Below are 72,089 nucleotides of genomic sequence, written 5' to 3'. Positions count from 1 at the left end.
CACTGGAGGAGGAATTGTCCTGCCTACCTTGAATCTAAGAAAGGTAACGTCGAAACTTGTGTCATAGAAACTAATATGTTAGTTACTTCTGTGTCTTGGTGTGTTGACTCCGAGGCTTCAACTCATGCGTGTAACTCACTGCAGGGGTTCAAAGTTAGTAGAAGATGAGTGAAGGCGAAGTGACACTATTCTTGGGATTGACTGCAAGTGTTGTAGCTGCAGCCATAGGAACCGTAGAATTAGTTTTTAGAGAATGAGTGCTTGTACTTAAAGATTGTCTTTATGTACAGAACTTGAGAAGAAATTTAATTTCTGTTTCTAAACTATGTGCTGATGGATATACTGTTTATTTTAGTAATATGATTACTGTTAAACGGAATAACAAATTCATCGCATGCGGGGAATTGGAGAACGGTCTCTATGTTCTACATCCTTCTCTGTAAACTAACTTAACCGAAACTACGTCGGTCGAAAATCCCAAGAAAAGGAATCGTGATACAGTAAATCCCACGTGCCTCTGGCATTATCGGCTAGGCCATATCGGTGTTGACCGAATCACAAGGCTGGTAAAGGATGGTCCTTTGGATTTTCTAACCGTAGAAAATCTTCCCACTTGTGAGCCTTGCCTTCAAGGTAAGATGACTAAGCGGCCATTTGATGGTAAGCCTAAAAGATCTGCAGGCACACTTGACCTAATACATACTGATGTATGTGGTCCCCTGAGTGTTAGGACACGAAATCAATATGTGTATTTCATCACCTTTATAGATGATTTCTCACGATATGGTTACGTGTACCTAATGAGACACAAGTCTGAATCCTTTAAAAAGTTCAAAGAGTTTAGACAGTAAGTCGAGAAACAATTAGGCAGAGAAATTAAGGCCCTTCGATCGGATCGAGGTGGTGAGTATCTCTCTGACGAATTTAGGGACTACTTGAAGGACAATGGGATAGTGTCACAACTAGCTCCTCCTGCTACACCTCAACTCAACGGTGTTTCAGAGAGGAGGAATAGGACCTTGTTGGACATGGTCCGGTCACTTCTCGTACGCTCAGAATTACCCACATCCTTTTGGGGATACGCATTAGAGACTGCTATCTACGTGCTGAATCGGGTTCCAACCAAATCAATTCCGAAAACTCCATATCAACTATGGACCGGAAGGAAGCCAAGTGTAAGACACTTGAAGATTTGGGGTTGTCCTACACACGTTAAAAGAATAAGTGAGGACAAGTTGTAGTCTAAAACCAGTCGTTGCCTATTTATAGGCTACCCAAAAGATTCAGTGGGTTATCTATTCTATGACCCAAGCGAGCAGAAAGTGTTCTGCAGTCGAAACGCTCAATTCTTAGAAACCGAATACATCTTGGACACCCATCGTCAAGAAATAGTTCTTGATGAGGAGAGCTCAGGAGCAGTGGGAGATGTCCCACAAGTTCCTGGTGGTGACCAACCTAGAAGATCCACTCGGGTATCTAGACCTCCAGTCCGATATGATTATGACTAGGATAGTTACCTGGTGGAAGCCTTGACTAGTGAGGAGGATTCCGTAACTTATGCAGAAGCCATGTTAGACATAGATTCCCAGAAGTGGGTGGAGGCCATGAGAGCTGAGATGGACTCGATGGAGATCAATGGAGTCTGGACTCTCGTAGATCCGCCCTCTGGGGTGAAAGCAATTGGTTGCAAATGGATCTACAAGAGGAAGAAGGGCCCCGATGGCAGAATTGAGACCTACAAATCTCGTTTGGTGGCGAAAGGGTATACTCAGAAAGAAGGCATCGATTATGAGGAAACTTTTTCTTCCGTGGTCATGCTCAAATCCATTAGGATCCTGCTAGCTGTAGCAGCATACCATGACTACGAGATTTGGCAAATGGATGTCAAAACTGCGTTCCTGAATGGAGATCTTAGTGAAGATATCTACATGCAGCAGCTGCAAGGCTTCATTGCTGCTGGTCAGGAACACATGATATGTATTTTTAATAGATCCATATATGGACTTAAACAGGCTTCTAGGAGTTGGAACATCCGTTTTGATTCTACCGTCAAAACGTTTGACTTTGAGCAGAATCCGGATGAGCCCTGTGTTTATAGGAAGTCCAGTGGGGATAAGATCACCTTTTTGGTGTTGTACGTGAATGATATCCTACTCATTGGGAATGATGTAGGAATGTTGACTTCGGTCAAGGTATGACTATCACAACAGTTCTCCATGAAATATCTTGGAGAAGCTTCATATATACTGGGTCTTCGACTCTATAGAGATAGATCGAAGCGGATAATTGGATTATCCCAGGCTGCTTACATTGACAAAATTGTCAAAAGATACAGCATGAAGAACTCCAAGAAAGGAAACGTTCCTTTCAGGCATGGAGTCACTCTCTCCAAGAATATGTCTCCAAAGACTTATGAGGAGATTGAGGGCATGAGAGACGTTCCCTATGCCTCAGCCGTAGGGAGCATCATGTATGCCATGCTGTGCACTCGCCCGGACATTGCTCAGTCGGTGAGTGTGGTAAGCAGATTCCAGGCCAACCCAGGGCAGGAGCATTGGACTGCTGTGAAGAACATACTCAAATACCTTCGAAGGACAAAATAGTTTTGGCTGGTATTCGATGGTAGTTCACTACAAGTTCTAGGGAATACTGATGCCGATTTCCAGTCGGATCCAGATGATAGAAAGTCTACATCTGGGTATGTTTTCACGATAGGATCGTGTGCTATTTGCTGGAAAAGCAGTAAACAGGGGTCCACTACAGATTCCACAACCGAGGCCGAGCACATTACCGCAAGTGAAGCTGCCAAGGAAGCTGTGTGGATGAAGAAATTCATACACAAATTGGGAGTGATTCCGTCTAGCATATCACCCATCCCGTTGTGTGACAACAATGGAGCGATCACCCAGGCTAAAGAGCCTCGGGCTCACTCGAGGTCAAAGCACATCGAGAGGAAGTACCATGTACTGTGGGAGATCGTTGGTAGAGGGAACATCCTAATTCAGAAGGTAGCATCAGCGAATAATGTGGCAGACTCATTGACTAAGCCACTGACACAGAAGGTGTTTGAGAAACACGTGGAAAGTATGGGACTCCCGCTTGTACGAGATTGGACCTAAGTGCAAGTGGGAGCCGTTAAACAATATTGTATGCCCTTAGCTTCAATCCGATTTGATGTACTTTTGACATTTAGTGTAAATAAATAAAGTGCATGTTTGATTCATGTTGTTTGGTATAATTCTGTGTAAGACCCTAAAACTGGACACTTATAGAGACTTGTGTTAGTTTTAAATGTTCACAGCCATTGGATAAGCCTGGGGAGATTTATCCTGCCAAGGCTGATACTGGTGTGCCACCAAGTGTTGGGATGGCCTGTCTCGGCCACCAGGGAAAGACCCAAGGCACATGCAGTATGGGATTACTCGAATCCTTGAACCGGACCAGATTTCCAGTATTGCCCTAGACCTTGGAGATAGATGGGCAAAACTGGAAAGTTACACCTGACCCCTAGACTCGATTATGACACTTCACTAAGTGTCGGATCGGGCTGTCTTTGATATGCCAATCAGTGAGATCCTTAGCGGGGATCAAAACCTGGGTACGTTGGGACAGTCTGAGAATTCATCTGAGTGGGTGATCATAGTGACATGATCAACCCCTTTGTTGGACAAAGGTAATGATCGGGAAATGCACTATCTCTAATGGAAACCAAACTGCCGGCAGTTGATTTCAATCGTTGGAATTTTGTTTTGCAAAATTAATATATATACATATATGTATATGTACGGTTTCAAAATGTTTACAAATGGTTTTAATTCCCGGGATCCATGTGAGTGGAGAGTGCGGCACTGTTCCTTGCAGCCGAGGGAGATGTCCTCTCTTGTCGGGCAGTGCTTGATCATTAAGGGCTGAGAGATTAAGTGTAAGACCATTTAGGATAGTACCTGATGGGCTAATCTTGCACCTGCCCACAGTCCCTGGGCTTTTATAAGATGGCTTGGCCCAGGGACCACTTAATGTAAGTGTTGGGCCCATAGGGTCCATGTGATGGGCTTAGGGGTTCGCTGAGCTTGTCAGTGAATTCGGCTGGGCCTTGTAATAAAGGCTGGGCCGAACCCATGTGGCTGGTGTGTAGATCAATGTTTGGGTTCCACGCCATACAAAGAAGCCCAACTGGGCAGCAGACTGGAAATTAGTTAAGCATTGAACACTTAATGGGCTGATATGATCACCCATCTATGGGGCGGATCTGAGATTAATGTTAGCAAAAGGATAGGGCCTTTTAACCTTATCCACTCTGGGAGACCAAATTCAAATCAGATTTGAATCTGGTAACCTCTTGATAAGAACAAGAGTAAGCTAACTTAATCTGCAGATAGGATTAAGATCATCCCCTATCCAAATATTGATCTGTATTGGGATAACCAAGGGTGAAAAATCCAGAAAACTTCCTTCGAACTGAGATCAAATCTCATTCACACTCCATAAACAAGAGAAGCAATTTCAACCATCTTCTTCCTTGGAGTTTTCCTCCAGCCGCCGCCATTCATTCTTGCAAGATTTAATCTTTGAAGAAGAAAGAAGTCAAGAAATCAATTATTGACATCAGTCTTGCAGAAAAGACTGAAAAGGATTCAGTGTTTAGAGTTTCTAGAGGATTCTTGCGAAGGATCCAGTGTGTAGGACGCACTCTGCTGGTTCTGTTCCACCCACAATTGTGTCATCTTCAGCAGTAGCGGATCTTGGTGTCTTCTTTGGGCATGAACACCAACTTTGGGAGATACTGTTTCTCCGGATCAGGTATATTCATCCCTTTTCATTTTGGTTCAGATCTGGTTCGATTATGGTTCAAGTAGGATCCTTGAATATTGTATTCTAAATTTAGGGAATATGATTCCCAATTGGAAGAAGGTAGGAAAATTTTTGAAATTCGCCCACCCATTCCGCAACCTTTTTGGCGTCCATTAGATGGATCCTACCATTCTTTCACGATCCCCATCTCAAGAATCTCGGCATCGCAGCCCTCCGCATCAAGAATCTTCAAGATGATGCACACACTAGGATGCGCGGCACCGCCCAGCCGGGCCGTCCCCCCGCCCTGACGTGTACGAAGGACGATCCTCATCCTGAAGGCCCCACAACGTGTCGGCTGAAAAGGAGGGAAGCGCGGTCCAAGCGTGAGAAGCAAGACACAGTAAGGTGGTTTGCCTCCACGGCCCACTCCTACAAGCCCGACAACCACACACACAGCCACACTACACAGCCGTGCTACACAATCACCCTACACCACCACGCTACATAGTTGCACTACATAGTCGAACTACACAACCACGCTACACCACCACGCGACACAGCCACACTACACCGTCGTGCTACATAGCCGACTGACCGACACATGCATGACACATTGCACTGAATCGGCTAAATTGACTAACCTACCAGTGAGCACGACATGATTCTCGGTAGTGTATCACTGACTAAGAAAACTGACTCAGTTGACCTATAACAGCTCGAGCCCTTAACGCATAGCTAGTTGCTAGCTCGGCAGCGTATAGCCAAACATCTGACTCGGCTGATCAACGGCCAAAGCCCAAATCGGAGAAGATCACTCCTGCCTCCGAGGCCAGAGGGCGGTCATTGTACTCCGTACTCCGGTGACAAAACGTCACAAAGCCAGCTGAACAACAGCTGACCCACGAAGGGCCCCAAAGGCTCCCGAGACCAAAAACTAAATGTCCCAAAGATGAGACCTCGGAATATACTCCGGCCCCACTAGCCAGAGACTAAAGATCTCGGTCAACCCCAGACCTCAGCCAAGGTAAGGCCGAGGAACCAACTCGTATGTATGCACACATGTTCAGAACAAAACAGTTTCATTAAGTTAAGCCATCAGTACAACAGGTCAAAGCTCGGCATACCGAGCTATCAAAGAAGAAAAAGACAAAAGAAGACAAAATTCTAAGAGCAACCCACAGTTGTTCAATCCTCGGTAGGGCAATCAATAGCAATGCCGACCAAGGGAAGCTGCACTACACTTTGGCCAAGCACTCCACCCTTGGACTTCAGAACTGGGGGAGTGGTGCTCGGATTCTGAAACTTAAGCTACAAATTCCTTAGTCAAAGAGTAGAGAGTCCATCCTCAGAGAGGCACAGACTCCGAATTTAGCACCTTCCTCGGTGCAACGCTATCGAGCCTCGAAGAGACCCAGACTTCAAAGCTTGGAACCTTCCTCTTCGCGACGCTACTTGGCTTCGAAGAGGTGCAGACTCCGAAGCTCGGCACTTTCCTTGGCGTAGCGCTACCGAGCCTCGAAGAGGCACAGACCCCGAAGCTCGGCACCTTCCTCGGCACTGCACTATCGAGCATTGGAGAGACCCAGACTTCGAAGCTCGGCACCTCGGCGCGGTGCTACTTGGCTTCAGAGAAGCGCAAACTCCGAAGCTCAACACCCTCCTTCACACTGCACTACCAATCCTCGGAGAAACCCATACTTCGAAGCTCAGCACCTTCCTCGGCGGGGCATTGGAGAGGCGCATACTCTGACGCTCAGCACCTGCGAGGCCCTCAGCTTCGAAGATCGGCAAGCCACAACCAAACATCACAACAAGGTTGGCACCTGTAGGCCCTTGAACATCACAACAGCTTGGCACTTGGGGGTCCTCAGCTCCGGAGCTCAGCAAGTCATAGCCGAGCATCACAATGGCCTCAATTCCATAGCTCAGCACCCCCATGGGCCCCGTCTCAATAGCTCGGCACCCCGTGGCCGAGCATCACAACCTTAATTCCGAAGCTCGGCTTTTGATCGACAGCAAAAAGCCTTTCCTCGGCATACAACCAAGCTAAGCCCCAACTTCGGAAGATCGGCACACCATGGCACAGAAGCTTGACTTCCACTTGGAATCAGAGCTGTTCCTTGGCTCCACCAAGAGGATGGACCTGGAAGATCAGTTCGACACCTTGGCACTTTGCCGAGCTATGCAACCACGCAACACTTCAGACCAGGCACTCCCCCTCCTCGGCTTCAGAATTGAGGGAGTGGTGTTTGGATTCCAAAGTCAGAGCTCTTAGAGTTCTGTAGCCGACGATGGGAAGATTCCTCAGCCACATTCCATATTGCCCCATTCTCAAGATTGTGACAAGCGCTGAGGAACACCAAAGAGGCCAGGCGCCCATCCAGACATCAACTTGAAGTTCTTCAGCTGAAGAACGAATTGGACTACTTCATTCTTCAACTTCAGAACTGGGGAAGTGGTGTTCGGGTCATGGATGAGCTGGCCCTGCAAGACATGTGGCCGCCCAGTTATCACTCGACCACATCAGCCCAGCTCGGCCACGTCGGCATAGCTCAGCCGAGCTACGCTATTATGGTGGCCCCCCATCTTCTCCTTTTAGCCACGTATACTACACGTCACGTGGATGAACACAACTACGGATAAAGAGGAATAAGGAAGACTCCGCCAGGGAATGAGACTCTATCTCGAATACCTCAGTGGCTAACCTCATCCTGACAATCCCGGAAGCCCAATCCGATCAGGACACGGATTTTCGGCTATAAAAAGGTACTCCATGCTCGAGGTAAGGGATCCCCAACTTCTAACACCCATACTATTAATTAGCTCGGACTAGAATCCCTATAGCTCGACCTGGCCATCCATCACATCCTACTGACTTGAGCGTCGGAGTACCTACCCGGGGATAACTCCTTGGGCCTCTGATTCCTTTCTTGATCACAGGTCTTGAAGCGCGGCATCGTCCTTGTAGCTTGGCCCCACCCTGTTAGCAATGACTATTTGATTGTTGTTCTTAGTTCGTGCACAACCTCCGATTGAGCAGCATTAGTTGGTTCCTTAATTTCGTGTTTCAGCTGGTTCCAAGATGAGAAATCCTATTTCATATGACTTCTGTGTTATATGGTTTATTGTTTTGGAATCAGAATTGGCAAATTTTGAATCTTGTGAGAAAGTTGTTTTCATCTTTTTGATCATTCTGTTGCATATGATGTTGGTGGCATGTTAGACTGTTTTCTGCAGCCCTTCGGTCAAGTACCGGTTTATCAAGATGATGATTTCGTCCTATTTGCTAAGCAACAGGATATTGTGAACTTTGCACCGTGGTTTTTAAAACCGGACTGGACTGGAATAACCGGGAATTGGTTATTTAATCAGTTCCATTTTACTCCAAAACTGTTTTTGACCAAAAACCATTGATTTGGTCAATAAACTACTGATTTGGGCAATCGAACCATCAAACCAGACAACGGTTTTTGGCCGCTTTTTATTTTTTTCCTATTAAAATGGGCCATTCATTTGGATCAGACGGTCAAACCGTTCAACCCAAGAACCAAACCCCAAAAAGGAGTTTTAAAAACCTTGCTTTGCACACATTCTATATATTCATCATCATGATTTTAGCTAAACCATAACATTGATAATTGCAGAATCAAGGGCCATTATAAGAAGCATGGCCCATGATCAATACGGCAAGAAGGGAGAGGAGCTGATCTATTGGGACCCCAATAAGCAAGCTTTAGTGTCAAATTGGATAGATGTAGAGGACCATCACTTCAAGCCCCATGCAAAGCTCTTAGTGTCAGAGCTAGTCTTCAAGCCGATGAATGGTTTAGCAGCTGACGAAGTGATTGTGGCGGAGGCTGAAGTGACAGAAAGTTTTATACAATATAATTGAAATGATATAAGTTTCCAATATGTTTAAAGAAAAATCATTAATTTATTCCTAAAAGTGCTTTTCTTTAAAGGGTTTTATTTCCATTAACTCAGTCCTTACTTCATCTCTTGAAATGTCTACCTTAGAACGCCAAAGAGCAAATTACAGCAGTAAACAACAATATGACTACAGTTGTGCTTAAGTCTTGTTGCGACTCTTCCAAACATCCACCCAATTACTGGAGCGCTTAGAAGGATCCTTAACTCCCCCATGAGTTTGGTATCGTATATTTTCTTTTCTCTTTGCCATTTATTAGGATGAACTCAAGCCAAGCCCTTGGGTAGCCTGAGCTCGGTCCGAATCTGGCCCAACCTTATCTCAACTCAATGCCAGTCAAATTATATAAATATATGCATTATATAGCCACATATTTACATGCATGTATACATACATACAGAAACATATGCATTTATATTTAAATTTTTGTGTGGGCTGCTGATTGACCAATTTGAGCCTGGCATAGACTAAAGCCCAACCTGAGTGCATCAAATTCCAGTGTGCGTTACGCTTAGGTTTAATAGATTGGATTTGACATCATGCTCAGTTCAGGCTTAGGCCTTAAGCCCAATTCTTAGAGTTGGGCCTAGGTTGAGCTTAAACCCAACCCACCCCATCTAAATTTCACCCCTAGTAAAGAGATGTAATTCTTAAGCATTAGATTGGTTTCATTTGCATTAGCATAAACCAATAGGAGTGCAAATATAGTGAGTAAAAATTCTGTTTTACCTTTTCTTCATACTTGACTTTGTCTTAATTGCTTGTGAGAAGTAAAATATTAAGTAAGATGTTGTTGCCCCCATCTTATTTGCATGTACAAAGAGGTAGGAGGGTTATTTGTGATTTGAATTTTGGTTGCGGCCCACACCATGTTTTGATCCACATTGGTGGAGAAAATTTCAGAGACAAAATTTCATAGTGATATGTGGTGGAAGCATAGGGATTGGGTAAGTTGTATGAGTCCAACCCATTTTCAGCTTATGGGTTTGATCCAAATGCATTATATTACTTTTTGTAAGATTTTTTTCTTTTATACATCTTTCTCTTGCTCGAAAAAATAGTAACTTGAGAGTGAGAGCTTGTGTTTGTTGGGGTTTAGCGTTTCTGAGTAAGTGTGTGTGTGTGTTAGTGCACAACTTTGTAATCCTTTTTTTTTGTTTTGTATAGTAGATTTCAGCTCCTCCTTCGTGGTGGATAGGGTAAGTTTCTTAAACTACCCTTATGATTTAGGAAATTGATTAATTATACCCCTAATGTTTAACTATTGTCTTAAACCACCCCTACTATATCTGATAATTGCCTAAAATTTCCCCTATCATTAACTCTCCGTCATAAGCCATTCACATGTGACATCATGTGACTGTTATATTTATCAAAAATCCCTCGTGCATTCTTTTATGGTAAAAAATGCCCTTTCAGTTTGGACAAGACGATGCTGGACTCTGTTCTCTAGTAAGGAGTTCTGCTGTTGAACCAATCACAAGCATCAACATGACAGTGACTGACCTGTTGTTGTTAATCACTGACACTAGCACCAACGTAGGTAATCATCGACATCAACACGATCTATGAGCGTTTCTAGGTAAGGTTAGGGTTAGGGTTTTTGCAAGCATTCTTCTTTGGCATGCTGGAGAACAAGGGTAAGGGAGGTAAACAAAAAGAGAGGAAAGAACAAAGCAAATGATGAGAAGCAAGAGCTCGTCTTCAAGTCCTTTGTATGCTCGGGAATGGCCATTGCGAAGCCCTATGTATAGACGGCACCAATTGCCTCTACCACATCTAGGGCAAGATGCACAAGGTCTAGATAACCGCTGGCGACATTCTACTCGTCGGTCTCCATGATCATCAAGGCAACAAGGTAGATGTCATCCTCAAGTACACGCCCGATGAGGCTAGACTCTTGAAGGCTTACGGAGAAGGGAACTCATGGATGGCCTTGAGGACATGGACTACTCTGCCAATGCCAAACCTGTCTCTCCTTCCGTTTGAGATTCCCCAATAAGCCCTACTCATGTCCAATCCATGATGGGTTGAGTCTTCGAAGTCATCGTGGGTGAATAAGAATTCTATTTTGGTTGATAGGAAGTTGAAGAAATTGAACTGTAATACATACGAATCCCCATCGTCAATGGTGGCATAGAGTTTTCAACAATGAAGAATGAAGGTAACACTAATTGCTAGTTGAAAAACACCGAGAGAGTGATAACCTTAGCCTAGGTAGGAATCTTTTCCCGATCACCCTGGTTGATGCGCTTCAGTAGAGTCAAGGACTAAAATGTACAAGGCATATTGCATTAGTATTGGACTGCATCGATACACCACTGTATCGGCGCGTATCGGTTGATACAAAAACATATTGACCATGGTTCCAATGACTGACGCAACACCTCCCTATAAAGAGGAGTAGCGTGACTCAAGCCTAGGTTTGGCAACAAAGCCATTGCTTATTTCATGTCAACAAGTGTAATAAATTAACTTTTATTAAAAATTAATGTTTATATACAAACAAAAAAACAACATACATTTATTTTCAACAACAAATTAAAAAGAACAATATTCAAAATTAGTATTTTATAAATCAATAGATAAATAATTTACAAAATCCACATATATATCAAAAATGAATTTTATTTTAAAACATTTATACAAATAATATATTAATAATATTATAATTATTTTTAATAGTAATAATAGAATAATTATTTTAACGCTTAAATTTTATAAAATTTGCACATGATATATATCTTAATTTTTTATAAATTATTAATTAATTTTTTAATTTACATTAAATAACAACGTATTTATTATTTACAAAAATAAAAAAATTGTTTACAAAGCATTTAAAAATATAATATAATTAAATTAAATCTATCAAATCCATTTATCTATACTTTATATAAAAAATAAATTTTGAAATTTTATAAAAATAAAATATTAATAATTGAATAATTATTTTAGTTAAAATTTATGAATTTTTAGATGATATGCATCTTCAAAATTTTAATAGATTTGATATATTTTAAGTTACGATTATATGTTTTATAAATTATTAATTGATATTTTAATTTATATTTGATAATAACATATTTATTGTTTACAAAAATATAAATATTGTTTATCAAACATTCGAGAATTAATGTTTAGTTGGATTTTTTGTTAACGTTAAAAATAAAAATAGTAAAATGGAAAAAATGATATAATAATTCAAATAGAATACTTGCATATGCTTTATACCTTACACTTTAATAGATAATAAAATAATATTGGCTTTTTGCATGAATTAATTTGTAAAAATCTATATAATATATATATGCTTAGGACTCTTGATTGATGCATTATTAATAAAATTGTATAATATATCATTTAAATATACAATTACTATGTGTTTATAAATTATTTATAGTTGTTTTGACATTAAACTTAATGCTATTAATATATTTATGGAAAATTTATGCATTTTTTTAGCCTATCCAAACATTTTCTTTTTTTTGATCGGTATTCATGTGTTTCCCAAGCACACCCATTTCCAAATTTCTGATAATTTAATCCTTGAGTAGACTGACTAAGTTGTACCCACTAAGGCGGTTAGATATTATAGAAGGTAGTGGGGTCCGACGAATTTAATTTGCATTTAGATTTCATTTGGCTTTGATTTGAATTTCATTCAGTAAGGAAATCCGGACAGAGAGAGCTAGGCTTCTTCATTGATTCTCTCGCCTTTTTGACCGTGGCAAAGTAGCTGAGAAGAGGATACTCACTTTCCTCTCTGCTAAATCCAGACAGAGAGAGCTAGGCTGCTTCATTGATTCTCTCGCCTTTTTGACCGTGGCAAAGTAGATGGGAAGAGGATACTCGCGCGCTTTCCTCTTTTCTTCTTTGTGTCTTGTCTCTCCTTGCGTGTAGATAAAAAAGGAGCTGAAATCAAGACTTGTTTCGTAGATCGATCGATTTCTTCTGATACACTCTTACCCTAACCTCTAAATCTCTGAAGGTGTGTTCCTCTAAACTATATTTCACCAGTTTGTGGGGAATCCGAAGGACTTATGAGGATTGTTGTACTGTTCAAGTGATCTTCAAGGAGCTCAGAGATTTCGACGAGGAGACAGAGCAATTTCGGAAGTGCCCAAAGTGCTCGATGAGGCCATCCTCTTGAAGGCCTATGGAGAACTCCCGGATAGCACCTGTCTTAACGAAGGTATTTCCGCCAGCCTCGATGTGGAGAAAGATGAAGCCGTTGACAATTATATTGAGTTTGAGCTTTGTGAAACCTTCAATCACTTGAAAGAGTTTAACACCATTACAGTTAAACTCGTTTAATGATGAATGGCATTTTTTCCATAAAAAACTACATAGGAAACACTATCTCATTGTCGCACCATCTCTCGGAAGTTGTTACTGTAACCATTGTAGGCGATGGTGCTCCATCTCTAATTGGGTAATGGTGCTCCGTTGATATGAACTATACCACACCTATGTGTTAAATCGAAGGTTAAAAACATAATTTTATCTTTCGTGCGATTATTTAACTTAAGGACAAAAGGGATATTTCATTCTTTCCTTTACGATTTAATGACGATGGCAATTGTGAGAAACAAAGAGGGTGGTTTAAGATAATAGTTAATAGTCAATCTCCTAAACCATAAAGGTAGTTTAAGAAATTTGGCCTTCTATAAATGTGTATATTGTTATGAGTTACTCTATTTTGCATTTTTTTCTTGTTTTTCTCAATCATTTTTAATATTGTATTTGTTATACCATGATGCTAGCTTATCTCGAACTTACATATATGCAAGGGCAACCATTCATTGATCATAAATCCCAAAGTTGATTCTTTTCCTTTCTCTCTAGAATGAGAAAAAGAAATTAAAACAGAGATAATCTATACTATATATAAAAGTGTGAATGCAATGTGAAAAAGCTTTTGGACTAAAATTACCCTCTATTTCTTTGTTTGAGAAAGGGTATAAAAGTTATTTTATTTAGTTGTAATACCATCTATAATGGCTACTATAATGGACATATTTGTGTATTTAATTCATCTCTAATTGTAAGGGTTGAAAATATAACTTCAATTATTACTTTTCACATCATTTAATCCCCTTTTATTAAGTCTTATACTTAAGGCATTAAATCCCATTTTCTCTTATTAAATCCTATATTTTTAAATTATTTTCACTAATAAATGCTACAAATTAGATCTATGTCAATATTTTTATTAACAATATAAACCCACATAATATAAAAATGACTTAAAAACAAAACCATTTTTTATTCAAGTGGTGGCTAAGCAATTCAACCATCCAAATATGATCAACCTATGAAGTCATAGTTAGGTAATAAAATTTTTAATATAAAAATAAAAATAAAAATTTACAAAAAATGCAAAAAAAATTAGACACATTTATTATATTTTTTAATCAAATTAAAAAAATAAGTATAATAAACAAGAATTATTTTTATTGATAATGAAAATGAAATACATAATTTAGAACCGACCAAAAATGAAATATAACTTTGGGTTAAATGTGTTAATCTTTGATGTCATAAATAAATAATAAAATATAAAAATATAAAAATGAAAAAATACATAAATTTTGCAAGAAAAGCATTGAAGTACATGTATAATATCATTTATTTATCATATTAAACAAAAAGTAAATGTGTCGTATCAGAATTTTTGTATACACAAAAATACAAAAAAATTGAACACATCTATAATTTTATATTTACACTATTAAAAATGTTAATAAGATTGTAGAATTTTCTTTTGACAAATCAAGATTTAAAAAACCAGCCCAAAAATGGAACCGCTTTGGCTTCCAGTTTTCAGGTTAGCAGTTCAATCATCCAATTTGAGTGAGTTAAACCGGTAAGATGTAAAATATAATGTAACTTTTTATTTTGATTATTAGATTAGGATTAGGTTAAAGTCTACCGTATATATACATTATAATGAGAACGGAATGTGAGGCTTTGAGGAGGTAGCTAGTTAAAATTGACAAGTGAGGAAAAAGAAAGAAAAGAAAAAGAAGAAGAAGAACCCTCGTTGGAGGTGGTTGTCACCATGTTCACCGATTATTGTTGCAGAATCGTTTTGCCTTGAGAAGAAAAAGAAGAAGAAAAAGGAGGAGGAGGAAGAACTGCCATTGGCTATCTCCATGTTCATCATCACCACCACTACAACACTGTTTGTCCTCTTTGTACATCTCTCTCATCTCTCTAAATCTATCTCAAATTACAAATCGTTTGTTTCATTGTTGTATATCAGATTTTAATATAAGATCGATGTTTAATCTCTCATCTTTTGCACTGATTTTTCGATTTCTTCATTGGAGTTGCAATTTTTTTTTTTTTAAGTTACAACTTAAAAAGAATCACAGAAATGAGAAAACTCAAAATCAAAATAGAAAAACTAAAAACACTAATTAATTTGACCATTGGAAATAATCGAACAAGATTATGAGATATGAAAGTTTCTTTTTTTTATTTTTCAATTTTTATTTTAAAATAAATTAAAAATTTGTAATTAGTTTGAATGCAACTTGAAAACCGTTAACCGGGTTGGACATTTTAACGGTTAAATCGTCTACGTCAATGATTCTTTGACCATTTCAACGATTTTTGTTATTGTAAAATAGCGGTTCAAGGCCAAAACAGAACAGGTGACATGACCAATTCTTGGGCCAAATAGTTCGACCATCCGGTTTGGTCTGATTTTTAAAATAGTAACTAAAATACTCATCTTTGAATTTAGTCCCTATTTAATTGCAAGGTTTAATTTTTAAATTGAACTACAACTTTTTATCTCATTCAATTCCCTCTATTTAAATCTTACATTTTTTTGATAAATGAACAAAAGAAAAAAGATACACCAAAAAGATAAAATACTACAAAAAAAAAGAGTCTAGCCAAGAAGGTAGGGCTATCAATGATACTTGAAATTTCATAATTCGATTTGATTATCACATATTTGGATGAGATATTTATGTAATCAGATTTAAATTTTGCAATAAAATTTATAGAAAAACAAAAAATACATAACAAAAAATAAAAAATTTATAGAAAATTTTCAATATATTATTACTATAATTATCATCATTTAAAATTAACACGTGCAAAATCATGTGCCACTTACTAGTATATGGAAATACAGAGATTCTTTTGTCACTTAGAATTGAAACCGTTTATGGGCAATAAAATCTCCATATTCCATAATAAATGAATAGGATTAGAACAAAATAAATTGGCTAAGAGATGTTATTTTGGGAAAAATCTCAGTGGCATTAGTTGTAGCAAATAGAATATTAGAGCATCTGTACATGTTCTGTACATACACTGGTTTAAATTTTTCAGTCACTCCAGCCCTAAAGCTTAATTTTGAGGGTTTCCATCTCTCATTGTCAATGGGTCGTCGTCGTCCTCGTCGCAGGTTCGATCCCTTGAGTTATCTTGGAGAGTCCATCCTTGTAATAATCATCTCGCTGCTGCCTTTCAAAGAAGCGGTTCGAACGAGCGTGCTCTCTAAAAGATGGAATCAAGTATGGCGTCATACCAGGAGTATTGAGTTCGACGAGAGTTTCTTCATAGCGTCAGATGTTCAGACCCAGGGTAGGAAATCGTCTTCACCATCAACTCGAAAGCTTACAGCTCGGAGAGAAGTGCTTTTCAAGTTTTCCCAGCAGTGGATCTGCCATTACCGGCAACCCAAGGTGGATAAATTCCGGTTATCATTTTGTTGGTCCAACAAGCTCCGATTGAAGCGGCGTTTGGAGGTAGAACAGTGGATTAGGTTTGCCGTAGATCGACACGTCGTGGAAATTGATCTTGACTTCTCTGATCCAGCATGGATTAGAGATAGGCCTGAGAATCACAGAGCCCCCTTTCGATTGCCGTCGTCTGTGTACCAATGCCGGATGCTACAGTCGTTGAAGTTATCAGCCTGCGGATTCCAGGGGTTCAGAAATTTTAATGAACTCAGGACGCTTTCTGTGGAATGGAAGAAGCTAACTTGGCCATGGCTTCGGGCTATACTGACAAACTGTAGGATGTTAGAGAATCTAAAGCTCAAAAAGTGTAAGAATCTGAATGTCCTCAACATATCTGAAAACATAACCAGTATAAGGACGTTGGTTATAGAGGATTGTTCTCCTCTAAGAGATGGGATATCGATCTCTACGCTCTATCTCCAATCTTTTAAGTACTTTGGTCTGGTACAGTCATTCTACCTGGAGAGCCTGAGGCAATTCTGGGGTGCTGAACTGGAATTTGGTTATAAAGATGAGTTCGATGAAGTTGGTAAGCAACTTTGTGATCTTCTGCATGCTGGAAACATGGATGCTTCGATTAGATCGACTTACGAAATGCAGGTTCATTTCTCTCTATCAAACTAGATCTGTTGCTTAAGTTTTGGATCTGTATTAATTACTTAATGGAGAACAAACCCTAGAAACTTATTAATACTTTTCCACTAATTCATTAGATGAATGATCAGTAGATGATAAAAGAAGATTGGTTTCAGGAGAAGGGAGAAAAGCTTGAAGATGGGGTGGATATAACTAAGAGAACGCACGTCCTTGCCAAAGCCACAGGGAGACAACGCTCCAGAGGCACTGAGGTTTCAGATGTTTTCGACCGTATGATCTCTCTGTCAGTGAATATTCCCATCTGGACTCGTTCAAAGATGGTTCCACATGTTGACATCAAGATTAATCAGGTTTGAACCCAAATCAAGTAGATTAATCAGTAGATGAATGATCTCTCTGTCAGTGATATATGCACTTGGGATAACTTTTTTGTTTGAAAAGCAGATTTTGGGGGCGGGGATGGATTTTGAGATTTTATAACTCATACGGGTACAAGTAGGGTAGGGTAAACCCCACCCTCCCCGATCCATTTCTTGAATTTATTAAAATGCCCCTCGCTATTATGCTAATTTGTGTATCACATTTTATGCACTATATATGAACTTAACCATTATGAGTTGGATGTTTACTTTCGTTGTAAGGTATATGAACTTGTATATTAGGTGTTGAATTTAATAATGTTTTGAATCATATGTGAAAGGCTACTGATATTTTATGGGTTTTTTATCTATTTTAATCAAATAATTAAAAAGTTAAAAATTTTATTGTTTGTTCATATTATTATGCTTATTTATTGTATATATATAATATAAAATTAGAGGTGTAAAAAAATAATATGAAATTAGATGTTAGTTTTGGAGTGGACCTTACCCACCCACCCTCAAATGCGAAGAGGGAAGGGTTGGAGAGGGTTTTGCATTTTTATATGCAGGGATGGTTTGGATTCTGAAAATCAAACCCATTATGAGTTTTGGAGATCGAGTTGAAAGGTTTGACTAGGTGAAGAGGATCTAGGATTTACAAAACCCCCTTGAACCAGCCCTGTTGTCATCCCTTCTATGAAGAACAATGTGAAATATCTCATTGTTATGTGTAGTTTCAAAATGCTAATTGTTTAATTTTGTTAATCTACAGTTCGTCCAAGGTCATTGGATGAAAATCTTTTATTTTTATTAATTAATATAGGAAAAGTATTATGTAAATCAGGGTTGGGGGCACAGGGCTGTCAATAATGGACTGGGTTTGGGTTGGCCTAATCCAATAAAATTGGATTTGGATGTCTTTTAAGCTTATTAAATCAGATTGGACCAGTACTAAATGGACCATTATATTATAGTTCAGATAGGATCCCATCAAATTGGGTCCATTAAAAATCCAGTCCAATTTTAAATGTTAATTCACATTTTCAATCAATTTCTCACATACAAAACAGGGCTCTCTCTCTACACAATGGGGGACGGAGTGGGGTAGCCCATTTCCCATCCCCTTAAACCCCCAACCTTGGTAGTGCAGTTGGATTTGATTCTAGATCTCTACTACAATGAATCAGAAACCCTAGCAACTGAGAGTTCTCTTTCTCTTTAAAAACAAAGGTAAAGTATAAAATTTATCAATAGAAAGAATAGAAAGAACAAAGAAATCTCAACAGAACGAGTTCAAAGTCAAAAACAAAAAAAAAACGGACAAGATGGTCAGAACTCTGAACCACACCAAAACCCCTCAGTTTGGAGGGGTCTCTCTCAATCAAGATTTTTTTTTAGAGTAAAAAAGATGCTCTTTCTCAATCAAGAATCAAGTTGTATTAGCAAAAGTTTAAGTTTGGAGGTCTCCCTGACACTCGAAAGTTAAAAAGATTGATAGATTTTTATGTAGACGCCTCAGTGAAGGTGAATTTAAGGCAAAAGTGATAAGTGGCAGAGGAAGAATTCGCAGTTCTAAGTTAGGTTTTTTGTGAGGTTTTGTGTGTTTGGCAATTGGGTCTGAGGTGGAAATTGGGTCACCATAGATGAAGAGGCCATATACATATTAGTGCTCTTTTTGCAGCTGTTTTGGGGAGTGAGTATTGCAAAATTTTCTTGGGATTTTTATAATTTTGAATTATTGTAGGTATGTAGTTCAAATCAGAATTCTGAGGTGGAATACAGTAAATCCCAATTTTTATTTTTCTTTTGCATTCTGGATGCTTTGTAGTTTTGGTGGTTTTTGTTTCTGAGCTGGTTTATGCTTTCAGATTTCAGATTGTATTTCCCGTCTCTTTTCTCTTTTTTTTTTCTTTTTCAATAAAATTTTCATTTATTTATCAAAAAAAAAGTCGTATTAGCATTTAGCAACTAGCAACTAGGCATAGCTTTGATGGAGATATTTCACTAATTCAATCCAATAATTCGTTTTGGATTGACAAATTAGAGACAGGATTCCCTCAACTATTAGTGGGTCTTGGTGAACTACTTTTACGTGGGCTCTTGGGTTCCTTAATTCTTGTGCCAATACGAGTGGTGCAACATGCTTGAAAATCGGATCGGACTGGTTGATTAAACTGGTTGACTTAGAAATCGGTCAGGTGATCGGTTTTATTTCACCCTAAACTGTTTTTTGACTAAAAGTCATTGATTTAGTCGGCGATCCACTGATTTAGGTGATTGAATTGTTGACCCATCAACCTGAACAATGAGTTTTGACTACTTTTTATTTTATTTGTTTCTTAAATTTTTACATTTTTAGATCACAATGGGCCATCGATTCGAAATGAATGATCGGACCGTTTAACCTGGGAACCGATCCCCAGAGTGGTTCCATGTCCAATTAAGTTTTTAAAACCTTGTATACAATTGTAATAGATCCTTCGTGTTACTTTTGCTTCTTATAAAAAATAGTCCACAATTTAATGTAAAATTGGATAAGAACGAAGCAAAAAAGTTACTTTTGCTTCTTATAAAAAAGAGTGCATAATTTAATGTAAATTGGATAAGAACGAACAAAAAAGTTAATATTTCATAATTTAGTGCAAGTTGAATTGATTAATATGGCCCTGAATAGAACAAAATTCATGTAACTAATCCCATATAGTTAATACAAGGCCCAAAGCTCAAATGATGATGACCTGATGCAATAAGTTAGAACTAACCTAGAATTTGATAAGGGAAATTAATTAATATCATTAAAAAGATTTAATAAAATATTGTGAACTCGAATATATACACCGAAATGTAATCTCGGTCCACCACTACAAAAAAGGAACGATCAGACAACAACAAACACCTCCTAAGCAAACCGAAAATCCAACACCAAGACCAGCAAACCTGTAAACCCGACAACTGCCACTCTAGCAAGCCAATCTACCATATAGAACACAAATCATAAAGGGGCTCTCCCTCTCCCTCCTGTATCCCTACAAGATTTTCTCTTCCTCCCACTAGCTTTCACATCACAATCTACGTAGAAATCAATTAAATTTCTAAGCTTCTGCTACACGGAGACCCCCAAGATTAAAGCCTTCCTCGGCTTCATTAAGTGATATATTTAGTAGGTTATTCATACCAATCAAATACTTGTATTAAGACATGACTTTCCGAAAAACTCATTCTCTCTCTCTCTCAATTTCTCGAAACCAAACCAAATATTGATGTTTCTCAAATTAGGGAGTGACGCTGCCAAACTTGGAGCCTAGGGCAGTGAAGTAATTTTCGAGTTCCAAGGGCTATAGGTCCCACCTGCTAAGAGTAAAAAGATATCAGAGGTCTCGGGAGTGTTCCTAAGGGTGAAGATTCTGACGGTCAAGTTAGCCGAGAGTTCAGAGTAAGCTAAAGTCACCACAAGAGTGTAAGTGATAGTTCAAATATATATGTTGTACCTTTTAGCCCATATAGGGAGTAATGAATGGCCAGTAACTGTCCCATAGATTGCGGTCACATAGGAGTAAATGCGACATAACCTTTAAGGGTGGGGATTACCCGGTTGTCCTTAGGAGATTGTCAACTATCAAAAATACCCTTGACCAATTCCACATGTCAGGGTCTGGTGGGCCGACGAAATATACCTACATCACTTGCCCCCCACTCTTGAGGCTGAGGCCGAGGGTTGCGAGTGAGTTGCATTGAGGCCTTGGCTTTGGCCGACGAGAGTAGTCAATAGCTTTGTTGTGCCTATTCACTATTTGTGGTCCGCAAGCAAAACCGGTTAGTGCGGCCGTGGCTAAGTCACCGTGGCTTGTACAAGTGCTTGTTTCCGTTGCTTGACAACCACAAGCGCCGGCTTCATCGGTCAAGGAGTCATGCCCAAAACAAGCTTGGCTTCAGCTATTTAGGAGTTGTGTCCATGACGAATGGTCGTATGGTCACGCCGGTTCAGCGTACCTTGAGATTGGGACAATGGGCGACCGTCTTTGGGCCTTAGCGTCGTTTCATCTTTTGAGGTTGATGCCATGTGGAGGCCATTGGCATGGGCGGTTGAGGTGGTTTCGTTACAACAATTGGATAGAGTGAACCTCTGTAGTCCATTTTCCTTTAAAAATAGAGGAGACATGAGAGACTTCATCCTTTGCTTATAGCAGGTTTGCTTGTAGTTCCTCAAACCACCTCTGCTTCTAGTAAATCGTTCTTCAATCCTTTCTTCATAGAAAAAAAAAGAAAAAAAGAAACCTTTTCTTGGTAAGGCCTCGTCCTCCATCGTGAGGCCTACACCCTTCTCGACTAGAGTGATCCTAATAGTAGTCGTAGCAATAGCAGGAGTGACAGTAGCAGTAGAAGTTCTAAGGACACTTCTCGGACATCTAGCATGGAGGTCCTACGGGAGAGGGTCATGTCTCGGGGGCCATGTGTGACCATCAAAGTGCAGACTCTACTAATGATAGTATTGGGTCTACTAGGCCGATGGGTGATGTCTTTGTGCATCCTTCCGTTGGGCCTTCAAGGGTAGATGCTGAAGAGGCCAAGGGGCCGATAGGTGAGGAGGAGGCCGAGGCATGATCTTCGAGCATTATCCTTGCTTGGACTTAGATAGTATACTCGACAGGGAGCATATTACGGCCTTGTCCGAGAAGTATTTTATTCTAGGGGACTATAGGAGTAGAGTCCCCCGTGTTGGTGATAGGTTGTGGCTCTGCCCCAAAGGGGAAGTATGCATCCATGTGCATTACCTTCATTTTGGGTGGTGCTTTCCTTTGCACCCTTTGATCCCTAAGTTACTGAATCACTACAAGTTAACCCTTAGCCAACTTGCCCCTAATTCCGTTAGGACGATAGTGGGCTATCTTGGTGATGGCTCATCTCCAAGGGATCTTAGTAACGATGAACATATTACAAAGCTTGTTTGCCTTAAGAAAACACCTTGAAGGCGAAGGGTTGTAATACTTCCAGGGCCAACGGGGAAAAGTGGTGGACGACTCATCATCTGTACACAACTGGAAGAAGATTTTTTTCTTCAAAAGTTGTCCCGAGGGCTGGTCCTTCTGAACCGATTGGGGAAGCCCAGATGTGCTGGCCAAGAGGATCATGCCACATATCAAGGATGAGGAGAAGGCCACGATGAATCGGCTTTGGTTGGGCGGGACGATTCATATCGGGTCCCTGGTAAGGGAGGAAGCCTTGGTGATGGTCAGCCTTAGTCTACCCCTTGGTATGGACACTCCTGCTACTCGTTGATTATGTCTTTAATCGGGCTTTGGTTCATCTTTCTAATGCACAAATAATTCCTCGTTGTAGAGATGGAGGGCAACATAAAGGCCATATTGTTGGCAGAGGCGGCCACTTCCAAAAGAACCACAATGAAGGGTGTGGCTGAGGGTACACCTTGGAGGCAGCCAGAGGAAGGTATGGCTAGGATGAGGGCCGAGGCTGACGCATCCAAGAAGAAGGTGGTTGCTCAGAAGTGCCCAGTTAAAGGCGTTTGGGTTCCTAGGGCCACCAAGAAGCTGTCAATGAGGGATTGGTGGGTTGAGGGGCCTTCCGATGGATCTCAATAGGTTGCTCCCTGCTCCTAAAATGCTCTAGATGACGGGCCTTTGGCCAATTGTCGACTATATAGGCCAACCTAAAATTTTAGAGAGGGGGATACCTATCCAGCACTGGGATCGACCAACAACTTGCTATAGGGATGGTGTTTCTTGGTGACTATTAGTCTTGGACCTAGCATTCCATTAATTCGGTTTGAAACACCTTGTTAGACAAGGTGACCGAGGTATGATCTTAAACTTCATCATTTCTTTGAGAATTTTGATTAATTCAACTTGACTTATATCTTTTTTCTACAGATGGTCTCTTGCTCTGTTGACCTCTGCAACAAAGTCGAGGTTTAGATTCAACAATTACGGTAGGCATAGGAGGAGGTTGAGCGGCTCAAGTATTAATTAGCCAAGATCTAGAGTGGGTGAAAGACTACTGAGGGCAAAGACCGTGAGAAGTACGAGCATCGTAAGAAGGCCAAGGCCAAAGTCATAGCCAAGAGGGAGTTGGTGAAGAAGCTGAAACCCTTAACTTGATGGAACGCCAACTCAAAGAATCATCTTCCTAGGTAGTATCCAACTACAAGGCCTTGGATGAGCATAAAAGGGACTTGTCTCGCTTCACTTCTCGTGTTTATCTAGAGGGTTTTGAGGTTTGCAAGGTCCAAGTGCAAAAGGTTTTCCTAAACTTTGAGATTAATCAATTGGATCCATTTCTTAACACCTAACAATCGAGGTTGTGGAGACAATTGAGGACCAAGGTGGTAATGCTACTCTACAGGTTAACAGGTTGTTGCTTTCTGTCTGCCCTTTCTAAAAATGTTATTTCTGTCTATTGCTTTTTTTTTGTAAGTAGAGGGGCTGATGCCCCCCAATAAGCATTTTTGTAAAAAGGGACAAGTATGAATAGAACATCTTTTTTGAGAACAAAATGCATTTTTTGCTTAAGTGCATGCTTATTCTCATGTTTAATTTAGTGATTAGTTAACTTAGGTTGTTTTTCTTGCACTTTAGGTGTTTTGCCCTAGAGCTTTGATACTAAAGCCATTAACTATGAGTCACTTAATACGAGTTGTTGAAGTCTAATGGCCTCGTATTCCAACCAAAGAAGGCTTGTTGGGTGTATAACCTGTGGAATGTTGTATGCCACAGGCCGAGGCTTGTTGGACATTTAACCTAATATAAGGTTGTGTGCCATGGGCTATCGGTCGATGGATTCTGGCAACCGAAGAAGTGAGAATGTTTATGCACAAGGATTGGCAAAGCAAACATAGAGGAGCTTGCATCTCTTCATTGATACAATTGTTTCAAGATACATTTGAATTCATTGGTAGTACATACAAAGGTTCTCTGAGTTTTAGGTATGAGTTATTGGTCATCCACTCAAATATTTCAGTTAAAAGGCATCGAGTCCTACCACTTACTTGATTCTGTAAGGCCCTTCCCAATTTGGGCCAAGCTTCTCGATGCTAGGCTCAGGGATGATGACTTTTCTGAGGACAAGGTCTTCTTCTTTGAAGTGATGCTCCCTGACCCAAGAGTTGTAGTATTTTGCTACTCTTTGTTGGTAGGTGGCCACCCTAATATGAGTTTGCTCTTGGGTGCCCTCTAGCAGATTAAAGTAATTTCTCAATCCTTCATTGTTCTCGGCCTCATTGTACACTTTTGTCTGAAGCGTCAACTAGCCGATCTTTGTTGGAATGATGGCTTCTATTCCATATGTTAAATTGAAAGGGATTTCTCTTATGGTTGTCTGAGGTGTTGTTCTGTATGCCCATAGTACATTGGGAAACTCATATTCCTAGAGTCCTTTGGCTCTGTCAAATCTAGCTTTTAAGCCATCCAACATTGTCCTGCTGGTGACCCCAGCCAGCCCATTGGTTTGAAGATAGCAGACCAAGGTATATTGTTGCCTTATGCTTAGGATTGCACATTATTCTTTAAACTTAGAGTCGTCAAATTGGCAATCGTTGTCAATGACTAGAATATGTGGAATGTCGAAGTGGCAAATGTTGTTTTTCCATAAGAAACTTTGGATGGTCCTTCCTGTAATGGTTCCAATGCCTCGGCTTCCACCCACTTAGTAAAGTAATCTACCACCATAATCTGATGCTTTTTGTTCCCTATTACTGGAGGGAAGGGTCCCAATATGTCCATCCCCCACTTGGCGAAGGGCCAAGGGCTATTAAGAGCTAAGAGGGTGGTAGCAGGCTGATGGGAAATGTTGGAGTATCATTGGCATTGGTAACATTTTTGGACTAACTTAATTACACCTTTTAAATGGAAGGACAGAAGTATCATTGTATGCTATCCGTGCAAGGGCCTTACCCCTTAGATGGTTGTTGTAGAGGCCTTCATGAATTTCTCTCAACACATTTTCCCTCATCTTGGCATAAGCATCTAAGGTAGGGTAGAGTAAAGGATCTCCTATACAACTTGTCCTCCAATATGACATATCAGGTTGACTGTTGTCTGACTCTTCGTGCTTCATTCTCGTCCTGCAGTAGTTGCCCATGCTACGAGTATGCAAGTATGGGATCCATCTAGCAAGGGTCAGCTTGAATTAGGCACACATGCCTTTCTTCTATGCTAGGTCGTACCAAGTTTTCTATGTGCATGGTACGGCCGAGGGCTGACCTTGAGGAGATGAACTGCTTGGAGAGGGCGTCGGCTTGGGAGTTCTCGTCCCTAGGCACTTGGTGCAAGCTGAAATGATGGAACTGTCTAACTAATTCTTGGACTTTGTTTAAGTACTTGGCCATATTAAGTTCTCTTGTCTCATATTCTCTGTTCACTTGATTCACAACCAATTGAGAGTCACTGAAAATTTCAATATGCTCAGCTTTGAGATCTTTTGATAACTGAAGGCCAGCATGCAAGGCCTCGTACTTGGCTTCATTATTTGAGGTAGGAAAGTAGGAAAACAATCCAACTTGTTTTCGTCTAGAGCCAATAATATGAGGCCAACTCCACTCCCCCTAGTGTTGGAGGATTCGTCCACATGTAAAGTCCAAGAGGGACGAGGCTCTCCCTACTCAAGAGCATTGTTGTGGATGAAAGTACACTCGACTAGAAAGTCTACTAGTGCTTGTGCCTTGATTGCTAGCCTTGGCTGGTAATGGAGATCAAATTCTAACAATTCTATAGCCTATTTGGTTAGTTGTCTCGAAGTCTCTAGTTTCAGCAAAATTTTCTTCAGAGGTTGGTTAGTTAGGACTATAATAGTGTGGGTCTGAAAATAAGGTCTCAACTTCCTGGACAAGATCACTAGTGCAAAGGCTGTATTTTCTACTTTTGGCTATCTAGTCATGACGTCATGGAGGTCTTTGTTGACATAGTACACTCGTTTTTTCAACCCCTTGTCTTCTTGTACTAATACAGAATTGATCGCCTCATTCCCAACCAAAAGGTACAGGAAGAAGGTCTCTCCCGAATTGGGTCGGGTGAGTAATGGTGGTGAGGCCAAGTATGCTTTTAACTCTTCAAAGGCATTCTGACAGTCTTGTATCAATTGAAAATCCTTTAACTTCTTGATGGTCTAGAAGAAAGGTAGACACTTGTCGGTCGACTTAGACATGAATTGGTTGAGTGTTGCAATTTGACTAGTGAGTTTTTAAGTTTTTTTGATCAATCATGGGAATTCCATGTCAAATATGACTTGTATCTTTTCAGGGTTGGCTTCTATGCCTTGTTGAGTTACCACAAAACCAAGAAATTTTCCCAAGGTGGCTCCAAAGGCGCACTTAGTTGGGTTCAACTTCATGTTATACTTCCTTAATACACCAAAGGTTTCGTCAAGGTCAGCAATGTGTTAACTCGCCATGAGGCTCTTTACAACCGTGTCATCGACATAGGCCTTGACGTTTTGGCCGATCTGTTCTTTTAAAATTTTATTCACAAGTCTTTGGTATGTGGTCTCGGTATTCTTCAGCCCAAAAGGCATTACTTTGTAGTAGTAGGTCTCGTACTCAGTGATGAATGATGTTTTCTCCTCATCATCGAGGTGCATCCTTATTTGTTTGTAGCCTAAAAAGGCGTCCATGAAGTTCTGCAATTCATATCCTGTTGTGGCATTGACTAGGTGATCTATTCTTGGCAAAGGATAGCTGTCTTTGGGGTAAGCCATGTTGAGATCTATGAAGTAAATGCATATCTACCATTTCTCATTAGCTTTCTTAACCATGACCACATTAGATAGTCATTTAGGATAATGTACCTTTCTAATGAAGTCAACATAGTAGCTTTCTTTGATTGCTTTCCAACGCTTTGATGCAAAGTTCCTCTTCTTTTATTGGATCGGACTATAAATCGAGTCCATGCTCAACTTGTGAGTAATGACTGAGGGGTCAATTCTTAGCATATCAGTGGCAAACCAATCAAATCTGTCGGCATTGGCTTTGAGGAAGCTTACCAGTTTTGAAAGTGTGTCATGAGGGAAGAGAGACCTCACTAGCATTGTCTTCTTGGGCTCAACCTCGTCTAGGGGAAACGAGGTGAGGTGCTCAACTGGGTGACCTTGGTTGGAGGGTCCGCCCCGGAGGTCGGGCCCTTCTATTGGTAGGGCTTATTTGTTCTTGCCTTTTAGCGTTACGACGTAGCACTGTCTGATAGCTTCCTAATTTCCCCTAACCAGCCCTATGCCATGTTCCGTGGGAAACTTCATGGCGAGATGATATAAAGAGATGACATCCTTGAGTGCATGGAGAGTCGGTCGGTCGATGATGGCATTATAAGGCGAGCCAACCTTCATGACTAACTACCCTACAGTGATGGGTAGGGCTATTCTTCCTTCTAGTCTCACAACTACTCTGGAAAATCCAACTAGTGGTACATCAATGGGTTGTAGTCAGTTTGGTTTTAGTTGCATCTTCTCGAATGCCTCGTAGAACATGACATCAGCTGAAGATCCATTGTCTATGAGGGTTCTTCTCACTTTGTAGTTGGCAATTATCATTGAAACCACCACTGCGTCGTTGTGGGGTATAGACACCCCTCTTAGGTCGTCATCTGAAAAGGAGGTGAGCTCCTCTGACCTCTACTTCTTTGGTTTCCTTTGTTCAACGTTCAACTATCGAGCATAGGCTTTTCTGGTTAAGGTAGTCTCTCCCCCAGAAGCCGAGCCACCAATAATAACTTAAATGACCTTGGCTAGAGTACAATCAAGCTGGGGATTAGCTGGTGTCGGTGTAGATGATGATGTTAGAATTTCATCATCAATGTAGTTTTTCAGATGTCATTGTCGAATGAGGGACTTAATCTCGTTCTTGAGATCGTAGAAATCGTCAATGTCATGGCCCATGCCATGGTGAAACTTGCAATATTTCATGGGATTTCCCCTTCTGGGGTTCCTCTCAACTTGGTGGGCCACTTCATGTACTTTTGCTTCCCCACTTGCATGAGAATATGAGTTTGGGAGACGCTTAATGGAGTGTACTTGTCAAATGATAGTGTCGATGGCTCCTTTTCGTTATTCTTGTTGCTTGGGCCATTGGTCGGTCCATCTTTATCTTTCCTTTTCTTCTCGCTAGGGCCAACCTCTAGGTTTTGTAGATGCTTGTTGGCCTCGGCTTCTTTAGTTGCGATATGTTTTTGTACTTTTTTGAGGAATTTTGCCTTGTTCTTAAGTGGTGTCTTAGAAATAGACCAGTTGAGGGGTCATAGGTGGAGGCCACTAATGGCGGAAGCCATAGACATCGAGGAGTCAAGGTCTTTAACTTCACGTTCCTCTTAGCTGAATCTTTTCATATAGGCTTAAAGGCTTTCCTTGGGCTTCTACTTGGTGGACATCAAGGAGATGATGGTCTTCTGACACCGTTGGATGCTCACAAAGTGGGCTAAAAAAAAGGTCTGCAAACTAGTCCCTGTAGTTGATGGACCAAGGGGGAGTGTAGAGAACCATCTGGAACAGCTCCCTTGGAAGTGGCATGGAAGGCCCAGCACACTAGGGTGTCGGAGTACCCGTGGAGGAGCATTAGGGCTTTGAAGCTTTCCTAGTGGTCCTCCAGATCCGTGCTTTCGTCGTATGTTTCAAGAGTAGGCACCTTGAAATTAGGTGGGAGTGGCTCCGAGGTGATAGAGTCAGTAAAAGGTTCCATCCCATTGGGTGAGGTGGGTTGACTAGTGGAGGCATAACCCCTACCCTCCTTCACCAATCTAATCTCATCCTGGATGGTGCCTATCTGCGCTTGGAGGTCCCCAAGGCCTTGGTTACTCTAAGGCATGGGAACTTCAACTTATTCCCATAGCGATCATTGAGGTGATCATGGAGATCTGAGACTAGTAGAGGAGAGGCACAATGTCGACCAGCTCCAAATCTATTAGGGGGGTTGTAATGGTCAGAGCGCCCGTTGTCGTCCCTATCGTGGTTGAAGGCGGTGTGGTCGGCCTGACGATCCCTATGGTCCTCTAGGGCATCATGGACATGGGAGTTGAGGTGATTCCCAACTCGGTTGCATGGAAGTCGAGATGTGTTGGATCAGTGCTTGCTTGCCTGGCAACTACTGTTGCCAAACTTCGTGGGGTCTCCACTGATGCATGTGCCTAGGCATTGGCTCACTGAGATGGGAGTAGATTTCCTGCCTTGTTGTTCCTGTTCATTGACAGGGCGACCACTATGTGGGAGGCCTATTGTAGAGCATCATAATTCATCCAATTGTTGGGCCAAGTTGTCTAGTCACTAGAGCACCATGTTGAATTGTCCATGAGTGACCAAGTTTTGAGCATTGGGGACAGGTAATTGTTAAAGTTTTGTTAAAGGGGAAGATGCTAAGTCATTCCTACAAATGACGCCAATTGATATTGTCAAACTTGGAGTCAAGGGCAACGAAGTAATTTCTGAGTTCCAAAGGCTATGGGTCCCACCTGTTAAGAGTAAAAAGACGTTAGAGGCCCTAGAAATGTACCCAAAGGCAAGAACTCCGACGGTTAAATTTGCTGAAGACTCAGAGTAAACTAAGATCACCACAAGAGTGTAAGTGATAAGACAAATATATATTTCATACCTTTGACTTAGTGTCCCTTTTATAGTTGGGGTCATTCAGGTAGGGAGTAATGAATGACTAGTAATGGTCCTGTAGATTGCGGACATGTAAGGGACTAAGAGAAGCGCCGGCCGACTACAACCCCTTAATTAGCGACTTAGGAGTAAATGCACCAAGATCTTGCACCCGCATTAAATGCTCCATAACTGCTAAGGCTGGGGATTACCCGGTTGTCCTTAGGAGATTATCAATTATGAAGAATACCCTTGGCCAATGCCACATGTTAAGGTCTGGTGGGCTGACCAAATATATATATCTACATCAGGGAAACATATCTCTTGGTTGGTAGTCCTTTCCATACATTTGAATGGCTACAATGCTTGTGGAGCTGTCTAGCATGATTGATTCTTTATACAATCATTCCTTGTCAGCAAATGTTTTATGATGGTAATTTCACTGCCTATTGGCCAAGTGGTTGTTTTAAAATACAAAAGTAATCCTATATATAGATCAAGTTTTATCAAGTAAGCGTGGAAACCAAAAATTTGGTTATGGATTATTAGACTCTTTGTTTGATTTGTAATTTTATTTGCTCTATAATAAATGCATGAAAGTACAAACCAGAAGAGTGTTATTTTATTTCATTTACACCGTAAATCTACAAAATGGGATAAAATTTGAAAGGAAAATAAATAAGAATTTGCTTCAATTAATTTGTTTGTACTCTGGCACTTTTTCCCCTAAATTGATTTGTTTATTGGTTTTCTGAATGTATTATCCTAAACCCCATTATTGTCCAATACCTCCTCTTGAATTGTGAAAGATTCTCTCACACCAATCACTCTTTTCAATTACATAAACCCATAAAAATTTCTAAGGTGAAGGAATCAATATAGACCCCAAATTTTCTATTCAATGTGGGTCCTAATTTGGCCATTCTATTGAAAAAAGTGAAAAGACCTTGTTTGATTACATTCTCATAAAATGAAATGATGTATTGATTAATAATTTCAATTTCAGCTTAACGTAATGGCATACGCAAATATACATGACCCATTGAAATTGTCTTTGTTTATTTGTACTAGTACAAAACTACAAATATATGGGAGAGCAAATAAAAAGAATATAAATTCTGATTTAATTTTGCTTTGGGTTTTGCTTTATTATGTTTCACATCTTATTTTATTTAATTTGTACTGCAGTAGAGAAAACAAGGTAGTGGATTGGCTGAAAAATGATACTGCTAATTTTTAGAAAATTCAATTGGTTAACCAAGAATATTGAGTTGAAGATGAATTGGATTAAAATAAGTGCTAGTTAACTAGGAATTCTTTATTCTAGGCCAGATAATAGAGTTTATCTCCCTTTTCTTGTACCTATGTATCTTTTCTCTCTAATTTTAATGAAATCTGTGAGTTATTGATGAAAAAAAGGAAAACAAGGTAAAATTTGAAACAAAAATAAATCAGAATTTGAACCCAAATCATTTGCATATGCTCTAATTTATTTGCACTATAACAAAACTTTGTGTGAATGCAAAATTTGCACTACAATCAAACACAGAACACGCTCTAATTATTCTTTACTTCATTTCACTACACGGCCATCACTTTCAAAACGTTATATCATTAGGTGATTGAGACAAGGAGTGTTCTCCTCTCCTGTGGACGTCACAATCAGTCAATTCTTGGAGTGAAACCGAAAGGAAGAAAGAGAAGAAAGAGGACCCACCCCATCCACGCCCGGGAAAAAAAAGGGCACCAAAGCAACAGACTCCACCCGCTCCAGTTAGACCCAACCAGATCTCACAAAAGCCCTATACACACTTCACTGAAACCAAAAGCTAAGACTGAACTCTGAACCCACCAAACTAAAAACCTATTGATAGACCCATTATGAGTTTTAAGCTGAATTTTTACCCCATTTTTTTTGTCTCAATCGTTTGAACAATCTTCTTATAAGAATAACCTCCACCATTCACACACAAATGGATAGATAGATGAATATATAGATAGGACTGTTAATAAATCGGGTTTGGGTTGGGGCCAGTTAGATCCGGAATCGATCTGACATAAAATATTAAAAACCCAGAACCGAATTTGGGCACGATTATAATAAATAAATAAATAAATACGTTTAATATATATATGTATATATATATATATATATTATGTATATAACTCGGATTGGGTTTGAATCGATTGGGGACTGGGTAGAACCGGTTTTAAATCAATAATAATCGGGATACTATATCAGAACCCGGATCTGACCCATCGGTTCGAGTCCATCGAATCCATCACAGCCCTATAAATAGATAGAAGTAAGCAAGATAAATAATGGTAAATAGTGAAGAATGAATGCCAATATTGCTTGTGGCTCTAAATCCATTGTGAAAAACCGGAACTGTAGTACTTCTAGGAAGGAGCCAAAGTGAACTCTCCCACCCCTCTCTCTCTCTCTCTTTCTGTGGGCTATTTCTTAGTTAAATAGGGGACACATCTGAGTTGTTATTCTCATTCGTTAAGCACCTAGCTATATCATGGAATTTTCATTAGCGTTTCTTCTTTTTCTTGTCCTTGAGACCACCCCATCCCACTCTGTATTAAGCGATGACATAGGAGAGAAGGAAACCGCAAATCCTTCTTTCTTCCCACTAGACTTTCTCTTTGGGACTGCTTCCTCCTCCTATCAGGTATAGCTGCCTTCCTTTCTCTTCCCATGATGCAACTACTATAGCTCTGTTCTTTCTTCTACTTCTTCTTCTTGTCTATTTTTCTGTTAATTGAACAAATAGATTTAAAAAGATATGATGGTGGTTAAGTGATCAAGAGAGCTCTCTATGTTCCAGTTTGAAGGCGCTTTCTTAAGTGATGGGAAAGGCCTGAACAATTGGGACGTCTTCTCCCACAAACCAGGTGACTCTATATTTTTATTACTCTCTCTTTCTCTACTGAATATAGGACTCTATATTTTTATTAATTCTCTATAGGAGATCATATATAAGCATGGGTTAACTGTTGCAGGTAATATCGTGGATGGAAGTAATGGAGATATTGCCGTGGATCACTACCACCGATATTTGGTACTAATTAAACCATGACTCGAAATATGGATATCTATCTATCTCTTTTATCTATCATCATATATATAACATTATTAGCAGCATCTTGCAACTAAAAGGGCGACGCCATTGGAGTTCTTTTTCCTTTTCTATTCATTAAAAGGAATGACAACTTAAACAGGAGGTCATCCATCACAAAAAAGAAAGAAAGAAAGAAAGAGAAATACTTAAAACGGAACGACAAACGGCACCCCCCACTTTTGTTGGAAAATGGAAACCAAGGAATGGGGAAACCAAAAACAAACCAACCCCTAAGAGGAAGACGTCCGTACCTGTGGGACTCACTTTCCATTCCAGGATTAAGTTTAATTAGCTGCATGAGGAAAACAACCTGAGCTGTTTTGAAGCTTCACCCCAGTTAGATGAGATCTTTATAATTTTGTCTTTTTTATAGGAAAAATATTGATCACAATTGCTCTTTTACCCCCTTCCAGAGGCTCAGGTCTCATGCATATCAAGCTTCAAAACAGTCCAAACTGTTTTATTTCCAAGCAGGCAAACTTTTCTCCTTGGGAGTCATTTAGTTGAAAGTAGTGGTTTTACAAAGTACCGGTCCTACCGGACCTTTTCCTTTTTTCTTCTGACTTTTTTCGGGATATAAAAAAAATATTTTTTGGTTAGGTTTAAAACCCTAATATAACACCGAAAATAGGGGGTGCAAAGTCACGTGAGCTGAACCGGGTTTAAGCTCGATCCAGGCCCAACCCTAAGAATTGAGCATAAGGCTTGAGTTTGGCCCGAGCCTAAGGTCAAGTCTTAACAATCTAATTTGGGCCTAATTCACACTAAAATTTGATGAACTCAAGTTGGAATCGGGCTTAGGCTAGGCTCGAGTTGATTAATGAACCGGTATCCACATTAAAACTTGACATAAATGTAAACTTATATGCATGCATGTATATGATTTACAACAAAACAAAGTATGTATATATGTGTAAATATGTCTATATATGTCTATATATGCAAATATGTATATACATAGTTAGATTGAACTGGGGTTGGGATAAACTTGGATCAGGCTAAAGCTGAGTTTTGCTACTAAAGGACTAGGCCTAGGCCCAAACCCATGGGTCCTTATTGGTGTTGGTGCGTGCCTTCAAAGGCATGGTGGCATAACTTCTTGCTCGGTTCCCATAGTAATATATTGTAGTCAAAATCTAGCCAACATGTAAAGAGAATCTGAGAAGGAAATAGGGTAAACTGAGATGAATAGTTGAACCGAACTGCTTCCAAAGACTTGCAAAAAGGTAGAGAAATCCAAGAAATGTCCCTTGATGCTTAAGTCAGTAAGTGAGCGAGGATTTGTTAGGCAGAGCTGAAAAGGCTATTAAGCCAGGAAAGTAAGGAAGTAAGGAGCTAGAAAGTATTATGTATCATGTACCTTTTAACGAGGTTGTACCTACATATAGGAGAGGTGTTGTGTTCATAGAGGAATTCTAGTCCTGCTGGGAGACAGCTACCAGGCACAAGGATCTCAATGGCTTGTCCTTATCTAAGCATACCTCATGGTTCGTATGAACCAACTAATTGGATCAATGGTCGGTTTGATTTGTTTCATTGGGAACTAGTGTTTTAAAAACTGTGTCGGAGGCTAAACCATTTTTGCATTCAGGTCGTGGGTCACCAGTTCAACCGGCCAGGTCAAATGGTTCAGGCCATACCACATCATTGTATGTATGTATGTATATATATATATATACATTATATATAAAAAATATTAAAAATTATAATTTGATGCCAAAAACGGGATTTTTTTCACAAAAATAGCGAGGAAATGTGCCTATGACTTCTTAGGATGCATAGGTCTCGAAAAGTTATCCAAAATAAAATAAAAAAAAACACTCCAATTAGACATCAGAGTACAAAGTTATAGCCTCCAAAAGTTTTGCATACATTGAGTGTGTAACCCGCGAGCTGGTCATTGGATCGAATGGGTCAACGATTCAACTAGCCGAGTTGAGTGGTTCTTGACCAAATCTACAGTTTTTGACCATCTAATGGGTCTTAACTGAACCAGACCTGGAATCCTGACCAGGTGACGGTTCAAACGGTTCAACAGCGGATTGAAAACATTGTTGGGAACTCTCTGTTTCGTTCTAGGATACGTGGCAACACGGGGTTGGACTGCGTGTATAAGCCTGTAATTTTTCATCAACAATAATGATATTGAGAAATCATTTATCAAAAAAAATAATGATATTGAGAAATCATAAATCTCTATAAAACTTTCGATTGGAAATAATTTGGTCGCGCAAACTTTTGAATACGATTCCTGTACTCTTTGTCCTGAATTCATGAAAAGATCAAAAGACAAGCTAGAAAACAAAGTTTAAGTCTTTTCATGACTCCACTTGTTAGTAGGACAAACTCGTTTTTCATTAGCATTTCTGTACATGAAAAGAGGTTCCCTTATTGGGTATTTCTCCCACTGGAGAGTTGGGAAAGGATTCTACTTGATGGGCCAAGCCAAATCGCTCATCCCACTTCTGAAGCCAAGCAAAAACTGTTAGGCTGTGTTTGTTTGCATTAGTACAAATGTATGGGAGTGTAAATAAAAATAAAATGCAAATTCTCATTTAATTTTGTTTTGGGTTTTATTTTATTCTGTTTCATGTCTTAATTCATTTCATTTCTATTGTAATTAAATAAAATAAATTAAAATTTAAAACAAAAATAAGTTAAAATGTACACTCAAATTATTTGCACTGCCATAGTTTTGCAATAATGCAAATTTATTTACATTGCAACTAAACACAGCCTTATGTACATTTATCAATAAATTTGGATTTGGGTGGAGAAAAGATGAGATTTGATTTAGTATGTTGATCAATATGGGAAGAGATAAGGTTAGTATTTTTTTTTTTTTTAAGCCATGAGATGAGGTTAGTATTAGAATTAGGCCAAAGCTATGAAAGCGATCCTCCTGATCGTGATGGAATGGAATAAATACCCTCTAGCATTTACTTTTTTAATACTCGTGATTGATTAGTGGGCTGGGCCCTGTCTAGCTAGGTTAGGGTATATTTAGCCCCAAATAGATAAAGAAAACATCTGGGTCCAATTTCCACTCAGGTCTGTAGGACCCAAATTCAATCTTGGGTATACCATGTCTGACCCAATAAGATATGAACCTACAGACCTTTAGCTACTAATCATCTTGTTCGCTTTTCTCAAAATAGTTTATAACAAAAGGACAACAGTTTTTAAGTATCTTATATAATATTAGATTCTGGATCTACTGCAATTTTTCCCCTTAACTGCCATTTAATATGTAGCGATTTCCTATTATATATGTGGTTTCATATACATCAGTATTTATATAAGTTAATGGGATAACTGCAAGAGGTTCTGACCCTAAAATTATCTATACTATAATAAAGTAGATAATTGTTTTGATTTTAATGGAGGTCATAAAAATTAAATTTAATTATATAATATCAAATTGTCAATTTATATCTTTATGTTCATGCCCTTAGACTAGTTTAAATAAACCATAAGAAATATATACAAACTTTGGCCGGTTAATCGTTTGAATTGTTGATTTTGGTCAGTAAATCGCTGAACCAGCCAATTAATCGTTCAAACCGTTTAAACGGTTTTGATCGTTTTTTAATTTTTTTTAACTATTTTATTTTTTATCAAAACGGGCCGACCATTCAGGTCAAACGGTTAGACTGTTCGAACTGGTAGCTGGACCCCTGACCCGTTAAAATTTAAAAATCATGATTTTAATTGACTATGGGTCAATTAGTTTGATGATTGACATCATAATTATTATTATTATTATTATTATTGTTGTTGTTGTTAGATGGAAGGATGGATAGATGGGTTGGTAGTTTTTTTTTCATTGGGATTAGTTTTGATAGACTAGACCTTTGGAGTATATTTAATTTGTGGCACAATATATCGAATTGTAAGATTACATTCCATGAGGAAACTGGAAACACTGATGTGATTGAATAGACATGTAGTAATTATATATGCAAGAAAAGTTAGGGAAAAAAACCTTAATTTAATCTATTTATGCATACTCGAAACTTGCATCCAAGAAAAAGAAAGAAAATAAGAAAAAGGGTCAATTTACTAAAATACCCCTTATAGTTTTACATATTTATTTATACCTACCCTTTAGTTTTTATTTTACTAAAACACCCCATATAGTTTGTAATATATTTACTTAATTGACATTTCATTAAGAAATATTTATTTTGTCATATGAAAATAGTAACATGATCACCTAAACTAAGTGAAAAAAAATTCAAGGGCATGGACCCATGGTTGTTTATTCCAAAAGTACCCCTAAACTGAATGGAAAATGTTCAAGGGTATAGATTCATTGTTGTTTATTCCAAATGTACCCCTATCACTTTTTTTGTGTAGAAAAAATTTGACCAAATAGAGAAAAATAGAGTGGTTGTCTGTGTTTATTAGGAGCAAAAATGGTCTTGTTTTTTAGTTTCTTTTGATTAAATCTATTTGAATAGATGATAAGGTTAAAACTGTCATTTTCCACTTTCATCTAAAAGAAGGTCGATTAAGTAAATTGCTTTCATACTATAGGGGATGTTTTGGTAAACCTCAAATGATAGGGTAGGTTTCACTAAATTTATGAAACTATAGGGGGTGTTTTAATAAATGACCCTAAGAAAAACTATGGGTTTACCAATAAATAAGCAAGAAAAACTGTGGGTGTTATATAAGCTTTGATATGTCAGTGGTTAGGGCACAACCTTGTTTGGTAGACCAGTGCATCCCTAATGAAACACAAGAAAAAAGATAGGGAAAATTCTCGATTAGTACCTTGAACTTTGGGCCTAGTGCCACTTTGGTCCCCAAACTTTGAAATGCAACAATTCAATACTAGAACTTTCAAAATGTGTCAATCCAATATCTACCGTTAACCAGCCGTTATGTGACATTTTAAAAAGACACAAATGCCCTTCAAATGTCATCTAATTTAGTAATTTTCTTTATCAACCATCTAAACATTGACAAAAAATTAACAATCCCAAATCCTTGCCTCTTATATTCAAGAAAGTTGGGGTCACCAGAATGCCCATTGAGATGTGACCCCAACTTTCTTAAATATAAGAGGCAAGGATTTGAGGCTGTTAATTTTTTGTCAACGCTTAGATGGTTGATAAAGAAAATTAGTTGACACTCAAAGGGCATTTGTGTCTTTTTCAAATGTCATTTAATGGTTGGTTAACAATAGGTACCAAATTGGCACGTTTTGAAAGTTTAGGTACTGAATTGTTGTGTTTTAAAGTTCAAGGACCAAAATGGCACTAGCCCAAAGTACATGGTACTAATCAGGAATTTTCCAAGAAAGATAAAACCCATTGATGTCTAATACAAATGAACTATAGGTGTGATGTGGGCCTTGCCAGGTTCTGATTGCATTTTTGTGCCACCCACATTATTGTTGGTTGTGCCAGCAGAGTAGGAGGAGAGTCTGACATGAGCTCAGAAAATAATAATAATAATAATAATAATAATAATAATAATAATAATAATAATAATTTAATAAGAATACAAAATAAATAACAAATTAGGAAAAACTCTTAAAATTTTGTTTCACATGAATATGAATTTCAGTATATACAATTGTTCCAAATAATAAAACGAAATTAAAGAATTAGTGGAATAAAATAGAAAATCAAAATTTATAATAATATTAAAAAATTGTATAATTATTGAATATTGGCTTCACTCTTCTCTTAAACTTCCACCTCCTTGATTGACTTAGTAATTGGGATAAAGTATCATGTCTTCCTTAATCTTGTAATCTATTCTCCCCATCTAACCAATCTTTCTGCACCTGCACATGCCACACCGTGTCAACCCACAGGCAGCCCAACCCGTTTTAACCTTGAAGCTGAACCAAATTTTTGCATATAAAAAAGTGATTACTTTCAAGGGATCTATAATTATTAAAAACAATATAAAGAGGGTTGTTTTTTTTATCTCTATTGCCAATGATGGTTAATTTATTACAAATTGTTGGATTTTAATCTCATAAGAGATTAAATCCAATGGGTTTGGTTCGTCAATTACATGAGAAATTGTACCTGCACACTTGATTGAAAAATTAGCTTTTCTCTTACAAAATCCAGTTTTGAACTTGTCCCACATTGAAAAATTATAAGATTTGTTTTCAGTATTTTAATAGGAGTTGATTTACACTCCTTAGAAATAGTAGGGAATAGTATGGGGGTTTGATACTGCGCAACGCACGCACGCGTGTGTGTAGTGCCTTCTCTGAACTAGCACCTACATTTTCTTTATACTTCTTCATAAACTATTTAAGGAGCATGAATCAGACTTCAAAAACACACAATTTCAATGACCCCATTTTCCAATACAAATTAATATTCAACATACTGTCTTCTACTTGTATTCATAGAATGACAATATCGTTCATGTCATTCTTTTTTTTTTTTTTCTTATAGTAGTAAAGTAGGCTTTCATGGAAAACAACTTATTTGGCTAATTCGCTCTTAGGAACTAAGAAGGAAATTAATAAGTTCCTTTCTCCTAGATAATTCTGCCAAGGGAAGCCATGGTTTCTTTCTGCAGAACAGTTGAATTGATTTCCCCTTGAAACCATTCTCCTTGTCCGGTCCAAACTCAATGTTAAGAAAAAGGGAAAATAGAACCCACTAAAATCAGATCAAGAGAAAAGGAAAATGAAGATTCAATATGGGGTATTATGAAAAAACAGGAAGATATAGAGCTGATGCAATCTCTTGGAGTTAACAGTTATCGCTTCTCCATTTCGTGGGCAAGAATTCTACCGAGTAAGTACACAAGTTAGTCCATTCACATATAGTTCCCCTTCAACTGCAATGCTTTCTATACTGAATTGTTCTTTATTTTTGAATTTGAAATTAAACCAGAAGGAAGGTTCGGAGAGAGAAATCGTCAAGGCATTGACCACTACAACAATCTTATCAACGCTCTCCTACGCAAAGGTTGTTCTTCCTATTCTACTTCATCATGGGCATTCATTAAATTCAGTCTGAAAAAGGCATTCTTCTTCTACGTATGACATTTTTTAATCTTTCACAAACTAATCAAAAATGGTTTCTTTTATTTTACAGGGATTGAACCATTTGTTACTTTGAATCATTATGACATCCCTCAAGAACTTGAAGACAGATATGGAGCTTGGCTAAGTCCTGACATACAGTAAATATCAGCATCACACTTAATTTCGTGCTACATTTGCTACCTTTGTGACTCACACTATTAATTTCGTGCTGCATTTTTTCTTTTTTTTTTGAGAGGGGGAAGTTGGTTAATGGGTTTTTGGTTCCCATTGACCAAGATACCCATGTTCGTTTTTCAGATTTATGTGGGCTTTTCTTGGGTATCACTTACCTGGAATTGGGGTCTGCTCCTCACAGAGCACACCTCATACCAACCTCACAGCCACATCCCACCTTGAATTGAAAACATCTCCGCATGAATTATAAATGCAAGTATGGGAGATATTCCCGATGTGCGGCCAGGACGTGCTGTGAGGTAGGTGAGGTGTGCTATATGAGGAGCAGATCCGGACTCCACTTACCTGAGTAAGTGATGCTCATTTCCTAGGTGGGTTACTTTTCCACCTGGGGGAAAAATTTTCAACATTTGGATGGGACAAAGTCGCATTTAATAATGGATTTTTATGGTTAAAATGGACATTTTTTATTTATCTGGAAATAAAAGAACATAATAAGTTTTACCCACGTAAATAACTTTTCGAAAAGCAAACACAGCTTTAGTGGCTTCTCTAAAGTAACTCAACCAAAGCTTCAGCCTTCCCAAACAGGGCCGGAGTTATTAGCTTTTGTGCTTTTGTTCCTGCAGGGATGATTTCGGATATTTGGCTGATGTGTGTTTTGAGGCCTTTGGAGACCGGGTGAAGTACTGGACCACCTTCAATGAGCCCAATGTCGTAGCTGTGCGTGGTTACCGATCAGGGATCCACCCACCATCTCGTTGCTCAGCATCATTTGGGAATTGTCTACATGGAGACTCAAAGACTGAGCCCTTCATCGTGGCCCATAACATCATCCTCTCTCACGCCATTGCTGTCAATATTTACAGAACCAGATACCAGGTATTTTCTTTTATTTGGGTTTTGTGGCTCCTATTTTTGAATCTCTTTCCACAAAAGAAGCGTCAAATTTCATGGGCTCAACCCACTTTCTGCATTAGGGTGTTTCAGCCTTCAGAAAGTATCAAAAAATTTTCTATAATTTATGCCAAACTAGACAGGATACAGAAAATATAACTGAGCTTAATTAGCAACACAGAAGCTAAAGAGAGTTCTTGGAAGCTAGAAGCCTACAGCAAATCATTTGGAGCAAACTATTCTTTTTACAGCCTAATTAGCAATAACTTTTTTCAGTTTTCTGTGTTAAAGGTTACTAATAACTTCCCTCCTTTTCTCGTTAAACACAGAAGAAGCAAGGTGGCAGCATTGGGATTGTGATGAATGCCATATGGTTTGAACCACTTACCAACTCCCCGGCAGACAGGTTAGCTGCCGAGAGAGCTCAGTCATTCTATCTGAACTGGTAACGCTCTCCATCCATTTATCTATATATGTATGTAATGACTGAAACCATCTTTAATTTATATCTGCGTGTATGAAGAAACCCATACGAGCTAACTAGTGATTGTGTGAATGTGCCTGCACGGCTTATTTGGAATGCAACAAGTCTTGCAGGTTTTTGGACCCCATCATATTTGGGAAATACCCTCCAGAGATGCATGAAATTCTAGGGTCTATTTTGCCTGAGTTTTCAAGAAATGAATGGGAAATACTGCAGACGGGCTTGGATTTTATTGGCATCAATCACTATACTAGTCTCTATGTGAAAGATTGCATTAGTTCCATGTGCAAACCCGGAACTGGAGGCTCTAAGACAGAAGGTTTGGCCATAAGAACAGGAAGAAAAGATGGTGTCCCCATTGGTGAACCTGTATGTAACCTCATTGCCAAATAAATACAAATTTTCAACTGATTGAAGCTTTACTTCTCTCAGTAATTTACTATTGTTTTTGTTTGATCTTGTAGACTGGGATGGACTGGTTTTATGTTCACCCACAAGGGATGGAAAAAATCATTATCTATGTTAAAGAGAGATACAATAATACACCCATTTTCATCACAGAAAATGGTGAGTCAAGATACAGGTTGTCATGTCTTTTCATGCCTATGTCTTCTATATATTTCGAACTTCTTCAATACAAAGTTATGTTTGATGTAGGGTATGGTGAAGAGAATAATGCCAGTTTCTCCACTGAAAATTTCCAATATGACATCAAGAGAGTGAACTACTTGAATGGCTATTTGAGTGCACTACAGAGAGCAATGAGGTATATAACTCCATTTTTTTTTTTTTTTGGTAGAATGACTCCACTTACAAGGATGAAGGAACTAAACCTCTAAAATATTGATAGTTCAAATTAAAACATGGAAAAATTTTTATACTTGGCTTTTTTATTTTTTGGCTCATGCTGCTCAATTTCAGAGTTCATTGAATTAAAACCAACTACCAAGCATTCTGAATCTCATGAAGTCACAATTATGTGTGAACTTTTAAACATGACTGTGCTGACTGTGCTTAAAGACTTACAGTATATTTGTTACAATGAGCAGGAAGGGAGCAGATGTCAGGGGGTACTTCATCTGGTCCTTGCTTGACAACTTTGAGTGGATATGTGGATATACAAAAAGGTTTGGGCTTTACCATGTTGATTACAAAACAATGGAGAGAACTCCAAAGCTATCAGCAACCTGGTACAAACAGTTCATTGCAAGGCAGAAACCAATCAAAGCTATAATTCCCCTTAGCAATCAAGAATTCTCCTAAAAAGTGAGACACTGATGTTTCATCTGCATGTGTAATGAGTTGAACAAGATCTAAATAAAAACTTGACCACAAGATGGATGCACATTAGATCATGGATTGGTAGGAAAGAATTTTAGATACAGGCATCACAAGGAGGAAGACCATCCTATGTCAATCATAGCCATAAACTAAGCGGCAATGATTTGAAAAACAATTAAGAAAAAAAAAAGAGGAAAAAGGTAGAATGATGCACTTAATTACTTGGGATGTATGACATATTTGCTTAATGCAACAATAGATGTATGGCATATTTGTTTCAAAGAAACCAGCCAAAATACTACTATTTTCCAGTAGTATATTCTAAAACATGAAATACAAGTATGAACAAGAACAATCAAAATTGCATAGCATTCCACAAAATACATGTCTTCAAGGAATCCTGTATACTTTTCTTCCCAGAATCACAGAGAACAATCATCTTCGAAGAACCTGCTTGAAACTCCCAAATGTATTCTTGTTCCAATAGATGATTCCATTGCATGGAACAATAGAATGGTTCCTAAAAAACCTACCTAAAGGAAAATATTGGAGGTCTACCCCTGCACATTACAACTCAATTCACCTCATCAGCCTTAATCCCAACAATTTGGGTTGGCTGCATAATCCTGTCCCACCAATGTGTTATATCAAGAGCCATGTTTTTCCTTTTTTTGTCAAGTTACAAGCCTTTAAATAATTTTTTACCACTTCAGATCATGTTTTCATTGACCTTCCTTGTACGTGCAACCAAAACAAGTTACAGAAATTGATACAACCTTAAATCCCAGAACTCTTCAAACATAAAAGAAATAGAAATAAATGATGTCTCAATCTTGAGTAAAACAATGGATATCTCATTAAAAGAACTATGCATCTTTTGTTGACATTTCATAGAAACCCATTTCAGGGGAGTTGCTAGATAAAGCATAATTAATTACAATACCATGGGATTACTGAGTATTGATCATCTTCCAACTTCTATAATCAGATGACAAGTGACAACTTCTCTAACAGTTCCATCTATCTTGTAACAGAAATAAGGGAAGCTTTTATCATTTTTCATCTATTGTTACATTCTGGTTTTAGATAAATGACTACAGTCCTGTTTGAAAAATATGCAAAATTATAATTTACAAACTGTTGAACTTGGATCATGGCATAACTACAAGATCAAACTCAAGGTAAAGGGAAAGAGTATCCATCCTTTCCTATTTATCCTGATTCTATAAGGGTCTTTTGCATGATCTCCCTACTTGATGCCACTTTCCTTAATGAATGACCTGAAGAATTGACCTCAGTATTAAAGCTTTTTTATTTGTCATCTCCACCATGGAGATCCAGCCTCATAAAAGTGCTCCCCCTCGTCCCAAGAGATCTGGCATGCTTGGAGTCCAATAGCAATGCGTGGTTCTTTCCCATGATGAACAATCCACTCTTCAATAGCTTTTGTTCGATTATCATCGTTTGTATATTTCATCCCGTATTCACCAAATGGATTCAGCCCAGGATTGGTCATCTCAGCAAGTGCAGCAGGCATGTACATTGAATCACCCACTATAGGTGCACCACAAGCAGCCAATTGTGCTCGGACCTGCATAGTTTGACTGTGGTCAAATAAGATTTTCCTTTTATTAACACTACTGAGAATTTTTCTTCCTCTATGAAGGTAACATAAAGAACAAATTTCTATGACACCCATTGGGATACAGAGATAAGTTTTAGCAGGCCTAAAAAAATTGTGCATTCACTCTCTCTATATCATTGAGAGAGAATTATTATAGACAAAAAATGCACATGATAGAATGTGCAGCTCTAACAAAAGATTCAGACAACCTTCCTCCAAAAATACTAGGGAGGTAACTTTCCATTAGTATACAGGAAACAGCAACAACGGTTTTCCAACATTCTTTTTCCTTCCAATGGACAGATACCAACCCATCAATACTAGGGGTCTCCCCATTAGAACTCTTAAGACATTCCATCATCCTCCATGTCAAATTATGTAAACCTGATCTCCGAACCCAATCCCCTACATTATACATTGGGAAAACTAATATTCTCCATGAAAACATTTCAACCCTATAACAGTGGGAAAGTAAGTTACTTATTAAAAATGCTAATAAAACGAGTATTAACTTTTTTCCTGTATAAGAACATTAAGGGATAGGACAAAATCTATGCAAGGATGAAAAATTCTATCACCTGGTGAGTTCGGCCAGTCAAAAGGTTAATTTTACACTCATATGCAACATCCTTCTGAGGCCATCCACAATCATCAATGCAATACTCCTTTTCAATGTTGGAATTTGGCCAAGGTACCTCCTTGCATTCCAAGACCTCAAGTTTGCATAAATGCCATCCCTTGATAAAATCTGCAGATATAAGATTCATTAAAATCCATTATACCAGATGCCTGATAGATCAAAAACATACTAGCTCATAGTGTAGCAGTATGACAAAGAAGCCAAAGAGGACTGCTCTGAACTATATTCATGATATTTCTCTGGCAAGGTTGAGTTCCATTTATAATATGTCAAAATGAAGCTCAATGCAAAGTTTCAGAATAGTACTGAAGAGTATAACCAAGGTGGCTGACATGTTACCAGATGCCTGGCATGTTCAAATTTAAAAGAAGCTCAATGCAAGTGCAACTCTAATAAGATCAACTGAAGCTAGTAATGTGGTTAAAATAAATGAGATAGCTTCCTCTGAGAAAATTGTATGCTTTGTCCGGTTTCAGATGTCATAACAAAAGGTCTAAATGCATGTCTGCTTATTTTCTTGGTATGCAGCATGGTGATAAGCATCAAGACATCTCTACATGTAACCTTGTATAATTCAGAAATACATAAATAATTTAGAATAGGGATTAATTTAAACTATATATAAAAATGCGGATGTAGAGTGAAAGTTTTTTATGGACTAAAATTACCCTCTATTTCTTTTTTTGAGAAAGGATATAAAAGTCATTTTATTACAGTCTTAATGTCAGCTTTAATATTAATGTATTAGTCCATCTCTAATTGTAAGAGTTGAAAATGTAACTTCAATTATTACTTTCCACCTTATTTAATCCCCTCTCATTAAGTCTTATAATTAAGGTATTTCTCTTATTAAATCCTATATTTAAGTTTTTTTTTAAATATATAAATCCTATATTTTAAAACTGACTAACAAAATCATTCTTTATCCAAGCAGTGGCTAAGCAATTCAACAATCCGAATCAAATTGAACCACCTATGAAGTCATAGATAGGTAATAAAATTTTTAAAATAGAAATAAATATAGAAAATTACAAAAATGTAGAAAAAAATACACATCTATGATATTTTAATTAATCAAATTAAAAAATAAGTGCAATAAACAAGAATTATTTTTTATTGATAATGGAAGTGAAATACATAATTTAGAACTAACCAAAAATGAAATTATTTTACTGTTTTGCAAAGATCAATAGTTCAACTTTTGGGTATAATATCATATATTTACCCAAAAAAAACATAAATTTCGCAAAAAAATATCCAGGTACATGTATAATATCATATATTTATCATATTAAATAAAAAGTAAGTGCGACATATCAAAATTATTTTCACACAGAAATACAAAAAAAATATAGAAAAATTGAACACATCTATAATTCAATATTTACATTACTATTAAAAATATGAATAAGATTGTGGAACCTTCTTTTGACTAAAATATTCATTTTTGAATTTAGTCCCTATTTAATTGTAAGGTTTAAATTGTAAATTGAACTACTACTTTTCACCCCATTCAATTCCCCCTATTTAAATCTTACATTTTTTGTAAATGAACAAAAAAAAGATACACCAAAAAGATAAAACATTACAAAAAGAAGAGTCTAGCCAAGGAGGCCTATCAATGATACTTGAAACTTCACAACTCGATCCGATTATCACACATTTGGATGAGATGTTTATGTTGGATTTTGGAATCTACATCCAATGAATAATAAAAAAATACATAAAGTTTATAGAAAATTTTGGATACATTATTACTATCATTATCATCATCTAGAATTGTCACATGCAAAGCACATGCACACTTACTAGTAGAGAAAAATGAAGAAAAAATTAAGGAAAAATAAATGAAAGCATGAAATTGTGAAAAAAATATCAATAAAAATCTGTCAAATTGATAGTGCAATTGTCATACTCTATTTATGTCCAACCCCGCTAATTAATCAAGGAGAGTAGGGAAGAAGGGTTGAAGAGATATTCTTGATGGGATATAGGATTGGATTGTAAACTTGTCATTTCTGTTGGCCACTAGATCCTTGAACCAATAAGATCACTTTGGAGATTGATACGGAGACAGGCATGGAGAGATTTTTTATGAGTAGGGATGGGTAAGTTCTTACAGGAATTATGGGATGTTGGTTGTTTGGTGGGCTCCACTTCTTGGTGGATAATCCAGTTGATTTGCTTGATCCATTTGGGGGATGAGGTCCAAGGACAGTGTTTTAAAAGGCGTGGGAGGCGTACGCCAGAGGCACTAACACCTCCAAGGCATACTCATGAACACCTCCAAGGCACTAACACCTCCAAGGCATACTCATGTGCTAGAGGTGTATGGCTCATGCGCCTCATGAACACCTCATATAAAAAGACTGAAAAAAAAAAGAAAAAAGAAAAAAGAAAAAAAAAAGGAAAGGAAAGGATAGGAAAGGAAAGGAAAGGAAAAGAAAAGAAAGGGAAGGGAAAGAAAAAAGAAAGAAAGGGAAGAAAAAAAATAGAAAAGAAAAGGGAAGGGAATAAAAGATAAGGGAAAAGAAAGTGGTTTGCCCCTGACCCCTTCGGCTGGGGGGCTTCGCCCCCCTTTTCAATGCAGCTCTTTTTTTGTGTTAGGTGAGGGGGGTCTTTATTCTTCTTAATATAGAAGATTTTTATTAAAAATAAAGAAAAAAATGAGATCCCCCCTTCCTCTTCTTCCTCCTCCCCTTTCTCTTCCTTCTTCCTCTTGACCCCCTCCTCTTAAGGAGGCGTAAGCCTCCTTGTGTTTGGGAGGCTTACGCCTCTTACGTTCTGAACTACACCTCATGCCTCTAGGTAGTGGAACGCCTCGCGTCACGCCTCCACGTTTTAAAACATTACCGATGACTATATACGACAACCATATGAACTCACCACTGATGGAATGTATAGGACCAGTATGGATTAATTACTTTTAGGCAATGGCTTAAGGGCTTCCTTCAATTGTATTTCAAGTAGGCCATTAGAACCAAGCTTAATGGGTCAAGGACAATGGTTTATTTATATAGAGAAGATGGGCCGAATGGCCCATAGGCTGTTTATCTTTTTTTATCTTTTATGTTCTTTGCTGTAATGGGCCTTAATCTGGGCTCTTATTCTTTCTTATGTTATGTTTTTAATTTTCTGCCCAACCAAGGGCCTCTCTGTAAATTACTAAAGTTTAACTTAATGAAATGGGACTAGGGGTGTAAGAGGAGATTATGTTCAAAAATCTTTCTCTGAACCCTAGTTGCCGCCACCTTCTTCTTCCTCTTCTCTCTTCTTGAAACCTGATTTCTGCTACTTTCTATTGATTCCCTGCAACTTTTTAAACAGTCCTTTCATTTCAAAAGGCTGTTTTTCTTCTATTTATAACCACAAAGACTTGAATGGCATTTTTAGTAAGTCGTATCTTCTAGTGAAAAGGTTATGTGTTTTTTTTCATGTATGGTTTAAAAGTGATATCAGTGCCTTAACTCCATATTAAGTGCTATAACCCAGTAAAAGAAACGATAACCAGTGTATCTATTATCATCTTTTTTTTTATGATCATGTTCTATGATATCTAGTCTAGGAGTGCCAATTGCCAAAATCTCCTGTTGGCATCCCCTTGGCTTGTCACTGGTCCATGGGAAGACTGTATTGCCAAGTCAAGGAACAACAACATAATGTACAAGACTAAAAATGCCATCATGGAAAGGACCCTTGGTTTTAATAGCATGACCATTAATCATGAGTGGTAATTGGTAAACATTCAGAGATCAAAAGATTAAATTGCAAGGGATGCTTGACAATGATAAGGGTTACCCTTTGAAATAAGTCTTGGAGCAATATTGATTGGACGCATGTGGTGGGTGATTGTCCCAACTGGCACAGGGGCAGCAGCAAGAGCAAGATAAAGCTTTTTCACCTTTTTCTCCTGGTTGAAAATATAAAGTTCATCAGCTAAGAACCTAAAGAATATAAGCAGAAAAGACTTGTGTCAATTGATTAATAAAAGTCTCTTTTCCAGTTTAGCATTTATTCAGAAAGGAAAAAATAAAAGGACAAGAAACTCCAAAAGGGAAAAGCAAGAGAGGAAAAATCACAAAAACCTTACCCTGATCTTTCCATGAAAAATAGAACAGTACTCTTTAGTCCTAGCTAACACGACACTGCAAGCAAACAAATTTAACTCGTTACTTATTTACCATATTCATAACTAGCAACTTGGCCATTTTGGATACAATACCAGCCTTCAGTGCAGTTGTCAATCTGATGTGTAGTCTTTAAGGGAATTGTCAATCCCAAAGCACGAGTGGCAAATGTTACACAACTTTCTTCAATATTATCTGATGTTCCCCCCACCTAAACAAGGTTAACATATAAGCAGCAAATAATTAATAAATTTATATAGAGAAAACAAATGATTGATGTAAGCATCAAATTATTTAGTAGAAACTTCAGATGTAAGACAACAGAAAGCAACTACAAGAATAACCAGGTTTTCCATTGGGGGTCTTGGTTGCCTATCTAAGAATTTGTTTACAAAACATAAAGCTTATAATTAATAAGTCCATTATTTTATATTTATGTAAACTTATTCTATATGTAAAAGTCAGAGTGATTATCTTTTTAGTTTTTCCTTTATTTTAAAGATAGTGAAACAGACTCAGAATAAACCCAAAAATCTGATAGGATTTGAATCTCCTCCCAGAACCCTTTTTTTTATAAGTGGTACAAATGATAGTATTAATTATAAACTACAGGGGAGGGCAAGAAACCCTCAATCATGTACAAAAAGTGTGTTTGTAAGTATGCACAAAAGATATACATTCAGCTCCTATACATAGAAATCAAAAAAATAGGAGATGGAACTCCCTCAAAAATCCTTGAAATACCAGCCCGTCTTTTCAGGGACCATTCCACGGTTTCCACCTTGCTAATGACCACCTCTAATGGAGCATATTTAGCTTAAAATGTTCTGCAATTCCGCTCCTTCCACACTGCCCATCAGATAGCAAAGGAAAGATAATTCCATAGGAACTTCCCATTGGTTGAAAACAGACCCATTCTCCAAGAAGATAATAGCTCGGCCAGAGTGAGGAAAGACCCATTGGACCTAAAAGATCCTAAAAAAGTGGCACCAGATCTGGTAGATAAAGGGGCAATGAAGTAACAAATGTGAAACAGACTCTAAAGCCAAACCACAAAGACTCACATAGCATCCATGTGCATTCCCCATCTCACTAAAGTCCACATCATCTGAATCCTTCCACTTCCAGCAAGCCACATAAATAAATAAAAAAAAAAAAGATTTCGGATGCCACCATAGATTTCCAAATCTCGGATCATGCAACCTCTTCAAAAGGCCCCAATAGGGCAGGGCAGCAAGAGTTAGTTGAAAACTGGCCATCCTTCTCCTCAACCCACAGCCAACTATCGTTGGATATGTGATAATTCTTCACCTCATACAGCCTGCTAGCAAGTCCTCAAGGAAAGTAACTTCCCAATCATTTAAATTTTTGAGGAATCTGGGGGACTGGACTGCTTGGCCATTAAACAGCTCAACAAACTCTTTAATTGACCCTTTCTTATTAGAAGCAATGGCAAATAGAGAACGGAAGAGCTCACAAAGATGTTGATCTGAACACCAAGAATCTTTCCAAAAATGGATGCTGCTGTCATCCCCCTGTTTGTATCTAATATTCTTCTGGAATTGAAGCATCCTAGCTATCCCTCTCCGCACACTAGTGCCGTAAGACTGCAGCCCTAAATATATGCATTCAAGAAACTTACAACTACATCCCAAAAGGCCAATATTATGGCTAAAAATATATAATTACAAGGAAACTCCTGAAGGACTACATTCATTATACAAGATATATGAAGGGGCTGAAGAGTAAATACAAAAGGGACTAAATGGTAAATATAGAAAATATAGGAAGGCTAAAATAGTAAAATATATAGGTTACTTCTCATTAGCTGTACAATATTGATTGTTCCCCCCTAGAAATATTGACTATTGCAATACTTTAATTTTTTAATTTAGTAACTGCACACATAAAAGAGCTTATTTTAGGCACACCACTAGGATTTTTGAGTTCAAGTAGGGATGGCAATTTTCCCCGTCCCTGACTGGGATCTCTCTCAAACAGAGATCCCACGCCATTGCAAGTCGCAAGTCTCTCTCTCAAACAGATCTGAATCTACTTCCAAAGAGCAACTTTGCAATCGGGGATCTCTCTCAAACAGATTTGATTTTTGAAATCTCAAACAGATGTTACAGATCTGAAACTTTGCAACTTGCAAGTCACAAGTCTCTCTCAAACAGATCTGAATCTACTTCCAAAGAGCAACTTTGCAATCGGGGATCCAGGTCTCCGATGGGGAACTCATCCCCATTGGGATCAGGGATGGAGGAGCATTTCTTTCCCCTACGGGGATCGGGGACGAGGATGGGGGATGATTTGAAAATCAGGGTCGGGGATGGGGAATGTAATCCCCGCCCCGTTGCCATTCCTAAGTTCAAGTGACAAGCATGTGATGTCCATGTGTAAGATATCCACTCCCATATGTATTTTTTTATCAGAAATGGTAACTTTCATTAAAGGTAAATAAAACTGAGATACAGGAGTCAACCCTTATTAGAAGAGGTTGATCTAATAAACACCAACCATTACAGCACTGCCCAGTAAAGTCTCTCCCTTACAGTCCCTTGTTTAGCTAAAGCATCCACTCCCATATGTGTGTGTGTATATATATATATACCATTACAGCACTGCCCAGTAAAGTCTCTCCCTTACAGTCCCTTGTTTAGCTAAAGCATCCACTCCCATATGTGTGTGTATATATATATACGTAGATAGACAGGTAAGCAGGGGCATGCAGGCAGACATACAGACGAAAAGATTCAACTTTAGTAATGTCATCCCATCATTCACTGCTTGCACATTATGCATCATATACCACCATTATATCTTAAGATTTGATATAGAGCAGTGAAGTAATATGCTATTTACATACTGATGTACCAGCAGGTTTGTCCAGAACTACATAGGATTCAGTCACAGCTATAATTCTTGATCTCCAGTCAATTTCATAGCACCTGATCAAATTCAAAGACAACAAAACCACATATGAAACACATTAATTTCCAGTAAAAGCAAATGGTAGTCAATGCAGGTTAAATACTCAGAGAAAGGGAAATTCCAAAAGAAGTTGGCGATGCAGGAGATGATGAGTCAAAGTTGGTTTGTCTAGTTATAGTCTGCTAACGTTATAATTTATGATGTAAATCATGATTTGAACCATGAATCCAAGGATCATGATGATATCTTAGTCTTACAACCAAATCCTCTTCTAAAGAAACCTATTGTCTATTGTTTGAATTGTTAAAACTTGATTTTTGCAGAAGGGGAGGTATACTCAGAGAAGCGTTTTAGGTGTACATGCACATGCAAGTATTTTCAAATTCATTAATGTGGGTTATCCAGAATGTTTTCTGTGCTTCCTGTACAGATTTATAGCCAGATATTATCATGAACCTAGGGATCACGATAATATCTTACAACCAAAACCTCTTCTGGAGAAACATATCATCTATTGTTTGAATATTAAAACTTGATTTTTGCAGAAGAATTTTCTAGGCAAATATAAAGGTTGCCTGTTGATCAATTACCTTGGGAAGCGTTTTGGGTGTACATGCACACGTAGGTATGTTCCAGCTTCAACAAATTCATTAATGTGGGTTATCCGGAATGTTTTCTGTGCTTCCCGTATAGTCTTCCCTTTAATGGAAAGTCTATTTTTAAGAACCGATGGTGCTGTCACTTCTTTATATACACGAATTTGCTCAGGCATTGCATTTGGAGGTGGCTCTGGACAAACCAGAGCATAATATACAGCTCCAAAATGGATGAGATCTGCAACAAATCTTCATAGACAAAGTTTTCTACCCATCACTCAACCTGTGCTAGTCTCAAGGTACTAATATACCAAAGAAAATTTTCCGAACAGTAAAAGAAAGAAAAATGAAAATGACACTTACAGAGGAGGAAGATCTAAAGCTTTGCTAATATATTCAAGAACAGGACCTCCTTCTGAAACAACAAGATGTTCAATTCTTGGTGGACCATTTTGTAATGGGCAAGGAAGTAAACGAGTGTATTCAGGATACCTGCAACCAATAGTTCTGAGAATTAGTATATCCATAGTAAATGGCTAAGAGCCAAAAGAGAAACACAAAGAGAAAGTTGAAACCATTTCATGTCAAATGGACAAAAGCAACTACAACCTATTTCTGGACAAAAGCAAAATATCTCTATCATACAGGTCACACACACACAGATGGCAACTACAACCTATTTCTCTAACATGGAATGCAAATGAAATTTAAGTTATTTGCGATGGAAGGCATCTAAGCATCTTATCTACCAAGTACCAATTACATGAGACAATAATGTCACTATAAATTTAACATTTTAGGGCCACACCTTCAGAAAGAGCAATAAGATGATAAAATGCATTTTTAACTATGAAACCTCCCTTCAAGAAAAGACCTACATAAGTAAAAAAACACGAAAAACAGGTATATTCATGCATGCACATATGTTTATGTGTATTATTGCTATAGCTAATGGAATACAATAACTTACAACAGTTTTAGAGACTGCACCACAGCACCAGTAATAATGTTTTCTTTTCTTTTCATAGGTAAAACCAAAAATAGATATTAAAAAGAACATACATGGACTATGTGGCAGTCAAAGTGGCAATTGCACAAAATTAAATAAATTATAAATATGCGTGATGTCCTTATTAATTATGTATCAAGCAAGAGAAAGAAATAACATAAGAAAGAGTATATGCTATGCATGACTGGTTCACCTAAAATGGTATCTATGTTCTGGCCATAACGAGGCTGAGTAAAGATAATCAATCACTTCTTTTGTACAAAATGCTTGACTAGGATATTTGATTTCATTCCCACTATTGTTTCAGTTGTATTCCACTGCTTTGCATTGTCTACAAGTTAATAAAGTATTTTTATCAACAGTAAGAGCATACTTGAATTCAAATAAATAAATGCATTCTAAAATGTACAATTAGTATCCTCAAGCCCTAAGGTATATTAAAAACTTCTCTGGTAGAAATAGCTCTCTCTCAGACTGAGACGAAAAGTAGCACACAATATAAATGATCCTCTTGGATTTAGGTATTCCATTACCTGTCCTATTGACCATCTTGGACAACATTGGATTTGAATCAATTGAAGGTCTCAGTATGCTCTGGGTACAATACAACATTTTAACAGTTGAAATAGTACACCAAGAAGCACACGGCAGAACTTTGAACAACCATCAACCAACTCAGAATCCTGTAAACATCTTACAGACTCATGCGCTATTAGTCAAGTGAATCTATTCATCCTTTTATTCCTCATTTGTGAGGGAGATTCGGTTTTAGGCAATTGATAAAAGAGACTAAAACACTGACCATTAGTGAGAATGCATTACAGCCATGTAAATTGACCGAAGCCATTTTGCAGTTATAGTGTTATACTAGCATTTTGTATCTTCCAAGCTCTACAAGAATATACAGACAGAGACATACGCCGTGGAATTTTCTCCAAAACATAAAACCAAGTCAAAATATGAAATCTGGTTCCGAAACAAGCCAAAGGTGGATGATCTAGCCCATGAACTAAAATCATCAAAACCCAGTAGATGAGTACACGGGATTCCATATCTTCAATAAAGAAGTTCCAACAATAACAAATCCAACTTGCATAGCTACTACGCAATATCCACAATAATTAGTTTGAGAAACATGAACTTTGCCACAAAATAAGCTGAAAACAGGAACAAAGATAAAACAGACAGCCCAAAAAAATACAATAAAAATAGAGCATGAAGATATGAAGTACCCGTTAGCTGAAGGACTGCTGACAGGGGCACTAACATCTGTTCTTGAATTACAGCAGGAAAATCTGGAGTGGCTTGAACCCCAAGAACACCGACCCAAGTTCTTGTCTCGCCTTCTGTAAACATTATTGGAGGCGGCTAGTCTACGCACAAGAGCAACGGAGCCTGCAAAAGCTCTACAGTGTAAAGCACCCAAGCTGGCACAGAAGACTGGAGAATAACTTAAGGCGCCAATCGCCATTTTCAGATGAAATGAAGAGAACATAGATAGAGGGAAATCCAATTGAAGTATCACCAGCTCGGTGATGTGAGGCTCCCAGTCCTACTATATTAAATTATTATCGGTATCTGAACCGTTAATATTAAGATAAATTTATTATTCGTCATCCAAACCGTTGCTTGGTTGACCATAAAGGTGTGGAGAAATGGTCTGATGGGCAGATGGGATTCATTCCCTCCCAGACACACAACATTCGACCTGTAATGGTTGCCGTTTCCCGCCATTTGAGCAGAAACAGGTTTTTAGCCTCTTCCCGTTGTTACCACTCTCTACAACAAATCCAGCAGTTAACCTTTCTTCCATTCTCTGAACAACAACGACAAAAGAAACTCTTAGAATCTAGACTTGTTTCTCTTCTCCATAGCTGCAATGATGTCAACCAGATCAGGCAAGTTCACGCTCATCTCATTCGGAAAGGTCTCGATCAGTGCTCATTCGTTCTGGCCAAGCTCATCCGGATGCTTACTAAATTTAACGTATCCATGGACCCTTACCCCCGTCTCATTTTTTATCAGGTCCAGCACCCAAATCCATTTCTTTGGACGGCGCTTATTCGAGGCTATTCTCTCCACGGCCTCTTCAGTGAGTCAATAGTACTCTATAAGTGCATGAGAAGGGAAGGTACAGGTCCTGTATCGTTCACTTTCTCGGCCCTCTTTAAGGCTTGTACTGCGGCCCTCGATGTCAACTCTGGGCGGCAAATACATTGCCAAACTATTTCGATTGGTGGATTCGAGTCGAATCTTTACGTAAGCAACACATTGATTGATATGTATGTGAAATGTGGATATCCGGAATGTGGCCACCGAGTATTTGATGAGATGCCTGTTAGAGATGTAATCTCATGGACGTCGTTAATTGTTGCTTATGCGAAAAATGGAGATATGGAAGCAGCGGCAGAGTTGTTCGATGGGTTACCAGAAAAAGACATGGTGGCATGGACGGCAATGGTCACGGGTTACGCCCAAAACGGAAGGCCAAAGGAAGCACTGAGATTGTTCGAAAGAATGCAGGATGTAGGTGCGGAAACAGATGAAGTCACGTTGGTGGGTGTCATTTCGGCCTGTGCCCAACTAGGTGCATTGAAGTATGCTAGTTGGGTTCGGGATATTGCTGAACAAGCAGGATTAGGGCCTCCTTGGAATGTTGTCATCGGGTCTGCTTTGATAGATATGTACTGCAAATGCGGGAGCGTGGTGGACGCATATCAAGTTTTTGAAGGAATGACTGAGCGGAATGTATTTTCTTACAGTGCGATGATTTTGGGGTTTGCAGTTCACGGACAGGCTGTTTCAGCAATGAAATTGTTCTCTGATATGGCAGAGACAGAGACAAGGCCAAACAGGGTTACATTTATTGGGGTGCTTACTGCATGTAGCCATGCAGGGATGGTGGAGCAGGGACGTTGTTTATTTTCAAGTATGAAGGAAGTCTATGGGATTGAACCATCCGCGGACCACTACACGTGCATGGTAGACATTCTTGGTCGTGCTGGACACCTGGAAGAAGCTCACAATCTTATTAAATCAATGCCAATCGAACGCCATGGAGGTGTGTGGGGAGCACTTCTTGGTGCATGTCGTATTCATAAGAATCCTGACCTTGCTGAGATTGTCGCCAGTCATCTGTTTGAGCTTGAGCCCGATGCTATTGGAAACTATGTATTGCTTTCAAATATCAATGCATCCGCAGGTAGGTGGGATGATGTTTCAAGGGTAAGGAAGTTGATGAGAATGAGAGGTCTTAGAAAGAACCCAGGGTGCAGTTGGATGGAAACAGAGGATGGGGTCATTCATGAGTTCTTTGCAGGGGACATGACTCATCCTAAGTCCACTGAAATAAAACAGGCTTTGGAGGATCTTCTGGAAAGATTAAAGCTTGATGGATACAAACCAAATCTCAGTTCTGTGGTTTATGATGTCAGTGACGAAGAAAAGGAGAGGTTGCTAATGAGCCATAGTGAAAAACTAGCCTTGGTGTTTGGGCTTATGACCACAAGCCCTGGCAGCACCATAAGAATCATGAAAAACCTTAGGATGTGTGAGGACTGTCACTCAGTTATATGTGGTGCCTCTAGGATCATGAGTATGGAGATTATAGTGAGGGATAACATGAGGTTTCACCATTTTCATGATGGGTTATGTTCCTGTGGCAATTTCTGGTGATTGAGTTGGAGATCCAGTTAAATTTGATTCGCAAGGTTGGCCTATTAGAAATTTAGAATCATGCATGAGTATAACAGAGTTGCTTCTTTCCCTATTCTTGTGCAAGCTGATGAATCGTGGTTGTTGGTGTCAGTTTTTTGTTAATAGCCACATGTCAGCCACGTCTGCAATAGGGCAACATCAACAAACTAAGGGCTGACTTGGACCGCATTTCTGTATTCTTTGGAGACCTCACTGGCTAGCCTTTATTTCTTGACATGGAGCGTGCTTGACTGGTACCAGGGCAGACGCCCTGTTGACTGTTGTCTTCCCAGGGTGATGGTTGATCTCTTGCATGAAGACTACAGATAAACTGATGGTGGACGTCCTATCTTTCCTTGCGAGAGTCGTGTTTCTCTTGCCCTCATCTTGACAATGAGTGTATGTGAAGTGAGGCCACAGTAGCAACATGCAATGCACCCTGCTGTTCTGTGAAAGCTTCTTTTTCATTAATGTATGCTGCCTATATTTTCCTTTTCTCTAACAAGATCAGACCTGACTTATCTAAGATCTTCATGGTATTGACTTCTACTTTTATTTTTATTTTTTTGGTTTTTTTTTTCATTCCTTAAGTTCTTGGATGATGAATTGATTTAAGAAATTGGTACCAAATTCTACGAGGCACATATTCGTATTCTCTATATACACCAAAGGTGTCTCCATTATGGTGGCATACTGGCATTGTTTTTCCCTTGTATAAATTCTAATCCCCATTGTCTTTATTTCCAGAATGTTTCTGTTAGAACTGCATGGTGCCAAGTTATTATGGGCAGGTGTCTGCATCCTCTGCTGTACCTAAGATGTCTTCATATGGTGGAACTGCTCTATCCACATATATAAATCTAATCCTCGTTGTCTTTCCCTCCAGAATACTTTTTTTCTTTCTTGATCAGCAGTCTTTCTTTCCAGAATACTTCTATTCACTATATTATTTTAGTAAGTTACCTTTTTTTATCAATAAGTAATTACTTATTACATACACCTACAGAATCTAGTTGCCTTTCCAAGAAAGAAAAACTGTGTTGCTTGACAGATCTTCCAAAAGCTTGAATATGTAATTGAATCAGTTTGCATAGTTTGCATAGAGTAGAAATCACTATTTGCTGATTTAGTCAAGCTTCTTGTGAAAGAAAGAGGGGGAAGGTGAAGATTTCAGCAGTAGAGAAGGAAGGAGAAGAAGAAAAGAGTAGGAGGTCAACTAGGATTGTGAGAAAAGTTAACCCTAGCCGCCTACCTCTCATTATATTTATATTTAACTTAAAGATGAGATATTACAAGGATACCCTTAGTAGGGTGGCTACTAGACCTGTTCATGGGTCGGGTGGCCCGACGGGCCGGCCCGACCCCTGGACGGGCTTGAATAGGTATATAGGCCCGCGGGCTTAACCTCGGGCCAAAAATCCCGGCCCACAATAAATTCGAGCCAGGCTTGGGATTTGTCAAAATAGCCTGGCCCGAGTCCGGCCCGGCCCGACCTATAACTAAACCTAAAAACCCTAGTTGAATATCCCTCTTTTTTTCACCTCTTTCCCTTCTTTTTCCAACCGAATTCTTCTTCTCCACATCATCTTTCCCTTATTTATATTCTTTTTTTAATATAAATAAATTTTGAATTTATATATTTTTTTAATGTAAATAAATTCTTATTTATATTGATTATTGAATAGGGAAACTTTCTAATTTTTTTTATTAGGTCGGGCTTCGGGCTCGGGCTCGAGCTTCGAGCTTTTTATTAGGGTCGGGCTCGGGCCCAAGTTGTAGGCCCGTTGGTCAGGCCGGGCTCGGGCTCGGGCCTAACATATTTCTGTTAATGAAGAGTAAAAGCCCGGCCCAAGCCCGGCCCGGCCCGACCCATGAGCAGGTCTAGTGGCTACTAAAACTGAACAGTCACAACTTTAAAAAATATAAACTAATGGGCCTAGGCCCAACAACTTCATAACTAAATAAAAACAAACTAAAACAAAACTGGGCCACTCAACACTCCCCCTCAAGTTGGGAGTAAATGTTACACATTCCCAACTTGCGTAGGTCATGCTCCAGCTTATTCTTTGCAACACCTTTTGTGAGAACATCGGCGAGCTGCAGATCAGAAGTAATGTATGGAAGGCAAACTTCTCCAGAAGTTACCCTTTCTCTGATAAAATGTCTATCTACTTCAATGTGTTTAGTTCGGTCATGCTGGACTGGGTTATGGGCAATATTAATTGTTGTCTAGTTATCACAGTATAGCATCATGGGTTCTTCTGCCTATACACCAATTTCTTCTAATAAAGAACGGATCCAGAAAAGTTCTGAAACTCCATGTGCCATGGCCCTGTATTCGGCTTCAACACTTGATCTTACCACCACTTTTTGTTTCTTACTCTTCCATGAGACTAGGTTGCCCCCAACTAGGGTGCACACTCCTGAAGTTGATCTCCTGTCATCAAGGCATCCTGTCCAATCTGCATCTATATAAGCCTCTAGTTTCAACTGTCCATGATCAGTGAACAGTATGCCTCTGCCCAGGTGTCCCTTCAGATAAGCAAGAATCCTGTCAACTACCTCCCAATGCTGGACTCGTGGAGCATGCATGTATTGACTTACTACATTCACTGCATAGGAGATGTCTGGTCTTGTCATACACAAGTATAGCAGCCGACCCACAAGTCTCTGATATCTCCCAATGTCCTTTATTGATTCACCTTTTGATACATTGATTTTATGGTTCTAATCAATAAGGGTGTTAATTGCCTTTGTTCCAAGCTTCCATGTCTTTTGAAGAAGGTCCAAGACATACTTCCTTTGAGAGATAAAAATTCCATGTTTCGATCTTGCAACTTCAATGCCTAAGAAATATCTCAATTCTCCAAGATACTTAATTTCAAATTCCTTATGTAGGTTCCTTTTCAAACTACCAATCTCACTCAAATCATTCCTAGTGACAACAATATCATCCACATAAACAATTAGGACTGACACCAAAGATCCCCTGCGCTTCACAAACAAAGTGTGATCGGATTGAATCTGAGTGTATCCAAAAGCAATCAAGGCCTTTCTGAATCTGTCAAACCATACTTTGGGAGATTGTTTCAAGCCATAGAGTGACTTCTTAAGCTTGCATACTTTTCTGTTTTCAATATCATTGTAAAAACTAACAGAAAAATCCGTATACACTTACTCTTGCAGATCCCCATTTAGGAAAGCATTCTTCACATCTAATTGAAACAAGGGCCAAGAGTATAAGGCAACAAGAGAAAGAAGTATCCGAACAGAGGTCATCTTTGCAACTGGCGCAAAGGTCTCTAAGTAATCAATGCCATAGGTCTGTGTGTACCCTTTTGCAACAAGTCTTGCCTTGTACCTTTTTATACTTTCATCTGCCTTATATTTTACTACGTAAACCCATCTGCATCTAGCTGTCTCATTGTCGTCTGGTAGGTCCACGATGTTCCATGTCTGATTTTTAATCAAAGCTTCCATCTCTTCCTGCATAGTTGTCTTCCACTCAGGTTTGGAGAGAGCCTCACTAACACCCTTGGGTATAGACATTGAATCAAGAGAAGAGAGAAAATCACGGTAGGAAGGAGAAAGTCCACTGTAGGATAAGTACTGTGAAATACAATGACCAGTACACTTTCTCTTCCCTTTTCTGAGAGCAATAGGAAGATCAAGGTTATCTGTAACAGAGTTAGTAGGATCAATGGGAACTGAAATAGTAGCGGGACAAAGAGGAATACCTGAATCCATGTCAGTCGAATCTGGAGTCTCCAAGGGATCGACAGGAAGTGGTGTGAGTTTTGCTGTAGTATAATCAACCGCCTTGTGAAGTCTCTGTCGTGAGTAATGCTAAGAAACAGAATGCAAAGGAGGTGGCAAGGTAAGTGCCACAGGGTGGTGATCAAGCATAGGAGTAGACACAGGGACTAGAACTGGGAGAGGAATAGATTGTTGACTTGCTTCCCCAAAACACTCCTCCTGAGAAGGATTCTTTGAAAAAAAGTACGTGGATTCAAAAAATGTGACATCCATGGTAACATATCAGCTCCTAGAGACTGGATCATAGCAGTAGTACCCTTTCTGATTCTCTGCATATCCAAGGAAGACACACTTCTTTGCCTTGGGATCAAGCTTCGAGCGGTGAGGACCAAAGATATGTGCAAAGCAGACACACCCAAACACCTTGAGAGGAATATGAAACATCTCCCCCTGAGGAAAAAGAAGACTTAATGGAGTATTGAATCCAAGTATACGAGAGGGCACCCTGTTAATCAGATATAATGTTGTAAGAACTACATCACCCCAAAATCGAACTGGAACTATAGATGTGATCATCATGCTTCTTGCGGTCTCAACAATGTGTATGTTCTTCCTTTCTGCAACACCATTCTGATGTGGACTGTAGGGGCAACTGTTCTGATGGACAACACCATATTCTAATAGATATGAGGCAAGATGTCTTTCAAAATATTCTCTGGCATTGTCAAATCTGAACACCTTTATTCTTGTTCCAAATTGTGTTAGTACCATCTGATGAAATTGCCTCACCAAGGATGGTACCTCATCGCAGGATTTCATCAGGTAAATCCAAGAGTATCGAGAGAAATCATCCACAAATAAGAGAAAATAACGATAACCTCCCATAGAACGGACATGGTAAGGGCCCCACACATCCGAATGAATAACATCAAAAGAAGAAAAACATATTTTATTACTAAGTTTAAATGAATGTCTACAATCATTTCCAAGTTGACAACCTTCACACTCCAGACTTGACAGACTAACAGACTCAAAAAGTTTTGGGAACAAAGAACTCAAAGAAGAAAAAGGTAAATGACCCAAACGATTATGCCAAAGCATAATTTGACTCACAGATCCTGACTCACTATCCCTGCTGACATGATGACTCTAATGAGGAGGAAGTGCATCCAGGAGGTAAATTCCATTCACTTCACGACCACTCTCAATCGTCCTCTTTGAATCCAGATCCTACAAAATACAACGTCCAAGAGAAAAAATTACTGAGCAGTTCAGGTTCTTAGTCAAACTACTAACAGATAACAAATTAGTATTCAATCTGGGAACATGAAGGACAGAGGGTAGACAAATAGAATCAATAATCTTGACAGATCCCTTCCTAGCAATAGGAACATGGGATCCATCAGTTGCGGAGACCCTATCTCTGCCAGAACAGAGCTAGTAAGAAGAAAAAATAGTGGAGCTATGGGTCATGTGCTCTGAGGCTCCAGAATCTATAATCCAAGGAGGTTCCTCCTTACCTGAAGTGGAAACATAATTTGCAGTGGCGTGTGAACTACATGTGTGAGCAAAGGAGATAGAGTGGACTCCACCAGTGCCACCTGTACCTTGTTGTCCGCTGGCGGCTGAACTGGAACTAGTTGTATCCCGCTAGTTCAGAAGTAGCCCATACCTCTTAAGTTCGGCCCTTACTGCAGCAGCTGCAACAGACTCCAGAGCAGTTGTAGTAGGAGGGGCCGAAGTGTCATCGGTAATTGCCATGTGTGCATTGCTCTTCTTATTTTTCAATCTAGTCGACACAAGATGTGAGTGAAACTTCCAGCAAGTATCTCTTGTATGTTTAGGCTTCTTATAGTAGTCACATATCAGATCTCGTTTGTCTTCTTTCTTGATTTCACTGCCACTTTGTTTAGGTTTCACAGTACTTACCATGGCAGACTGATCAGAAATGAGGTTTTTCATCATCACATCCCTCCTACACTCCTCCCCTGACACAAAGGCATATGCTTGGGAGAGAGTGACACTGTCATTGGAAAGAAGATGCTATCGTGCAATATCATACTCAAGATTAAGGCCAACAAAGAATTCAAACACCCTATACTTCTCTAGATGTTTCTGATAGGTAGCTGCATCCTTAGTGGTTCCCAAGCAAATGTCTCTAAATAGTCAATCTCCTGCCACAGGGTTTTAAGGAGTGAACAATAGGCTGCAACAGATCTATCTCCCTGTCTTGTAGCAATAATCTGACTTCTCAGTTGATAAGCCCTAGCTACATTCTCCCTCTGGGAATAGGTTTCTGCAACCCCATCCCATATCTCCTTAGCTGTATTTTCCCATAAAAAAATTTTACTTATATGTGGCAACATGGAATTACACAACCAAGTCATCACCATATAATTTTCCTGCACCCACTGGAAATTGTTAGTTTCGGGTTTCACTTCTTCACCAGTGATATACCCTAATTTCCCATGAGCACCAATGGCCATCTTTGCAGATTGTGACCATTCCAAGTAATTTGCACCATCCAACCTAACTGTAGTAATGGTCCAAATAATTTGCACCATCCAACCTAACTGTAGCAATCTGAGAAGTCTGTCATCTTCTGACTGATGTCTTTTTATATTCCCTTGATCCAGAACATTTAGCTTTACCAATAAAACAACACATGCCTTAAAAAAGTGTTATCAAGAACTATAGCCAAACACTTCGGTACTAACAGAATGTATTCAATAAGTGATATTTGTGATATAAGAATTCTATGATATGTTTTGCAATGCAGGAATAACCATAGAACTAGCTATTACATGCAACTCAAGCATTTAGGTAATCAATGGAAACAAGGAAATTAAAAGGTTAATTGTTGGTTGAAAACTAATGCAAAATGGGAAGCAAGGAAGAAAGAAGATCACCATCTTCTTCAATGAGAAAACAATCCTTGAATCCACAAATAATGAAAGAAAAGAACCTCAAAGACAATTATATTTAATTTACTATATGATTGAACATGTACAATGGCCATGTTTGTAGACAATTCATCAACTAAAATAGTAAACTCTTAATTAAACACATAATTTCTAAACAATTGTATTTACTCAAAAAATAAACTTCTTAATCCGATTCGGACTCAAAAGCTCATAGCTAGCATTTTTCAATTTCTTGCGGTCAACAGTGCACACCTTAGTAAAATGGTGATAACTTTGTATAGGAAACCCCAAATTTGGTTCCATTTGATACTCTAGAAAGTAGACTTCAAGAGTTTTCCAAGAACATAACTTTCCCCTGCACTTCCCACAATATACAGTGCAATTCTGCTGCAAAGCCAACCTAAGATGCGACTCTGTTTTCAGTGATTTGAATCTCCTCTTCCTTACTTTGTGCTCACGGGCCTCCAAGAACCTTTGGGCCACTTGTAATAAGAAAGAATATTCCTGAAAGCATACTTAATAGGACTCGATCTTTACTTTCCTAGTTATAGAAACTACTAGAACAACAAGAAAAATCCTAAGAAATTTTCAAAAATAAAAATCTTCCAAATATCAAATCTAGCATAGGATCTTCATCCTACACAAAAAAACAGTGGATAAAAGTTGTTTATTACTCAAAATCTTCTCATGATGATGGGTTTAATTTTTGTAATCCACCCCATTATATGCATTAATATTATTGGTTTAATCATACATCCACACAATAATCAATGAGTGATGTACACAAAAGCTGTACCCAGTGAGAGGGTGCTCATTGGATCGATCACAACTCCAATGCTATGCTTTCAAATCTACAGTCCTACTTCTTTAAACTCAACTAACTTGGCAAGAGAGAAGAAGGGCCACCATTGATTTGAGCCTGTATGTTGATTCTACACTTGAGGCTTATCTCATTTACCTCAACTAACCTAGAAATGAGCGAAGATGAAGCTATATCTTCTGAATGGTGATAATGAGTTAATGACATTCACAAACACTACAAGTTAGTATTCGCGTGTTCATATGGCAATAATTAATTGAAATTGAAAGCCATTCTTACAGAAAGATTCGATACTCCTAAATTTGTCAATTTTAAAATAAAGCCCATTCTTAACAAGTCAATGCTTACACGTTACATCAGGCTGGGAGACTGGGACCTAAAAATATCTTTGTATCCTTCCGCCAGAAGCCTGCTTAGAGGTGTTGAATGAATGAAAACTTTAATGGTGCAAAGTATTTATTGGATTAGATTGGACCGGTCCATCCATAATGGATTATATTGAATTGGGCCAGACTAAATCAATATACGGTCCATTGATAGAAGATAAGAATACGGATTTATTCATTTTTTTAATTTTGAGAGGGGATTTTGATTCCTATTCACCAAGATACCTATGTTTTTATTCAGATTTAAGTGAAGTCCACAAAAAATTTATTTTCCCTTCCGGGTAAGTGATACCCATCTCCCAAATGAGTAAATAATCAATATCCGATCCATTGATAGAAGATAAGAATATGGACCTATTCGTTTTTTTAATTTTGAGAGGGGATTTTGATTCTCATTGACCAAGATACCCATGTTTTTTATTCAAATTTAAGTGAAGTCCACAAAAAATTTATTTTCCCTTCCGGATAAGTGATACCCATCTCCTAGATGAGTAAATAATCAATATCCGATCCATTGATAGAAGATAAGAATATGGACCTATTCGTTTTTTTAATTTTGAGAGGGGATTTTGATTCTCATTGACCAAGATACCCATGTTTTTTATTCAGATTTAAGTGAAGTCCACAAAAAAATTATTTTCCCTTCCAGGTAAGTGATACCCATCTCCCAGATGAATAAATAATCAATATCCGGTCCATTGATAGAAGATAAGAATACGGACCTATTCGTTTTTTTTTTTTAATTTTGAGAGGGGATTTTGATTTCCATTGACCAAGATACCCATGTTTTTTATTCAGATTTAAGTGAAGTCCACAAAAAACTTATTTTCCCTTCCGGGTAAGTGATACCCATCTCCCAGATGAGTAAATAACTTTTCCACCCAGGGGAAGTTTCCAATACTTGGATGGGACAGAATTGTCCCTATTAATAATGGCTTTTTATCGCTAAAATGGTCATCATATTATTTATCTGAGAATTAAAAGAACATGAATAAATGCACTTACCTGGATAAGTATTAATAATTTATCGAAAAACAAATGAGGCATATGGGTGTCAATGGACCAGGTTTGGTTGGAACCAATCTAAATTAAAACCAATTTGAGATTGGACAATCCACACATTGAATTGGACTGGTCCAAAATGATCCAAAAAAGTATTTATCGGATTGAATTGAACCTAGTCCATCTGTAAAAGACTCATATCGGATCGGATTGGACCAAATCCAGTCCAATTTGACACCCCTACCTGGTAATCAGGTTGTGTTTTCACCAACTTTCTTTAACTGCTAGGTATAATAACTTCTAAAAAAAAGGATAAATTTCTGATAGTCCTGTATCGAGTGCCAATTTAGTACCTAAACTTTAAATTGCAACAATCTAATACTAAACTTTTGAAATGCGACAATACTTTGTCACTAGAGCCAAATTACAGCGTACTTTCGGCACCATAGTCAGACTCTTTAGCTAGACAAACCATTCAGCTCTTTGGTATAAGTCAGCTTCAAACCACGATATAAGAATTCTTGGTTGAGGCTTCAACTCAAGGTTGCCGTGTGCCACTCGGTGCAATGAAGTGGAGAGCATTGGCTATTGCCAAATGGCAACTTTTCATAATCGAATCAACTTTTGTTCTCTACTAGTTGTGTCACTCTCTCTTTCTCTCCCTCTTTTATTGATTCCTCAACCTTTAATACATCACACCAGTTTAGTATTTTCTTTTACGTTTTCACATACAAATCACAATGCTTTCCTGGAAAAGGGAATAGGAAGGTGCCCTTCCTCTTCATTCACACACACACATGGTTTGTCATAAGATTACATTTCTATCTAGCATTTTGCAAAAGGGAATTCCCCAGGTTGGGACCTTCATTACTCCATATACAATAGACAAGGTGCAATATCCACAACAGACATCACGTGGGTCCCAACAAAAACAAAAAGAAAAATGAAGGGCTTAGAGAGATTGACCCCATCTCCATCTGCATCTGATGATCATCTTCTGGTTTTCTTTCTTTTTTCTTTTGTTTGAATAATTTGGTAAACCAGTTTGGCCCACTGTGCCCACAGATATGATCATATTCATATGAACACTCAGGATTCATTGAACGCGGAAAGGAGACGTGGTGTCTATTCAAACATGGTGTCTATCCATCCTTGTACCCTTTGTTTTCTTTTATCCTTCCTTTTGAGTTTTGTGGTTGTTACTCTGTTTGAGAATACGTCTAACACCCGTGTGGGTACTCAGGAATGGAGACGTGGTCTCTACTCTCTGCAATTTTCTTCTTCTTCCTCCACACAAATTCAGACAAAAGTAAACGCAAACCCAAATCCAAGTTTCTGTTACTGGGGACTTAACGACTAAACAACCCGGGAGACCAATCATCTCCGGTCGTTCTTTTACTGGAACTAAAGTGAATTTGCTATTTACAGATCGACTGCCAGTGAGATCTTTACGGCCAAGAAACCATTAGAAATCAATTATGGGTTCTCCAACTGTCAGATTTCGCTCCACTGTCCACGGCAAGTTGAAGAGTTTGGCTGTGATGAATTTGAAGACCTTGTTGACGTTTATGTTGTGGGTGGCACTCGAGAAGAAGAGGGTTGCTTTCATTGCCCGCGCGTAATCTCTTGCCTGGTGGAAACACAACAAAATTCAAAATTCAAAAGAACAAAGGAAAAGTTTAATTGGTCAATCCAAATTAAAACAATGAAACTCTTAGAAAATAAAGCAAGCATAAACTCGTCCTAAAGATGGTATGAGCTGAACTTTAAGTCTAATCAGATGCAGGTTCCTTGGATGATATGATGCATCAGATCAGTTGATGACTATCCATGGCACCCGGTTGTTTAAATTCTAATTTATAATGACCCACTTGGTGCTCTGAAGCAGTACCACACTGTTGCTGCAACTGAGTTATAAAAAAAGGCTAATTTGTACCAGAGAGAGAGAGAGAGAGAGAGAGAGAGAGAGAGAGGGATTCAGAGGTTGTCTTTTGCAATGGGCGCCTAGTGTTTGTCGTTTTGCTTAAAGGACAAAAGTGTTCATCCAATTCCTTCTCCACGTTTACACCTAAAGATGATAGCTAATTTCTAAGGTTTGGCTCCACTCCATCTGTCCATTCAAAATCCTTTGGAGGAATTTATGATGAAGCTGTTAAATCCACAATTCAGTCTTTCTGGGGTATTGGGTCCATTTAGGACGACGAATCTCACGCTCATCTTTGTAATTATATGCAAAGAAAGACAGAGATAGCTCGCCCATTCATTTGTTTTGACATAAACAGTGCATTCTGTAAAAAGCTCAATTTCACTTGGGTGGTTAATGTTTTGAGAAATTCTTACCTGGCTAACTATTGTCCATTGGAGATCCAAGGGGAGGTCGACGAAATCATCAAATTTGGTCCCGATTAGTACAGGAACCGCCGTCTGTAAAAGCAAATGATAATTGAAAAACTAGAAGTTATCAGAAATCTAATGTGAAAATATAGAGAAAATACAGAGGAGAAGAATACATCATATTTCCTAATCATGCATTGGTAATCTTTATAAATTGGTTAATAATTTCAGCACCATAACTAAATGCTGAAATACTTTGATGCCGGTGACAGCCTGAGATTTTTCAGGCTGAAATACTGAAAACCCATTAAACAGGAAACTGTAAGAGAAAGAGGTTTAATTACCCGATTCCATTTCCTTGCATGACGATACCAGCCAAGAACACTGCAATCATTAAAAAAAGAAATGAGAAGACAGGTAGAAGTCTAATCAATAGTTCAGTCAGAACTTCCATTAATAGAATCGGGAAATGGATTCCTTCTAAGCTAACCCACTAAATTTCAAAATCCTTCTTTCGCTAGGAAGAGGGGAAAAAAACAGAGACAGAGTGCGTAAGTCGGACACCAAAATGATTCTGAACGAACCTATTCAGAGTACATCGACTGGTAAGATCAAACATGAAGAAGATTGCTGCTGCATCTGTACATGCAAGTGGAACATGATCAAGAGACTTATTATGATCACCTGCATCCAAAAGTTCAAGTTATCCATCCTTCGTTTCCTGAAAACCAGTCATCCAAGAAAAAAGCAGAAATAATATCAACATTACCTCCTACATCCCAAATACTAAAACCAATCCTTGCACCTCTAACAAATAATACTTTGTTCATTAAATTCAGTCCTTCCATCTGCACGCTTTTCTGTTCTTGCCCATCTCCCACATACTTGGTCTTCACCATAAAAGGAAAAACAGAATCGTTAACTCCCCAAGCAAACAAAAATAATTTAAGTTCGGACCTAGAGGTATTAAATCAAAACTGAAAACCCATTAACATGGATAAATCCTAAAAGAGAGCTGCAATTGAAAACCCAGAAGGGAAAAATGGGGGAAATATGAAATTTATCTTTATCATTATAGCAGAGAGAAACTCACCACAAAACTAGTTTTTCCAATCTGACAATCACCCATCACGCTAATCTTGAGGCTCACCAAATCCGGATCGACATCATGATCATCGGACGCCGATGCCAAGTCCCCGGACACCAAAGCACGCTCTAACGCAACCGGAGACGGAACAGACACACTACGAGGCAACCGCCGGTACCTGGACGGCTTCCCCACAGAACAAACGAGAAAACGATTGCAAAGGACCCGAAAGAAGCGTCGGAGGAGCGCGGCCCTGTCCACAAGACTCCATTCGACGTCGAGGTGGACGACCTTCCGGCAAATCTCCTTCTCGGTCATGGTCATGTTGGTGATGGCCTCAAGATTCCTTTCAGCCATGAAAATTGAAACTAGCTCCCGGGTGGATCATATTTGCGTTTGCTTGGTTTTTTTTGGAAAATCCTCCTATTTTTCGTCCCCTGAACTACTCATGGCTACCCAGTCTCTGCGTAAACCGGAACGGTTGACCGTTTTTTAGATGAGAGATTTTAGAGTCAGGAGATGAACTCGATGGATCATCAATCATGGATTTTTTATGGATTGGATATTTGCAATTGGATTGGATTGGGCTGGACATCTGCCCAATGCCCACCCTAATAGTCCAAAAATGCTGGCCTCTCTCCTTCCTCTTCTTGGGCTTCGCGCAGGTGCCAGGTGGTGGTCCTGATGGAGTTATTTCTAATTTCTAAAGGAAATTTTCGTGTTCGTCAACTTAATTAAGGGTATTTGGGTCATTTTGTCGACCTACGTATAGCAGTAGTCAATAGACACAGAGCACAATCTTCTCGTGAGCTACGCTACATAAACATAAGCAATCTCGATAATTCACCAAAAAAAAAATGCAATCTCGATAAATAAACAATGCATTTTATAAGAAGAAGTGATCAAGTGGATGTAGGAGCACATCTTTCATGGTCCATGGCTTTATGCTGCAATAGAAAAGTCAATTGATCAAACGGTGGGTGGTGAAGTCCAATCGTTGATTGGAGAATCTGGATTCATGTAGATGTAGGGAAGGAAATTCGTATAAAGTCTATAGCTCTAGAGATGGAATAAAACCGATCCGAAAACCCGCATGTGAAGCCGTGGCTTAAGCTTCTAATAAAGAGATTTTGGTCGATGACCCACTTACTGTTCTGTATCGTTTCAGTATGCTATGAAATGAACCGGATCCAGTCAGATCCAGGTTGATCATTTCATATTCAAGCATCAACTTTCCATACACGTTCATATCTGAATTAAAAGCTAATGATATGGATCTTCCCCAGACCCGACAGAAATACTTAAAGATGCAACTTCAATGCTGACTTATCCTATCCATCCGAGTTCGATGTACATATTCTTGCCTGCTCCATTTAAATTCAAACAAGGACCCGGTCCGACTGACCGGATGGCATAACACCAATGGTCTCAGTGACATTATTGTTACTTGCTTTTTAAGTTTTACCAATATGCCAATATGGTTCTGGTTGTATAAACTATAAAGTATTCATTATAGTAAGGAAAACCCAAAAGAAGGAAAAGAAAGTAATGAGAGAGTATTATGTTATGGACCATATGGTAGATGGTCATTGGTTGGACACCTAGATGTACATTTTGCTTACAACAACCGGGTCACGACCCAGCTTAGATTCGGTAATAGGACCCATATAGAATCCATTTCAGTGTCACTTCAAACACGTGTCAGATTCTCAAAGCACAATGAAAATACACCTAGATCTTCATCAACAAAATGATACCAAACCAGGAAATAAAATGTAGTGATGACCCGACCCGGACCGGGACCCGCTTCTCCTAATAATAGAACATATGCGTATTATAACTTGTTTTCCAAGTTTAATTTTATATACCCTGTTTTTCTCAAACCTTATATAATAAGGAAAAGAAAAGAGCAAATGGAGGTAATTAATGAGATTATGATACGAAGGAGATATCATTCCAATACTATTCAAAGTATTAAACCAATAAGAAAATGGGCTCCGAATTGGGTGTTAGATGGGCCGACGTTGGAATCCAAGACTGACTGACCATTGACCAACCAACTAATATAATTTAAAATATATAGATTTCATGCAGAGGAAAAGGATAGAAGATAGGTTTGGGTGGGATATCACATATCAGA

At 38.6% G+C, this 72,089-nt stretch overlaps 4 protein-coding genes across 5 annotated transcripts; 2 read left to right on the top strand and 2 right to left on the bottom strand.

The window, feature by feature from the left end:
- The first annotated feature begins 12,383 nt into the window (after positions 1-12,383).
- Positions 12,384-43,900, top strand: BGLU47 (beta-glucosidase 47). Of its 2 annotated transcripts, XM_010269416.3 has the most exons (16): positions 12,384-12,713; positions 12,790-12,917; positions 14,810-14,922; positions 16,152-17,088; positions 17,241-17,435; positions 32,852-32,918; positions 33,027-33,085; positions 39,849-39,924; positions 40,024-40,098; positions 40,228-40,315; positions 40,982-41,234; positions 41,579-41,694; positions 41,847-42,102; positions 42,198-42,300; positions 42,391-42,499; positions 42,783-43,900. In XM_010269416.3, exons 2-16 carry the CDS (start codon positions 12,882-12,884, stop codon positions 42,994-42,996), a joined length of 2,697 nt encoding a protein of 898 aa, XP_010267718.2. In that variant the 5' UTR covers positions 12,384-12,713; positions 12,790-12,881; the 3' UTR covers positions 42,997-43,900. The 2 variants fall into 2 exon arrangements, with proteins under 2 accessions (XP_010267718.2, XP_010267719.1); XM_010269417.2 differs by lacking the exons at positions 12,384-12,713; positions 12,790-12,917; positions 14,810-14,922 and having other exon boundaries at positions 16,952-17,088; positions 17,202-17,435.
- A 144-nt stretch (positions 43,901-44,044) lies between these two features.
- On the bottom strand, positions 44,045-55,585 carry LOC104604853 (Pseudouridine synthase family protein). The gene is made up of 9 exons (XM_010269413.2): positions 55,177-55,585; positions 53,299-53,427; positions 52,930-53,184; positions 52,275-52,356; positions 49,501-49,616; positions 49,369-49,423; positions 49,077-49,188; positions 45,217-45,386; positions 44,045-44,605 (listed from the first exon to the last, which is right to left on the bottom strand). The coding sequence occupies exons 1-9, from the start codon at positions 55,437-55,439 to the stop codon at positions 44,333-44,335; spliced, it is 1,455 nt and encodes a 484-aa protein (XP_010267715.1). The 5' UTR covers positions 55,440-55,585; the 3' UTR covers positions 44,045-44,332.
- On the top strand, positions 55,475-58,299 carry LOC104604854 (Pentatricopeptide repeat (PPR) superfamily protein). The gene has a single exon (XM_010269414.2). It carries the CDS (start codon positions 55,616-55,618, stop codon positions 57,617-57,619), a length of 2,004 nt encoding a protein of 667 aa, XP_010267716.1. The 5' UTR covers positions 55,475-55,615; the 3' UTR covers positions 57,620-58,299.
- An 8,973-nt stretch (positions 58,300-67,272) lies between these two features.
- On the bottom strand, positions 67,273-70,470 carry LOC104604852 (septum-promoting GTP-binding protein 1-like). The gene is made up of 6 exons (XM_010269412.3): positions 69,956-70,470; positions 69,632-69,752; positions 69,447-69,546; positions 69,207-69,246; positions 68,869-68,952; positions 67,273-68,158 (listed from the first exon to the last, which is right to left on the bottom strand). The coding sequence occupies exons 1-6, from the start codon at positions 70,304-70,306 to the stop codon at positions 67,994-67,996; spliced, it is 861 nt and encodes a 286-aa protein (XP_010267714.1). The 5' UTR covers positions 70,307-70,470; the 3' UTR covers positions 67,273-67,993.
- Positions 70,471-72,089: the final 1,619 nt, after the last annotated feature.

Source organism: Nelumbo nucifera, chromosome 1, assembly GCF_055504915.1.
Source record: "Nelumbo nucifera cultivar China Antique chromosome 1, China Antique-T2T, whole genome shotgun sequence".
Lineage (NCBI taxonomy): Eukaryota > Viridiplantae > Streptophyta > Magnoliopsida > Proteales > Nelumbonaceae > Nelumbo > Nelumbo nucifera.
The sequence above is the reverse complement of the archived record's forward strand: the minus strand, read 5'-3'. Positions and strand labels throughout refer to the sequence as shown.

Coding starts and splice junctions, on each gene's coding strand:
- BGLU47 (XM_010269416.3), top strand. CDS start 12,882: ATGGAGAACTCCCGGATAGCACCTGTCTTAACGAAG. Junction 32,919..33,026: donor CGTCTTCTCCCACAAACCAG/GTGACTCTATAT, acceptor TAACTGTTGCAG/GTAATATCGTGGATGGAAGT. Junction 39,925..40,023: donor GTGGGCAAGAATTCTACCGA/GTAAGTACACAA, acceptor AAATTAAACCAG/AAGGAAGGTTCGGAGAGAGA.
- LOC104604854 (XM_010269414.2), top strand. CDS start 55,616: ATGGGATTCATTCCCTCCCAGACACACAACATTCGACCTGTAATGGTT.
- LOC104604852 (XM_010269412.3), bottom strand. CDS start 70,306: ATGGCTGAAAGGAATCTTGAGGCCATCACCAACATGACCATGACCGAG. Junction 69,753..69,955: donor TTGGAAAAACTAGTTTTGTG/GTGAGTTTCTCT, acceptor TTTATGGTGAAG/ACCAAGTATGTGGGAGATGG. Junction 68,159..68,868: donor AATGGACAATAGTTAGCCAG/GTAAGAATTTCT, acceptor TGTTTCCACCAG/GCAAGAGATTACGCGCGGGC.
- LOC104604853 (XM_010269413.2), bottom strand. CDS start 55,439: ATGTTCTCTTCATTTCATCTGAAAATGGCGATTGGCGCCTTAAGTTAT. Junction 45,387..49,076: donor TCCAAGACTTATTTCAAAGG/GTAACCCTTATC, acceptor TTATATCTGCAG/ATTTTATCAAGGGATGGCAT. Junction 44,606..45,216: donor TGACTGGCCGAACTCACCAG/GTGATAGAATTT, acceptor CAAACTATGCAG/GTCCGAGCACAATTGGCTGC.